The 60,948-nt window shown below is 36.6% G+C and overlaps 3 protein-coding genes and 1 long non-coding RNA gene across 5 annotated transcripts; 2 read left to right on the top strand and 2 right to left on the bottom strand.

Annotated features, from left to right (window-relative positions):
- The first annotated feature begins 15,177 nt into the window (after positions 1-15,177).
- LOC113350688 lies at positions 15,178-16,577 on the top strand. Its single transcript, XM_026594818.1, has 3 exons — positions 15,178-16,261; positions 16,391-16,453; positions 16,543-16,577. Exons 1-3 carry the CDS (start codon positions 15,178-15,180, stop codon positions 16,575-16,577), a joined length of 1,182 nt encoding a protein of 393 aa, XP_026450603.1.
- A 3,168-nt stretch (positions 16,578-19,745) lies between these two features.
- LOC113352998 lies at positions 19,746-20,442 on the bottom strand. The gene is made up of 2 exons (XR_003361024.1): positions 20,292-20,442; positions 19,746-20,190 (listed from the first exon to the last, which is right to left on the bottom strand). It is a non-coding gene; the product is annotated as an uncharacterized LOC113352998 (long non-coding RNA).
- A 173-nt stretch (positions 20,443-20,615) lies between these two features.
- On the top strand, positions 20,616-25,647 carry LOC113347019 (type I inositol polyphosphate 5-phosphatase 12-like). 2 transcript variants are annotated; one of them, XM_026590590.1, is made up of 11 exons: positions 20,618-21,580; positions 21,682-21,934; positions 22,045-22,855; positions 23,006-23,130; positions 23,322-23,406; positions 23,532-23,697; positions 23,797-23,837; positions 23,936-24,203; positions 24,285-24,408; positions 24,504-24,870; positions 24,956-25,647. In XM_026590590.1, exons 1-11 carry the CDS (start codon positions 20,749-20,751, stop codon positions 25,286-25,288), a joined length of 3,405 nt encoding a protein of 1,134 aa, XP_026446375.1. In that variant the 5' UTR covers positions 20,618-20,748; the 3' UTR covers positions 25,289-25,647. The 2 variants fall into 2 exon arrangements, with proteins under 2 accessions (XP_026446374.1, XP_026446375.1); XM_026590589.1 differs by having other exon boundaries at positions 20,616-21,580; positions 23,532-23,837.
- A 290-nt stretch (positions 25,648-25,937) lies between these two features.
- Positions 25,938-31,142, bottom strand: LOC113347020 (serine/threonine-protein kinase haspin homolog). The gene is made up of 15 exons (XM_026590592.1): positions 30,751-31,142; positions 30,507-30,651; positions 30,316-30,393; positions 29,645-29,741; positions 28,963-29,537; positions 28,516-28,639; positions 28,107-28,216; positions 27,746-27,857; positions 27,319-27,411; positions 27,162-27,223; positions 26,942-27,072; positions 26,785-26,855; positions 26,650-26,702; positions 26,436-26,502; positions 25,938-26,337 (listed from the first exon to the last, which is right to left on the bottom strand). Exons 1-15 carry the CDS (start codon positions 30,752-30,754, stop codon positions 26,212-26,214), a joined length of 1,848 nt encoding a protein of 615 aa, XP_026446377.1. The 5' UTR covers positions 30,755-31,142; the 3' UTR covers positions 25,938-26,211.
- Positions 31,143-60,948: the final 29,806 nt, after the last annotated feature.

Here is a 60,948-nt window from a genome sequence, read left to right as displayed (position 1 = left end):
CATACCTAGTTGGAGCTCAATGCAGAACTCTACTTGCCTACTTGGAGGTAACCCAGGAACCTCTCGGAAAAAATCCGCAAAATCAGACACTACAGGTATACTCACAATCTAAAGAGACTCATTATCTACTACTTCACCTTCAATATGGCTAAGGAAAGCTTCTACAAACAGACTTCGAGATGTTGTTTGCACCACTACCTTAGATTGACCCGGCTTTGCAAAAGTGATTGTCCTTTCAGCACAATCCAATTGCACAAAATTAGAAGGTAACCAATCCATTCCTAATATTACATCGTTAGGAACCATCTCTAACACATAAATATCCGCCAAATGCTCAACATCTCCAATAATAATAGGACAAGCATTAACCCTTTTGCTCAACTCTACCATACTACTAGTAGGGGTAGCAACACATAGAGGAACATCACACACTACCATAGAAATATTTTTCATGCCAACTAACTTAGCAGAAATGAAAGAATAAGTAGCTCCGATATCAAATAAAATACTAACATGTTCACTTAAAATCCTCCCAAAGTAGCATTCTTTGTCTCATGAGGTTGCACGGCAAAGAGTTGACCCTGGCCACGAGGCTGCACATTACGATTTGCAACTCTAATGTTTGGTTGCTCACGTCTATCTGATGTCTGAACTTTCTCTTTGGTACATTCTGATGCCTTATACCCCCTTTCACGACAGTTATAGCAAAATCCATGAAGTTAATTGGTTTAGCAGCAAGAGCCTCGACCTCATCTGGCACTAATGCCCACCGTTCTTCTGACCACGATTCCCTTGATTCCAATACCCCTTTATTTTCTTCCCTGCCTGATCACCTTGTTGGGTGACATTCTGGTTCTGCAGGTTCTTACCACTTCCATGTTGACTCGACGAAGACTTTGATGTCCGGTCAACCTTACCATCCTTGTTTAGGTATTCATCATCCCTCTTATGGGACAAATGGTCTTACTCAAGATTTCTGGTACACTCAACAGCCTTAACATATGTGTCAATCATATGAATTGCAACAATATTCCTCCGATACACAACATTCAGACTATAAACAAACCTACGTATATTTTTCTCTTCCGTGTCTACCAGGTGAGGTACAAACATTGACAATCTTGAGTATTCAATCTCGTACTCTGTAACAGATAAAGTACTCTGCTTAAATGAAAGAAACTCTCTCTCCTTAGCATTTTGAATACTCTGAGGGATATATTTGTCATCAAACATACAAATGAAGTCTGTCCATGTCATGGTGGCATAATCCAAGCCACGCGAAGCTGAAGTCCACCAAGTTTGAGTATCTCCAGTGAGCTGAAAGGTAGCTAATCTTTGCTTAAATATTTATGTGCAAGAAGGTCCTATTGCCCTAAAAATCATGACCATCTCATCATTCTATTCATGGGCTATCATTGGGTTATCAAACTTTCCAAAAAACTCTTTCAGGTTAAAATTCTTGAACTGAATTTGAACCTTTCCATACCTATCTTCCTCAGTTTCAGCAGGCGGTCCTTGGTTCTGATTATTGTTGATTTGTCCAACATTTTGATTCATAACAGCAGCGACTTTTTGGGCTATTAACTGGGTCAGCTGCGCCATATTCACATTCACATTATGATTTCCTAATTGTGGTTCATCTCCATCAATAGGACCACGATTTCCGGTACTACCCCTCCCAGTACCAGTACGTCTCCTAGTACCACGCCTTGACATTCTTATATAAGTCAATGATAATCTTAGAAAATAATACAAATATACTAATAAAATTTGTAAAGCATATCCAAGCCATGGATATACATAACGAAAAGTCATTGGCTCACTCCCTCCAGATCCTAGAGTTACTCTATCCTAAGCTCTGATACCAAGTGTAACAATTCTATTTTCCATATAACTCCGGCCGATGATTAAATAGAAAATACATCGTTAATTTCCTGCAAAGGGGTACATAACCCACAGAAAACTAAGAACACAGTTCCATTTCAATTGAATATGCAGAAGAGAATTTTATTTATTGCTATAAAATGAAGATGTCTACAAGTAGATACGGTGTACCTAACACCCCTTAAATGCACAAATAAGTAAAATATTGAATCGACGAAAAAGATAGAAACTACCCAAGTTCAATTACCCCATTTCCTCACAACTACATAACGGAAAATAAAATATAGAAGAAGTGTAGATGCCCACCCTCAGTTAGATATCTTCATAATATAAACCGAAACTGGAATCAATCAGACTCCTTCACAATCCCTAACAACGCCTGAAAAAGATAATCAACAGGAGTTAAACTCTAAGCAAGTTCACTTTATCTCCGAGTCACAGAGACTAATAAAAATGGTAAGTATATTGTAAGACAGAATTAAAGAAAAAATAGATCAAATACAATTAGAGAAGTCACTGCATAAAGAATCTAGAGTCTTCCCATTTAATAATGTTTACCTTGTACTACTAAAAGAAATCATTTCTAATAAAATATTATACCTTAATGTGATACCGGAACCTATCCGCAATCACGATAACTGCGTTCGGGACACATCCTCAACGTCTAACAAATATAATGTATCTCGTCCGGGACATATCCGCAATGACTAACTCAATGTATTATATCGGTACATATGGTTGTACTCTTAGTACATTTATAATTCTACTAGGAACGTATCCACATATCCCATCTCCTCTTTTGGGAATGAGACCTTTCTCACTGCCTTTTTTTGGTCTACCAAAACCACCCGGTTAAGGATCTCATTGCATAATTACAAACACCAATATTTCTAGTACTTCCAAACCAGTCAAGTCCAATCATTTAGACACACCCAAGTAGCTATTATCTAACATTAGTCATGGCTACCACAACTAACCAATTAAACTCATTTTTATCATTTATCTCTACTAATTAACATGTAATAGTATTTAAACTAACAAAACACTTACTAATCTCATGGCGGCAGTCGACACTCGACCAAATCCACTTACAAAACTTAGTTAATGCTCACCTATACTCCGTTTAAGTTAGGAGTTTTGTATAAACATCATGATCCATGGATTTCGTACATGAACTAACAATATTCATAAAGGGTACCGTACTATATCCACCACCATCAACATTGTTATCATTAGCACCATGTCCAATACACCTTAGAATCAACTAATTTAAGAGATCAATATACAACTAGCTTGGAAATCCTTATAACATGTTCTAAAGGGCTAATCCAATGAACACCCATAATTAAGCTAATCCAATCATTCAAACAATTTCACATAATTAATAAACATATAACACTAATACCTAAGCAACAACCAAAATAGACATCTACTGGAATCTAGTTTTGACTATCTATTTATTATGCTACCTTGCTCCCCATGTCATAGGCTAATCCAATAGTTATATGTTCTCACCTCAGAGACCACTAGGATAGCTAATCATGTTTGATTTTAGAATAAGAAAATTATGGTATGAAAACTCAAGCTTGATCTAAGATTCAGGAGATATTTAATTAACACTTCTACATACATTCGCAACCAAGAGATTCAGAAAAACTTGCTTCAAGCCAGCATAGTACTCGAGTTTTCCCCACTTACGTATAGATATTTCTTTCACTGATCCCTTCTTAAATCAAATAAAACCGAAGTAAAATCTTATAAATAGCAGGAACTTGATTAAATAGTTAGATGAACGGAAGAAATCAGTTTAACCCTTACCTCAATCATCTATTACTTGATAAATACTTTCATCCAAAATATATTGATCTGATTAAGTAAGTGCAACTGCTATTTTATTAGGTTTCAATTCTTTAATAATTCCTTCTATGAGTATTCCAGTCTCCATACGATCAGGAACTAGCCGAAAGGAGTCAAAGACCTAATTTATATTTATTTATTTTTTTCCTCCTAAAATTTTATTTAGGATAATGCTAGATAAAATACCAGATTCACTAAGGGCCTCCCTTGCAACTAAAATTAATTATATATATATATATATATATATATATATATATATATATATATATATATATATATATATATATACGTTGCTATAATTTTGAATATTACACGATTCGAAAGATCAATCAAGTTGTATCCAACAATTACGATAGGCGTATCTACTTTGATTTATTTACGTACAACCTGTGATATTTCAATTATAAAGATAAACAATATAATGCGGAAAAATAAATAACACAGACACCAGAATTTTGTTAACGAGGAAACTGCAGTGTGGAAAAACTCCGGGACCTTGTCCAGATTTGAACATCAAACTGTATTAAGCCGCTACAGACTCTAGCCTACTATCAAAACTTCAGACTGGAAAGTAGTTGAGACCGAATCCACCGTCACAGTAATTCAGTTACAGTCGATCTCCTTACACCTCTTGAATCTCGCTAGACTCTGCGCAATTGATTCCCTTAACTGACGTTCTTTACATCCTAAAAGTTGCTTCAACTAAATTGAAGACTTCAAACCAATCTTCTTCCCACAGATAACCCTATATGTGATTTCCGTTCTAACCAAAAGATCAAGGTGAGATAGGAAATTGTTTGCAATAGAAAAAGTCTAGCAAACCTCAAAATCCGGTACTTACGAATCTCGAAGAGCAGCCTAGATTATTATTCACTTCACAAGTAAAACCTACTCCCATTTCAACAAAGAATCGTTATAGAGGAATATACATGTGGAATCACAAATCTTGAGACAAAGAAACTTTGTGATTTCTATCTATCTTTCCTAAGCGGAGTGAGACTCAACAATCAGTAGCAAGATCAGAATACACTAACTATCAAGAAAAAGATAGTCGTACCTGGCTTCACGAATCCCTAAGCAAAGTCTTTTTAGTCGCTAAACCTGAAAGGTTTAAAGGAGATGACGATTCTAGTTTACAACTAGGACACACAAGAAAAGTGTCGGGGATTCAAAAATCCCAGTTGCTTGAGGTTCACCTTATGTAGACTTTCAAAACAAAGGGTTCTTTATATTTAAGCTAAGGTAGCTTTGGAATCAAGCAATCAATATCCATCGTTAAATGAATCTTTGATTTGAGATTAAAACAACAAAATAGACACTCTGGTTGGGATGAACCGTAACCTAATAGTGTACAATGAATTATTCATGAAAGGTCAGCCTAAACTAGTCAGATGAACTATAAGCTTAACCATTTTCATATATTACTTTAAGACTTTAATATTGAGTCACAACCATTTTAAAGAATATCATTTTTCAAATGAATCCAAAAAGTTCTCCTGGTCCTGATAGTTTTTCTAGTATTTTCTACAGAACCTGTTGGGAAATTATTCGTACTGATTTAGTGGCAGCAATTCAATTTTGTTGGAAAAGAAGATTCATACCAAGAGGACTGAAGTCTAATTTCCTTGTTCTTCTTCCAAAATGTCAAGGAGCAAAAAGGTCAAACCAGTTTAGACCAATTGGTTTAAGAAATGTACAATTCAAAATTTTCACTAAAATCATTACAGTAAGAGTGAATAGTCTTATGGTTAAATTGATATCTCCTCAACAAGCAGCTTATATCAAGGGTAGGAGTATTCATGAGTAAATTTTGCTTGCTTCTGAGATGGTGAATGAAATGAAAAGAAAAAGAAGAGGAGGTAATGTAGCTTTCAAACTTGATATCTCTCAAGCTTATGATTATGTGAGTTGGAAGTTCCTTTTTCAAGTCTTGAAGAAATATGGTTTTTCTTCTTTATGGTGTGATTGGTTACTTACATTATTTGAATCAACAAAAATGTCAGTTATGGTTAATGGTGGACCTTGTGGATTCTTTTCAATGGGAAGAGGCTTAAAGCAGGGTGATCCATTATCACCTCTTCTTTTTGTGTTGGTGGAATATGTTCTTAGCATGAACATTTCTCAGTTAGTGAATCAAGGTAAAAGACTTCATATGGTGATTAAAAATGGTATTCATCCAACTCATTTCTTCTTTGCAGATGATGTTTTTATATTTTGCAATGGAGCTAAGAAATCTTTAAACAGTTTATTCACATTACTTGATAAATATCAAGCTAGCTCAGGTCAATTAATCGATAAGGATAAAAGTCATTGTTTCATAGATGGAGTTACTTCTGCTAGGAAACAGAAAATATATGAGATAGTCCATATGGAATTATCTAAATTTCCTGATAAGTACATAGGAGTAATTTTAGCTCATGGAAGAGTAACTTAAGTAATGGTCTGTCCAGTGGTAGAAATGATCCAACACAGACTAGCTAAATGGAAAGGCAGATTGTTATCTTTTGCTGAAAGATTAGTTCTTGTCAAATCAGTGTTATGTAGTATTTAATTATATAATATGACTGTTTATAGATGGCCTACTTCAGTCATTAAATTTTTTGAAAAACTTATAAGGAACTTCTTATGATCTAGCAACAATGAAGTTAGAAAAACTTATCATGGAAGAAGGTTTGTACACCATACAATGAAGGGGGTCTTGGTATTAGAAGACTGTAAATTATTAACAAGGCCTTTCTTATGAAAATAATGTGGAAAATGGTGAACTTTAAAGAAGAATGGGATCTTTTTTTTGCTGCTAAATTTAAGAATAAACAAGGTCAATGGTTTAAAAATCGGAAACCATCATCCGTTTATTCTGGTCTTAAATGGGTTTGGTCATCTCTTAAAGATGACATTAAATGGAGTGTTGGTGATGGTGCTGGGATTTCAGTTCGTTTTGATACATGGTATAAAACATATCCCATGATAAATGAAATTGGATATTCTGACCTTGTTAAAAACAGTATGCTGATGAAAGTAAAAGATCTGATTAAAGACAATCAATGGGAAATTCCCTTTGAATTACAATCTGTTTTTGTCATGAGCAACATGTCTGCAATTGATGGTGGAGCTGACAACAAAATATGGACTGGAAGTACAAATGGAGTTTTCACTACAACAATGGCAGTGGAAAAATTGAGATTCAAGCAGCAGCAACTGGTATGGCCTTCTTTCATATGGAATTTTTTTTTACATCCTTCTATTGCTTGTAATATCTGGAAGATTCTTCAAGGAGTATATGTAGATGATGAAACAATGAGAAATGAAGGTTATGAAATGCCTTCTAGATGTTGTGTGTGTAGCAAAACAAGACAACATGGAGCATACCTTGTGGAAATGTGATTTTAGTATTCAAATCTGGAATTCGCTATGTTCAGTCTTTGTTTTTCCCAAGCCATCATCATTTACAGATGTATGTCAAGCAGCAACACATAACAGTCCACTGATAAAGGAGATATGAATTACAGCAGCTAGTGCAATAATGAAAGAATTATGGTTCCTAAAGAATTCAATTCTATTTGAGAATGGAAAGGTCAATATTCATAGCTTCAAAAGCAGAATTATTCAAGTGGTCCATGAAGGAGGTATTAGAATGAAAGGTAAAAGATGGGTTCATGACTATGACTCTCAAATAATCAATTTCTTCAACTTACAGTCCAGGCTAGTTAATATTAATCCATAGTTGTCTTGGCTTGTTTTTTCTTTTTGCTCTGTCTTTTGTAGTTTACCTGTTCCTTTTTGTTGTTTGATTGTTGTATTTTTGGCTATTCATTTTAATAAAAAAAAGTGTGATTGACCAAAAAAAAAAGTTGTTCAAATACCGATTATCTCATAGAAATAATTCTGATGCATCTGAAAATATTCGACAGGGTAAGTACGTGTACCTACTTTTCAGTTCGTGAGTCGTTTTGTCATGGTACGTGTACTGGGTTTGTATACCCTTAAGACAAAACGAGTTCAGGAGTTTATAGAACTTTTTCGGTATACATACCAACCTGAGTTCACTAGTCACAGAACTTTTTGGGTTTGCATACTTGGTAAGTGTACCAAAGTCGTTGTCGAACTATACCTACGCCGGTACGTGTACCGAGACTCCGAAGTTATAACAGTTATACTGGTATGCATATTATCCTGTATCCAGATATACAATAGTTATATATATCTCTAATAATCAATTCGAAACATTCCCGAATAACACCAATGACACATATCACTATTACAGGCTACTTTCAAATGATAATCTTGAATCATAATTTAGGTCATAAATAGTAAATTATTTTCAACCAAATTCATCAAGTATGAACAAATATTCTCAAGCTTAGTCAACATATTTCGAGAATAATTAGCAATATAAACTTGACTCGAAATTTTTGTTATGCATGTAAAGTCCACTTTAGTCACGCGACATAGTCTCATAGATCGATAAGGTGAAAACTTGAGTAATAGGTGATTCGGTCTTCGCTTACATTTTATTGATGAAGTTTTCCAAAATCAAAGGTTGGTCTTCTCCTTCAAACGGTAGAACACAGTGATGTCTGGTACTCAACTACACAATTCTATCCTAATCCGAGACTGGACTAAATGTAGACTAGAAATCAAAGATATAATTTTGATCAACTAAATTTGGCGACAAGCTTGAGATAGAAACACTTGTGAGTTCGACTGAGCAATGCTCTAACAATCAATGTTAGATGAACAAAATTATATCTTGATTTCTAGTCAACTAAGTCAAGTCTTGGACTAGATTTAGAATTTGGCAGTTGAGTATCAAACATCACCCTCAAAGACTGGAGATCGACGAAGACATTTGGAGAACTTCATCAATGGGGTATGTGAAGATTGAATAATTTTATTTTACACACTATCTTACCATTCTATGTATTTGATACTATGGCATATGACTTCTAGTAAATTTACTGCAAAAAAGAAATTTCGAGTCAAGCTTGTCTTGTTAAACATCTCGCAATATGATTCAAGCATTGGATGATGAAAGTTCCTTAACAATATTAGTTCAAAATAATTTATCGTTCAAGAATTAATTTATGGATCATTTGAAAATTTCCCAAGCAATGATTTTATCACTCTGGAATGTTTCAAACATCAAAAGAGAGAAAATCACAATTGTTACTATGCATGCGATCATGAAGACAATAGACCGGTTCAGATGTCATCTGATTTGGTTGGAAATCTTTTCCGAGATTTCGAAGTTGTTTGTGATCAACTTAAAATAGCAATAAAGAATCTTGATTTTCTGAAGACTGGACTGAAGAAAGCTTGATCTTGTCTTTGTTCGATCACTAGTTGCTAATTATGTCTAAGACTTTCAGTATGGTTTTAAGAGTTAATTTTATTTTATATCTAGGTTACTTCTTATGAGAATTTATTCTTATGTTAACGTTTAAGAAGGATAACTAGGGTTTCGAATAGCAAATATTGTGATTACACATAGATATTTCAACGATTTTCATCTTGCAATGTATTTAGATTTATTTATTTAAATTCTAAAGTTATTTGGAAGATGATTTTTGCAGTATTTAATCTTTTTGATTTTATATGTTGCAATTTCTTATGAGATGAATGCTTTCACGTTCGTGAACTGTGCTTGTATCTCATAAATGCTAAAAAGTTAAGTCTATTATGTCTTTATGCAAATATTGATAAAAGATAAAATGAACTTATGAAATATTCTGCAGTATTGATCTTTCCCTGATCCACTTCTATGTGAAAGTATTGTACCGTAAGTTTTCTTATGTTGAGTGTTTCCGATTAAATTAATCAATAAGGTTTCCTTGTGGTTAATTTATTCGAGTTTGTTGGATACAAATCCATGTGGTTTGTTAATGTCGAAAGAAATCCTTCTTTTCTCATAAAAGTAAGGTCGCTCATGTTGTTCTCTTAGGAATTACATCAAATGGGGGAGAGTTCTTAAATGAACTTGTGCTTAATTGCCAAATCATGTGGGGAGTGTGGCTGTGGAATATTGAAGGAGTTATCTTGTATCTTTATAAAATACTTGATGAATACACTAAGCTTCGACTATGTGAAATCATCGAAACAAAGTTGATATGTTCTCTTTTAGTTATGAATAATCTCTTTGAGAATTTCATTATGATCCCATAGTTTCCATACCTTTGCCAATTTATATTGACAAAAAGGAGGGAAATTATTTATGAACTACATATATACGGATCATTATGTAAGGGGGAGTGGTTTTCACTATAAGATGAAAGTATTGACTAAGGGGGCACGATACATATCACCATAGTATTATTTCAAAGTTGTGATGCAATTGGACTTTGATTCTATATAATAATAATATGACATTATATAACAATGATTGCGAACATCTATTTTCTTATTTTTATGGCTACAGATCTTCAACAACAATGATACTCAGTTGAACATGTTCAGAATCGCTGGAGTACTTGGAGTAGCGAAGAATTCGAGGAATGTTGAAGAGCCAAGGAAATCAAGCATGATGTATGAGAAGATACAAAGTTTATTTATTTTGTAATCCATATGTATTGATAGTTTTGTCACTAAAATTGACAAAGGGAGAGATTGTTAGAGCACTGCTCGGTCGAACTCGCAAACGTTGCTATCTCAAGCTTGTTTGTCAAGTTTAGTTGATCAAAACTATATACTTGATTTCTAGTCTACTTATAGCTATATCTCGGATTATGATAGAATGTGTGGTTGAGCTTTAGACTTCACGGCGTTCACCAGTTGAAGAAGAAGATCTACTAAGGATCTTTGAGGAACTTCATCAACAAAAGGTATATGGAGATTAAAACTTATCTATCACTCAGAAGTCTATTTTATTTTATCTTCTCGAAATATGTGTTGGAAGCTTTTTGCTTTAGCTACATCATCATATTCTTGACGAGTTTAGTTGGAAACAATTTATTTGTTGGAAACTAAATATTAAGTCAAAAGATGATCTTGTGAAAATTATCTTGAACATCTTATATGATTTGTGTGAGACAATCATTTGATGTTAGCTTGGGAAGTTTCGTATTAATCATTCGATCACTTGAAAATTACTTGAAGCTAATGGTATGTCTAAGATTACCATTGTCATCTTCGAAGGATATTTTAATGATTGAAATGAGAGTTTAGAACAATTACCCATGTCTGGATGCAACACGGTATGCATACCGATTATGCGAACTGTATTGTGATGATTCAGGTTCGGAACTCTTGTTTGCGTACCTAGTATGCGAACGGATATAACTGAGTTTGTTTAGGTCCGAAACTATTGTTTACGTACCTAGTATGCAAACGAGTTTACCTGAGTTGGGTCCGGGATGGTTGTTCGCGAAACGGGTTTGCGAACGGCTTGACTAGGCCAAGGTCTGGAGCTGCTTTTCGGGTACCTAGTCTGCGAACAAAGTGGTTAAGTTCTAAAATCGGTTATGTATGATTCTCATACTCATGAACTAAAATATTTATGATTCAAGGAATGCAAATTAACTTTGCAAACTATGACTTAATGTTCATGAATTGATTCATGTATAAGTACTTTGTACGATTACGAGTCAATCTGATTATGTTTCAATTTGTTCATATATATTTCTATGATACAGTGAACAATTGAAAAATTCTATTTGAAACACAATTAGATTCATTTGATTATATTTCATGATTGATTGATCATCATATTTGATGTAGAAGCGTTAGATGAATTTGGTTAGGTCAAAAGTGTTCATATGGATAACTTCGGTTAACTGTTATTGATCCAACTCAATATACACGTTTAAGTACGGTTATATCTAATTATAAGTATATTTCATTCGTGTGTAACAAGCTAAGACCATCTAACAGTGGAGATTGATTGCTTAAATTCTAAGCAGACTTAGCTTGAATCTTAAATCAGGATTTCATTTAATGGTGAATATTAAATGCTTTGTTACTAAGCTATCTTAGCTTTGATTGTAAGCAACTCTGATTTGAAATATTATATAATGGAGAACTCTAGAAACTGGAAAACCTAATCCCGGCACTTTCCTGTGTCCTAGTTGCAAACTAGAGTCGATTCTTCTTTAACCTATGTTTTTCCAAAATCATTATTAGGTTAACGACTTGAAAACTTCAGTTGGGATTCGTGAAGCCAGATCCAACTATTTTCTCTGTAGTTGCGTATTCTGATCTTACTTGTTATATCATATTGAGTTCTATCTTCTCTAAGATTTACTCGAGATTTATCTCCGATGGGTAAGATATAAAAATAATCACAACAGTTCTTCTTCTCAGACTCTTGTGATTACGCAATAACTTTTATGTTAATCGGTTAGGTTATTATGAGACGACTAATATTTCTAAGATGCTCTTCGGGGGTATAAGACCGAATTGTTAGTTGGTTCCTGTTCACCTTGATTTATCAAAAGACGGAACAAAAAGAGAATAAAGGATAGACATATCTGTGGGAGACAGATTTGTTTATAAGTCTTCGACTTTGGGTCGTAGCAACTCTTAGTTGTGGGTGAGATCAGCTAAGGGAATCAAGTGCGCAGAATCCGGCGTGGTTCTAGAGGCGTAAGAAAAGCGATTGTACGCTAATCGGTGTGAGACTGGGTTAAGGCTCAACTACATTCCAGTCCGAAGTTAACTTGTAGTGGGCTAGTGTCTGTAGCGTCTTAATACAATGTGGTGTTCAAAGCTGGACTAGGTCCCGGGGTTTTTCTGCAGTTGCGGTTTCCTCGTTAACAAAATTTCTGGTGTCTGTATTATTTCTTTTCCGCATTATATTTGTTTATATAACTGAAATATCACAGGTTGTGCTTAGTTCAATCAGTTGATAAATCCGACCTTGTTTGTTGGATATAACTTGATTGACACTTGGGCATTGGTCTTTGGTACCGTCCAAGTTATTTCTCATATCAATCAGGCTCACGGATTTCTATCTTTTCGATTTGTTGATTGTATTGAGAAATAGAGATAAAGCTCTTTAATATATTTATTGATTGAATCTCACTTTGAAGTTGATGCTCTCGTAATTATATTGGAGTTTAGTCCATACAGATCGCCGAACGAATTATTAGGTTTGGTTGATATACCCCGGCTTTTTCAGTGTCCGTATGAGTTCTCGAGCTGAGTAGGGTTGACGAACCCGGTTTACGAACCTTTGCACGTTGAATCGTGAACTATGCCCTAAGGTTCATGAACTGTTTCGTCAACTTTCCTAGTAAAACTTTAGCAGATGATCAAAGACTTATTTTTCAAATATGTTTAGCATTGTTATGACTCTCATAAACACCTCTAAGACATCACTGATCACTAAAACACTTGTGTATGTGCATCATGATTAAACTCTTAAGTGTTTAAATGAATATCAAATGCGTATTAGGTCATAACGCATGTTTGCCAAAGAACGGTCATTGTACACGGTTCCGTAGCCGGACCATTGTATATTATCTTCAATGTGATTTCAAGACTAATTCTCATATGCTTACTTGAATCCCTAACTAGAGTTTCATCTAAACATAAAAACTGTTTACTTGAAACTCAGGTTATCTTAACTTGAATTTGAAGCAACCCTTAATCTTGAACGTCTGTAAACAGAGATGCTCTTTCAATTGGGAAGTTCAATCCCTGACACTTCTGTGTCCTAGTTGATAGCTAGAGTCGTCCTCAATTGATCCTGGATTCCCCTGTGAAACATAATTAGGTCTATGACCAAAAGTTTTTGCTTTGGGGATTTTTGAAGCCAGGTCCGACTATCTTTTATCTTGATAGTTCGTGTATCCTGATCTTGCTGTTTTATTATCGAGGTTTTCGTAATTTAATATAACTCCGTGTAAGTGGTCCGGATTGTGATTGAACCGCTCGGAGGGTGGATTTAGTCTCAACTACATTCCAGTTTGAAGTCTGATAGTAGGTTGGTGTCTATATCGGCTTAATATTGTACGGTGTTCAAATCTAGACGAGGTCCCGTGGTTTTTCTGTTATTGCGGTTTCCTCGTTAACAAAACTTCCGGTGTCTTGTGTTTTTCTCTTTCCACATTATATTGTTTATCTTTATAATTGGATTTGCAGAAGTACATATTAAAACTTAGTAGATATGTCCATATTAATTGTGATCAATTATGAGACATGTTCTTGTAAAATTGGTATCTTGAAAGATAGATAACAAGTTTCATACTTGGCAGAATTTCGATTAATTGGACTATTTGGATACGACTAGATTGATCTTGGATATTGATTTTTGGGGTTCTTCCAAGTACTCTTCTTAACAATCAGGTTCACTGATTCCCTTGTCTAGACTCTCTGATTGATAAGAGAAAGATATAAACTATATATATACATATTGTCAGGGATCATTAATTTGGTCTACTTACGTTTGTATTAGGTTTTGTCCATACAGATTTCCGCACGGAAAAGTTGGTGGTGTACTTGGTACTTCTCCTTTGCACCACTCTTCAGAGCTTCTTTAGGTTCAAGCTTTGTTGCAGGAACTTCATTTTTCTTCAAATATCCCTCATGTTTTGCAGTGTGATACTTTCGGGGCTACTCATATTTCTGCAAATCCTATATTTCACAACAGATTGAAGCATGTTGAAATTGCATTCTGCTTTTTCATAGAATTGGTGGTTACTCAAGCTCTTAAGGTTGGGCATATCTCCACTACGGATCAACTTGCCGATGCTCTAACAAAGGCATTAGCTTCTCCAAAAATTTTACTAGTTAGTCAATTATGCATGCTAGTCATAGTATAGTCTTCGTTATGGGGCAGTCATGTTGACTGAGTCTCCTATTTCTCTTCTCTGTATAAGTATGTCTTGTATCTCCCCTTTGATCTTAGTCAAAAAAAATAATCAAGAGCCTTGTCCACCACCGACTTAGAGCTTCTGAAACTGAATCACTGGCGTGTTCTATCTACATAAGAGTGCCTTTTGTGGAATAAGTTATTCCAGTAGTTAACATGGGAGCTCTAAAAAAATTCCTACATATATTGTTAGTGATATATCTGTACACGGTTTGTTTAGTATACTAGGTTTACTAGGTTTCCCAGTTTACTAGTTCTTTCCTAGCTTAGTCTTACATAAATATAGTTCTTTCCTAGAATATCTCTATTTGTTGTAACTTCTTATGTAATCTGATTCACTATATATATCAAGAAGAATAAACCAAATATTCACAGTTGTGAAAACCATTAAACAATGTCTTATAAATACAAATCCAATATGGTATCTTCGTGCTAGGTTTTATCTCCCACAAACTTTCCTTCACAACATTGTAACAGCCTCAGTTGCTTCAATATACTGAGAAACTTTTCCTCACCTACCGAAAACAGTTTTTCTTCACAACATCGGCATCAGCAAAGCATCAGTTTATGTGACAGCCAATACTCCTACACCGGCAGCAATCGTTATTTTTCTCTCTTCACAAGCTTCAATGGGAGACGTCACTGATCCATCACCAACCAACAACACCACTGGTATTGTTGATTCTAATCCTCACCTTCATCCATCTAGTCCATATTATGTTCATCCAGCAGACAATCCTACAACTATTCTCTATCAACCGGTTCTCACAAGTGAAAACTATGCCACTTGGGTTCGCGGTTTTCGTAAGGCTTTGAGTGCTAAAGACAAACTTGGCTACATTGATGTCACCATTGTTAAGCCAGAAGTTCCAGCTGATATGCCTTACTGGCAACGCTGTGATGATCTTGTTGGCAATTGGGTTTGCAATTCCTGTGAACCAGAGATTGGTCGTAGTGTGATGTCTTTCGACACTGCTCATGAGATATGGATGGACTTGAAGAGTCGTTTTGCTCAGTCCAATGCCACAAAATTGTATGCCATCAAGCAATCGATTTCCACCTTGAAACAGGAGCATAACTCTGTTGCTCAATACTACACCCAGCTCAAAACTCTTTGGGATCAATTGGATTCTTTTCGACCTCCAACACCTTGTATTTGTCATGCTGGTAAGTCTATTATTGAACAACATAATCAAGATCGTGCTATGGAGTTTTTACAGGGGCTTCAAGATCGTTTCTATGCCTTGCGAAGCCAACTCCTAGTCACTGAACCGTTACCATCGGCTGCCAAACTGTACAATCTCGTACGCCAAGAAGAAGAGCAGCAAGGCATCAACTCCGCTGCTGTTCCAATAGTTGAATCTGCTGCTTTAGCTGCTTCTCACACAGACGCCAGATCACAGCGTCCTTCCTCGCAATTCCGTCCAGTTCCTGGCAACAGCTCCTATGGCAACAAACGACCCCGGCCCTTTTATGATCACTGTAACCGGCATGGTCACACACGACTGGTCTGTTGGAAGCTACACGGCTATCCTAATGACTCTTCAAAGGCCGTTGCTCACAATGCTACTCACAATGCTTTAGCCACAGTTGCTATACCTGCCCATCTTTCCGCGGCTCCGTCGATCACTGCTGAGCAATACGCTCAGCTCCTGAACCTGCTCAATCCGAACAGCAACAGTGTTGTGTCTCCTCTAGCGGCAAACTGCGCAGGTACGTTTTCTCCTTCCCTGTTGTCTTCTTTGCCACATGTATTTTCTTGTTCTTTGTCTACTTGGATTATAGACAGTGGTGCTACGCACCATATATGCTCTTCTATATCGTCTTTCACCACTTATGCAGTGGTTGATAAACCAATTGACGTACAATTGCCAGATGGATCGTTTACATCTGTGAGCCATATTGGCAATATTGATTTATCACCTACAATCAAATTAATTGATGTTCTTCATGTTCCCAGTTTTAAATTTTCTCATGATTCATGTGTCTTCCAGGACCTTCAAACGAACAAGGAGATTGGATGGAGTAGGCGCATTGCGGGCCTATATCATTTTAGCTTTCGTCCTTCTGTTTTTTATTTTATTGCAAATAAGAAGCCAATGGATATGTGGCATTGCCATTTAGGCCATCCCAGCGAGGATTGTTTTCGTTTATTATCTCGTACTTTTAATTGCATTGACTCCAAGAGTACTCACTCTTGTATTGTATGTCCCTTGGCTAAACAAACAAGGTTACCATTTAATAAAAGTACTTCTTAATCTTCTTATGCTTTCCAGCTAATTCATGCTGATATTTTGGGACCATTTCCGTAGCATCATGTATGGGTGCCAGATACTTTCTCACTTTAGTTGATGATTACACTCAATGCACTTGGGTTTATCTCATGGTTGTAAAATCAGAAACCCTAACGTGTTTACAAAAAAAATTCCACTTTGGAATCCGGCAATATGGACACAAGATTGCTACCATATCTTCTGGGACTCACACTAAATTCATCCGTCAACTTCAAACTTTTCGTTCTGATAATGGTTCTGAATTTAAATCTAAAGGACTACAATCTTGGTTTCACCAGAATGGTATTTTGCATCAGACAATCTGTGTCTACACGCCTCAACAAAATGGCATTGTCGAACGTAAACATAGACATCTACTCAATGTAGATCGAGCTTTACGTTTTCAGTCTAACGTTCCATTGAGTTTTTGGGGTGAATGCATATTGACTGCGGCATATTTAATCAACAAAATGCCGACCCCAGTTTTATCACACAAATCTCCTCATGAAATGCTATTGTCTACATTACCATCTTATTCTCATTTACGAGTTTTTCTTTGTCTTTGTTTTGGACGAAACTCACGTTCATCTCACAAATTTGACGCCCGTGCTAAACCGGGCATTTTTGTTGGCTATCTGTATAATCAGAAAGGCTATAAAATATATGACCTGGAATCCAAGTCAATTTACACATCCAAAGATGTTGTATTTCATGAAACGATTTTTCCATTTCATGATCTAGGTTCTCTTCCGCAATCAACTACCACTCAACATATACGCGACTCTGATATTGCTTTTTATGACTCTATTTTACTTCCCGATGGAGATAACTCTAGACAACAATCTGTTATTTCAAAGACATCTCCGGTCCCAGTGGAACAGGATTCTACTATACATTCTCGACCTGTCTTAACTAATGCCGAAACGCCATCCCCAGACAATTTTGTGATGGAAACCACATCCTCCCATTTGCAAACTGGCAACAATTCTTCTGCACTATCACATTGCAACTCACCATCATCTCTTGCGCCGGATATATCATCATCACGGCCAGTCCGTACAAAGTCTGCTCCTTCGTACTTAAAGGATTATCACTGCACTCTTCCAAAATGCAATTCCACTTCAGTTTATCCGATGACTGAATATTTGTCATTTGAAAAATTTTCCCCTGCTCATAAAGCTTTCCTAGCTAAGGTGATTCTTACGGAGGAACCCAAAACATACTCACAGGCCAAGCTATGCCCTAAATGGAGAGCAGTTATGGCCAAAGAAATTCTTGCTCTACAAGCCAACAACACTTGGATTCAGGTTGATCTTCCACCGGGTAAAGTGGGAATAGGCTGTAAATGGGTGTTTAAAATTAAATTTAATGCGGATGGTACAGTGGAACGATATAAAGCTCGCTTAGTGGCAAAAGTATATACCCAACAAGAAGGAATTGATTTTTATGATACTTTTGCTCTTGTTGCTAAACTAGTCACAATGCGTGTGCTATTATCCATTGCCGCCATTCGAGGCTGGTCCCTCCATCAACTTGATGTCAATAATGCATTTCTTCATGGAGATCTTGGTGAGGAAATATACATGAAATTACCACCTGGTTTAGGTTCTGAGGGCCACTCCAAAGTTCTTAGATTAAAAAAATCTTTATATGGGCTGAAGCAAGCTTCTAGGCAATGGTTTGCCAAATTTTCTTCAGTGTTACTTGCTGAAGGTTTTCAAAAATCATTATGTGACAATTCTCTCTTCACATATCATAAAGGCAACACATCCATCTTTGTCCTTATTTATGTAGATGATATAATTATCACTGGTACTGATAATATTTTCATCACCTCTCTCAAATCAAGACTTGCGTCCTATTTCTCAATCAAAGATTTGGGAAAATTACAATACTTCTTGGGAATAGAAGTTTCTCGTTCTTCCAAAGGAATTTTTCTCTGTCAACGGAAGTACATTCTGGATATCTTAAAGGATTCTGGACTCACTGGATCGCGCACCTCTTCATTTCCTATGGATGCGCACCTGAAACTGACATCCGAAGCTGGTACACCTTTGCCAGATCCTAGTATTTATCGGCGCTTAATTGGTCGTCTTTTATATCTTACAGTCACACGACCGGATATCACTTATGCAGTGAATTATTTAAGCCAATTTATGCAACGTCCTCATTCTTCTCATCTGGATGCTGCTAATCATGTTTTACGATACCTTAAAGGTACTATTGGTCATGGAATCTTTTTGGCCTCTTCCACTCCTTTGATACTCAAAGGATATACCGACTCTGATTGGGCAGGATTCCCAATGACCCGACGATCCACTACTGGCTATCTTGTTACTATAGGTAACATCCCAGTTTCCTGGAAATATAAAAATCAACCAACGCTTGCTCGATCATCTGCTGAGGCTGAATATCGTGCCCTTGCACATTTAACTGCAGAACTACAATGGCTTCGTTATTTGTTTCAGGATTTAAGAATTCCTTGCATTTTTCCAATCATTGTTTCCTGTGACAGTCAGACAGCTATTCACATTGCTCAAAATCCAGTGTTCCACGAGCGGATGAAGCATATCGAAATTGATTGTTATTTTGTACGGGAAAAACTGCTCAACGGCTTAATCAAACCACAACATCTACAGTCTTCTGAACAGCTTGCAGATTTATTTACAAAACCTTTAGGTGTCAAGCAATTTCAGCATTTGGTTAGCAAGTTGGGTATTCGATCTGGATCGACTCCTCCAACTTGAGGGGGGGTGTTAGCGATATATCTGTACACGGTTTGTTTAGTCTACTAGGTTTACTAGGTTTCCCAGTTTACTAGTTCTTTCCTAGCTTAGTCTTACGTAAATATAGTTCTTTCCTAGAATATCTCTATTTGTTGTAATTTCTTATGTAATCTGATTCACTATATATATCAAGAAGAATAAACCAAATATTCACAGTTGTGAAAACCATTAAACACCGTCTTCTAAATACAAATCCAATATATATGTACACCATGACAACATGTTTTTGTCCAGTGGGAGTATCAAAACACAGGTTATTTACAAGAGCGTGAGCTAGGGTGATACTGTCGATAAGTTAATCTTTGGTTTTCTTTATCGTTTTTGTCATGGTCAAGCAACAAGCTGCTGAAGAAAGGATCGGCCTTTGCTTCTTTCGCAGAGCCGCACGTGCCTAATCGTTTCTTCAGCAAACGCAGATCCCTTTCATCGTTTTTGGTTTGACTGTGGCAAACGTATCCCTTAGAAAATGGAAAAGCATAACGCAGTAGGAACATCATCTTCGATCTCAACTCACAAATGATTTGTTCAGCAGCAAAATGTCAACCAGGTATTGCGCATCCATAACACATTCGTCTTGGGGAAGCTGTTGATAAAATCAGAAAGGTTCAAAGCATAAATTGCCCATTGTTATGTCAGTGAAATTCACAGAACTTGTACCTCTTTTTCAGATATTCTTTTTCCTACCTGCTTGCAGCCTTTAGGTCTAAGATAATGTATCGCTTATCCTGCATGCAAAGAAAATAAAAACGAATATCTGAATCTGCGAAATTTTAATCCAGTGTTCAATTACCGGCATTGATTCGGGAAAGGGTGAAATGGTTAACGTTCTTGATCTTGAATACAATTAGCCTTCTATACGCGCTTCTGAATATGGTGGGAAAACTTAGTCCACTCACAAAATAAGGCGCCTATTTCTGATCAACCAACCATTTTATTTTAAACCAAACAAAATCTCTCCAAAATCGCCTATCCATACACTCTCCATCAACCTCGCCTTCTTCCCCGATGATCCAATCAATGTCTTTTGTGTCATCCCAAACTATACCTTTCTCTTTTTTCTCTCTCTTCTCTCTGTTTCTGCCATTTTCGTCTCTGTAACTCTGGGCTCCGACAGAGAAAACTACACAAAAACTTATCAGTCATGGAATCAGAAAGAGTCGAAGATGTAGACGGAGATGTATTAGCATCACTATCAACAGTACCACCGCGTCGTAAAATTCATTCGTACAGTCAACAATTAGGTTCCACTGGAAAAACAAAACGAAACAATATTCGGAAACATAGTTTAGACGAAATACCATCTAAAGGGATGGAACGTTACTTCAATGATTCATCTGATGATGATTTCGTACCTTCTTCTACTACTACTGCGAATAACAACAACAATTCAAACGATCAGTACAATAATAATTTCAGTTCTTCAGATAGAAATCCTGACAATTACTCTGACGACGATGATGATAATGATAAGTTCTGTAAACAACCTTTACAGGAATTTATTGCTAGTTGTGGTGGTAATGGCATATTTAAAGTTCCGATACGTGCAGCTGAACATCCCGGTCGTCCACCGAATTTAGAGTTACGGCCACATCCGTTGCGCGAAACTCAAGTCGGGTCGTTTTTAAGAACAATCGTTTCTACTGAGAATCAATTATGGGCAGGTCAAGAATGTGGGGTGAGGTTCTGGAATTTTGATGATTATTATTCCGTTGGTTGTGGTGCTGCTGTTTCTGCCTTGGAGAAAACTAAGAAAGGTGATGAAGATTCTGCACCATTCTATCAGTCTGCCCAAACTTCACCAGTATTGTGTTTGATTGTTGATTCTGGAAATAAATTGATTTGGAGTGGGCATAAAGATGGTAAGATCAGGTCATGGAAAATGGATCCACCTTCGGATGGTACTCCTTTTAAAGAAGGTTTAAGTTGGAATGCTCATCGCGGACCTGTTCTTTCTTTGATTATGACCTCTTTCGGTAAATTGTTTCGTCATTTGAAGCGCTTGTCATGTATAAACCGATACATTGCATTTGAGCTTTCTTATCTGATAAGCGCATTTGGTTACTTTGAACTGCAGGTGATATATGGTCAGGTTCTGAAGGTGGTGTAGTCAAGGTCTGGCCTTGGGAACCCATCGAAAAATCGCTATCTTTGAAGGTCGAGGAAAGACACATGGCTGCCTTGTTAGTTGAGAGGTCATTTGTTGACCTTAGGACTCAAGTTACCGTAAATGGAGTTTGCTCCATATCTGCTTCAGATGTAAAGTTTCTCTTATCTGATAACTGTAGAGCCAAAGTATGGAGTGCTGGGCAGTTGTCCTTTGCATTGTGGTATGTGCTTGTTTCATTGCCTTTTTGTTTTTCCAAAAAGCCTTAACGTCTAGATTTCTCATCTTACATTCTAGTCATGCTGAGGCATCTATAATTGGTTTCTTCTGCAGGGACGCGCGGACGAAGGAACTTCTGAAAGTGTTTAATATTGAAGGGCAGGTTGAGAATCGAGTTGACATGTCATCAGTTGGGGAGCCATCTGCAGAAGATGAGATGAAAGCAAAGTTAAGCACCTCATCAAAGAAGGAGAAGTCGCAAGGTCCATTTAGCTTTTTTACGCGCTCACGGAATGCTTTGATGGGAGCAGCTGATGCTGTACGTCGAGTTGCAGCAAAGGGAGGATTTGGGGAAGATAATAAAAGAACAGAAGCAATAATCATGGCTACAGATGGAATGATTTGGACAGGATGTTCTACTGGTTTGCTTGTGCAGTGGGATGGAAACGGCACTCGTCTACAAGATTTCAATTACCAATCATGTGCTGTTCAGTGTTTCTGTGCTTTTGGGACCCGGATATGGGTAGGATATGTGAATGGTACGGTTCAGATAATGGATCTGGAGGGTAATCTTCTCGGTGGATGGGTTGCTCATAGTTGTCCTGTAATAAGAATGGCTGTTGGAGCTGGTTATGTATTTACATTGGCGAATCATGGTGGTATTCGCGGATGGCATATGGCCTCCCCTTGCCCTCTTGACAACATTTTGAGATCAGAACTGAGCAGCAAGGAAATACTATATACAAAACAAGATCATATTAACATATTGATAGGCACGTGGAACGTAGGACAAGGAAAACCCCCGCATGATGCACTGGTACTCTGGCTGGGTTCTGCTTCGCCAGAGGTTGGCATTGTTGTTGTTGGGTTACAAGAAGTTGAAATGGGTGCAGGTTTTCTTGCAATGTCTGCTGCAAAAGAATCTGTAAGTGTTTTATCATTTTGTCTTGTATCGGTTTCTATTGTGACCATTTTCTAATTTTTACAAATCACACATTGCATTAGCTGAAATTCATTCAATTGAATTTTCTTCTCTTTTCTTTACTCTTTAACCATTTTGGATTTCTGTCTATAGGTGGGACTTGAGGGGAGTTCCATTGGTCAGGCGTGGCTGGATGCAATAGGAAAAGCCTTGGATGAAGGGACAACTTTTGAGCGTGCAGGTTCGAGGCAGCTAGCAGGGTTGCTTATAGCTTCATGGTGAGTATATGCATACTTTTCCCTAATTATAGTCAGTTCTGCTTCTATATCATTTGCAGCGATTTTCTTAGACGTGCATCGGTCCTTCGTGACTTCACAACTTACATACTGACTTGTCTAAACGGGTGTTGTATCAAGCTGCAACACGTTTTCCATTAGTTTGTTTTATCTACTTTTTGAGTTGTTTCCAGGTTTAGAAAGAGCCTTAAAGCAAATATTGGGGATATCGATGCTGCAGCAGTTCCATGTGGTTTTGGCCGTGCAATTGGTAATAAGGTATGCCTATTCTTTGGCGTCAAAGATAGAAGAGTGCTAAAGGAGTGAGTTTAGCGTTTTCATTTTTTATTTTTATTTTTGGTGTTATTACGGATACCACTGACATCAGATGTTTGTTTGAGCAGGGAGGCGTAGGTTTGAGAATGAGGGTTTATGATCGAAAACTTTGCTTTGTGAACTGTCACCTTGCTGCGCATTTAGAAGCAGTCAATCGGCGAAATGCAGATTTTGATCATATTTTCAAAAATTTAAGTTTTAGCCGACCATCTAACCTTATCAATGCTTCATCTAGTATGACTCTACTTTTTTTTTTTTTTTTGTTCTGTTGTTCTTTTGTCATAATTGGTTCAACATCTTGGCTTATACATATTTGCTATTTGTCCTTTGCAGCTGGTGCATCGTCTGCTGTCCAAATGCCTCGCGGTGCAAATGTACATTAGTTCTACTGAATCCCTTAGTTTGTTTCTTTCAGCTCTGTAATCCCCTCCAAGCAACAGCAAAAACAAGATGAATAATTTTCTGGTTTCAGGCTGCGGGCAATCAATCCGAAGATGGGAGGCCTGAGTTAGCTGAAGCAGATCTCGTTGTATTTCTCGGTGATTTCAATTACCGGCTTCATGGTATTTCTTATGATGAAGCAAGGGACTTTGTATCACAAAGATGCTTTGATTGGCTTAGAGAAAGGGATCAGCTCAGAAAGGAGATGAAAGCTGGGAAAGTCTTCCAAGGGATGCGCGAAGGGATCATAAAGTTCCCTCCTACATACAAGTTCGAGAGGCACAAACCAGGCTTAGGAGGTACATGTGTACTAGATCAAAGTAAGTGTTCCCATTTGGCTTGGATCATCCAGAGGTATTAACAATTTTGCTTTCTCCTAGGATATGATTCTGGTGAAAAGAAGCGAATTCCTGCCTGGTGTGACAGAATATTATATCGCGATACTCGTCCTGGTACAGAGGCTGACTGCAATTTGGAGTGTCCTGTAATTGTTTCAATACTAAAGTAAGTTACTCTATGTGCACGATTCAAATCTGGAATATAAATAGCTCAAAAATGAGTTACAACGCGTCTCTTACTTATTTATTTTCTTGTGTCAGGTATGAGGCTGTAATGGAGGTTACAGATAGTGATCACAAGCCTGTGCGCAATATAATGAGTGTTGATATAGCTCATGCAGATGAATCAATAAGAAGAAAAGAATACGGAGAAATTATTCAAACTGATGAGAAAGTTAAGTCTATGCTAGAGGAATCATATGTAGTTCCAGAAACTGTAGTTAACTCCGCAAACATACTACTTTCGAATCAGGATAAATTCATATTACGAATCACTAACAAATGCTCCAAAGACACTGCAATCTTCGAAATCATTTGCATTGCTCATTCCACTGTCAAAGAAGAGGAGGATGAAGCATCTGACCAGCAATCTACAAAAGGTTCCTTCGGATTTCCTCGCTGGCTTGAGGTAACCACTCTTAAGATGCATAGAATTTCCAGCTGCAGTTTAACTCCTCATAATTATTCAAACTAATAACTGTGTGATGAACCAGGTTAATCCAGCAGTTGGTGTAATCAGACCTGGCGAAAGTGCGGAAGTGACGGTACAACACGAGGAATTCCATACTCTTGAAGAGTTTGTGGATGGAGTACCACAAAACTGGTGGTCGTCTCAACAAGACTCGAGAGATAAAGAAGTGATATTGAGTTTGAATACCCAAGGCAGTTTTTCCACCAGGACTAACAGGCAACAAATTACAGTCCGCCATAGCTTCTCATCAAAGACCAATATAAGGATTGACTCGAAAGGCAGCCATAGTTCCAAAAAGGGTCAGAATAGTCGAACCTCTTCTCACCACTCTGACAACTTTGAAGCCGATAATTAATCAAACCTTCCTGGAAAAGGAAAAGGAAAAACAAAATCAGAAAATGTAAATGTGGGGAAGAAATCCAAGCTTTAGTAAAGCTCAGCAAGTTCATGATTCTACTACGGGCGCGTTGTAAATAGCCATGATGAGACTAAGCCATATGGAGGAGGTTCGATTTTGTTCGTTATGTTCATGATTCAACCAAAAATATGTTCGATTTTGTTTAAGCTTTTCAAGTCCATGTCTTCATGTGTTGTAAGAATTCTTTTCGACTCACTTTTTTCTTTTTTCTTTTTTGGACCTGTATAATAGAGAGTTTACATCAGATGGTAGTACTATTTGATAATTCTGTTTAGAGAATACTAAACTTGATCTAATTTGATTCCTATGATTGGTGTGAGACTGCCCAAAAGTATCTGGTTCTATTCAAGTTACATACCTGAGCATTGCAGTAGGCTCTGACCCCCTCCAGTTCTGCATAGGCATGTTATCTTAGATGTGATTTTCAAATTTCAATCACCTTTACAACCTTTGTAATTTGTCTTTGAATATCTTAATTTTAGAGGGATAAAATGCTTTTAACTTTCATAAACTTTCTTGGAATTAGCTCATTACAAACACTTAAAATATGAAGAAAGATGTGCAAGAGATAACATGCGAGAGTAAGTGAAACAATCAATTTAGCAAGTACATTATTAACCAAAATTACAATCTTTTTCCTCTCACCAAACGGCTGCTGTGCTGTGGTCTAACTACATGGAATAAGTTATTCCAGTAGTTAACATGGGAGCTCTAAAAAAAATCCTGCAGATTGGCATGTACAGCATGGCCACCATGTTTTCATCCGGTGAGAGTATCAAAACACAGTTTATTTACAACAGTTAGGGTGATAAATACTGTCGATGAGTTAATATTTGGTTTCTTCGTCCTATTTGTGTCAGTTAAATGTCATGGTCAAGCAACAAGCTGCTGAAGGATGAATCAGCTATTGCTTCTTTCGCAGAACAGCAAGTGCCTAGTCGTTTCTTCAGTGAACGTAGATCCCTTTCATCATTTTTAGTTCGACTCTGGAAGGCAAATGCAGTTATGAATAAAAGTAGGCTGAATTAGAAAATGGAAACATATAGGAGAAGAAAAAGGGATATCATCTTTGATCTCAACTCACAAATGATTTCTTCAGCAGCAAAATGTCAACCAGGTATTGCAGCCATAACACATTCGTCTTGGGGAAGCTGTTGACCAGGAAAATAAAAAAGGTTCAAGACATGAATCGTCCACTGTTATGACAACATATGAAAGCCTTAGGCCTTAAAACATAAGATGCTTCCTTCTGCTCTTACAGGTCCAATTAGTAAAAGTACAGAGATCCACAACCATACCTTCCTTCCCAGCACTCTTCAGTAACCTCCCTCATCTGCCTATATGTTTCTGACTGCGAAAAATGAAAAAGCCTAGTCAATGAAATTCACAGAACGCCAGACTTACACATCTTTTTCAGATATTCTTTTTCTTACCTGCTTACAACCTTTAGGACCCTTGAACAGATCTGGATCGTTAGATAGGTCAAGATAATGTATTGCTTCTCCTGCATGCAAAAATAAAACGAATGTCTGAATCTGCAATATTTTAAATAAAATAATAAATGCCTCCAGTATCTGAGTAGATAATTACCGGTATTGATTCTGGAAAGGGTGAAATCAATTATTGATACTGACAATCCAAACGTTCTTGCCCACATTTGTCTTCCCTCGAGAACAAATTTTTTACTTTCAGCTTGCGTATGAGTTAAAAGGATATTTCCCCTGTAGAGGTAATTTGATGTCAGCTCCGTAATAGTATATCTTGGAGGTAATTATATCTAGTAGTAATGTAATAGATGATTAAATTAGACCAGTGGAGATCTCGATGTTCAAATTCATAAGCAGCTTCTGCCACAGCTAAGGCAGCTGCAACCTGAAATGTAGAATAAGAGATAAATTCAGTTACATATAATTTATAAACCTGTGGAAAATGGATTTGTCAAAGAGTTGAGAAAGTCAGAACCCCACCTGAACCAATAAGCTCTGGGCTTCTTCAAAATCCGAGAGCACAAAGCTTTCAAGGTCTTTACCACCATGCGCTAGGACAAAAACAAGATAGCACTAAACAAAATTTAATTAGATTAGCAATTAAATTGCGGAAAACAAACAACTCAATCTGTGGATTCTGTACCCTGGATGTTGCTGGGCAGAATCATGTAGGGTTAGTTTTGGTGAGGGTAGATTTTCTCAGAGTATGAATACTGTGAGGAAAATCACCTCATGCCGGACAAGAAACATTTAGATTATTCTTACAAGTAATAGAACTACGAGCTCCAGCTCGATAAAAAGGTTATGATACTAAATTCATTATAATGGTTTGAAATAGATTGTGAGGAATTCAGATGTAGAGAAGATTTCCCTATCGGAAAAATTAGTCTGTTGGGATGAAACTAACCTGTTCTTCTGGAAATTCTTTAGGGTGGTCGTTTGCTGATTTATTTGTTACATCCCAATCATCCCATGCTTTTATGAGGGAAGCATCATATACACCTTGACAAACTCGTACACTGTGCAGATATAAACATGATATCCTTTTTAAGTTCGCGTCGAAATATTATGGAAGCAACTTATCTTTCTTTATTGCAGATTCTAGACCACAGGTTTGACTATCAACTGAAATGGAAACCATGTTGACCTAGGTGTAAGAGCAACGACTATGATAACATGACCTAACAAATCAATCATAGTATACTAAGGCATGATCAATCTAAAGACGGTAAGCATGATGGATGTGTTTATGCAGAGGCAGCACATACTCTATTGTTTCTATGAAGGTTGTGCATGTGTTATCTAAATCGCCTTCTTGACCTTTTAAACTGTTCAGAGCCCAGGAAAGCAATACCTCCTCCAGCAATTCTGAGGATCTCTGACAAAAACAAGGTGATGCGTTAAAATAAAACAAAACAACGGTCCTGTATAATAATAATTCACTGAAACCCCTCGGTAATAGTATATGCCCTCGAGTTGGGAAGCAAAGGAATAAACTTGAAAGTCAGAATGCCCTCGAGTTGGGAAGCAAAACTTGAAAGTCAGAAGACACGAATATACGTTTTTCCAACCAAAAAATGAACCTTTCGAACACAGTTAAAATAGTTGCGAACTTTATATCGATAAAAAGCCTGAAAATAATCACCCTGAAGAAAGAAATATAACTGGCCTTAATACCTTTTGTACTTCCCCATTCACTTTAAAATCACCGTCGATCGGCACTATTTTGCAGACTCTCCCACCAGCCATGAAGGCTTCTCCAAATGTTCCCTCACCAATCTTCTCTATACTGCCAGGGTCGCTGTTTTCAAGATAATCCAAATTTTCCATCAGAAGAAATATGAACATGGCCAAATTTAAACCCAGCATAAAAGACAGGCATGCCTACAGACTACAGCTAAAAAGAGCAAACTAAAATGCATAGGGGATTAGAGTTTTGAGGCGCGCACAGTGCATGCGTCCCACGTGGATGCCCTATTTGTCGTTGGATGGGCAACATGTTGAGCTAAATGCCTGGCATTATGGTGATATAGGGCACCATGTGCAACACATGTGCAGGCAGTCAAATCTTTATTTTATAATAAGCACAAAGGATAGTGGCTTTGAAATAAATAGACAACGAACCAGTGCTGAGAGAACAAGTCCAATAGTGTGGAAGGAGCGGACTGCCTGCAAGCTGCTAGCAGTGACATAAATGGATCCTGCTGATTATCATCCAAAAAGGACAATCGTTGCGTCAAAGAAAGCCTTTCAATTGACTTTTGTATTTCTTCACAACCTTCATCAACCATAGTCGAAGCTTCTGCTTTGCTCTTTTCTGAGTCCTTGTCGATGACACTTGAACTGGTCTGTAGAGGAAGCAAATCCAAGGAGAGTCTTCGAGCTACCCTTTCTGGGGTTTTCTCCTCTGATATCATGGGACCTTCACTGTTGATACACTCCAATGGCATCGTCGGAGTCTTCAATATATTAGTTAACGTGCTAGAAGGTCCACAACTGAAATTCAGATTCTTTGCGACTAGCCATTTGCCCAATCTGGTGTTTAATTTCGGTAAAACTAAGTAATCACTTTGGGTAGCACCCATTTCCCATGTACAGAAGGTTTTAGGTGAAGGACTTTCCTCCAACAACTCAAACGAGTCAACCTCTTGGAAGTATGCCTTTTCCTTTTCAAAATTTGTAGGTATCACATTCTTCTTCTGCGAGCAAAACAAAGATAAAAACAAGAATCACACGGTTATAGAAATTAGTTTCGCGTCTCCACTTCAGTCCATATTGCAAATAAGTACAAGTTGTAAGAACATACTCTAGGGATGGGCGGTTTCCTTTTGACTCCCTTTTGTTGTCTCAATGGAGGTTGATAACGTACGCATGGTGATGAGATGGCAATACTAGTTCTTCCTCTGTCATATACAAACACTTATATCTTCAATAAACTGGCTGACCAAATATATCCATCAGTAAAATTTAATAACGCAAATCTCTCTTGGGGTAGGATCCTTAAACATGCTTAGTTTGATGTTATCATTATACTTTAACTAACGGTTGAAATTCGAACTGGTAGAACGTAAGGTTACACATAACGGAGTGCGTATATGTTTTTTTAAATGTAATGCACAATGAAAAGAACATACAACAAAATTATTAGCTTGTCATTAGATTTCATTTGGGTGCCACGAAAAAGAACATGCGCCAAATTGTAAAGACAGTCAATTTAAGCATGTCAAGGCATATCTCTAACCAACATCTTACAAAATGTGGTTTGGATTGCCTACCCCCTGTTGAATGGGCAACCCACTGGGTGAATGGCTAGCATATACAAGACTATAGTGAATTTGGCACCGCGTGCACCAATGGCGCAAAGCATTCAAACATTTTACTTACAAAATGGCTTAGGTTATCAAAATCGACAGGTATCCATTGTGTAAAAACATAAAAATGAAAACTGTACACAAATTAAGACAATTAGGGCAAAACCTGATGGAAAGGGAACGGTTCCAACTGATCTTCCGAGCTGCCAAATTCAAGCGATTATGCTTTTGTGGGAAAACCCCTCTGAGTATTAAAAAGATTCAAACTTTAATCAATAAAAGTAACAACTGATCAAAACGAAAACAAACCAATACCATAAACGCCCAGATACTATAAAGGGATCTAATAATTCCTACCTTATTTCGTGACTGTCGTTATCAGTACTTCTTTCTCTTCTTCTTCTGTAAATTACTGCAACTTCTGGTTGTTGTTGTGGTGTTTCTTCTTCATTTATAGTAGTTGAAGCAATTTCTGACCAGATATCAACGACGCCATTGGTGCCTGTAATTAGAAAAGGGAAAAAAAAAATTGAACATTCAGATGAGAGAGAGTTTTGTTGGATTATAGAAAATGGAAAGTTAGGGTTTTTAGTGAAACTACCCATTGCACAGACGACGAGAGAGAGCGAGTTGGGCCAACGGATACTGAAACGTCAGAAGTCATACTATGATTTAAGAGAGTGAGGGCGATTTTCAAACCATTTTGGGCGGGACGTAGTCATAAATATTGGAAGATTAGGTTTTCACGGCAGACCTGTCATGGAGGTCCTTTTTAGGTGAGCTATTTTCGAACCACGTGAGAACATACGATAGAAATGTACTGAATGTTTGGATTTGGGTCTTGTCTTGGCCAAGATCAGGACACTTTGATATATTGATTGCCCTGGAGAGTTAGAATGTGAGATATAAATTTTGTGTAATTGTTGATTAAATCTGTTGGTAAGTAGAAAATGTGAGAACTTGCAGAGAAGTTCTATTAACAGTCACGGATAAACATAATATTAGTTAGTCAACCTAGTTTACTGCGTGATCAAATGAAAATCACACAACTAAAGAACTCGAGTGATACCTTAGTGTGTTCCTTGATGGCTTACAGTGTATTTATATTATTTGGTGAGACTAGGAGTTTTCCAAATTATAGAGTGTATTTGTTATCTTATGGTTGGTGATAATTTGTAACGAATGAAGAAGGATTCTTCGATCTACTCTCTCCTTATTGCTTGCAACTTAACCAATTTTAATTGTTTATTATTATTTACTCTGCTTTGAAATGCGGCACAATACCCTCCTTTGGTTTTCTTATGATAACAGAAAAACTCATTGTTATTAGTGAAACGAACTTATCATCTCTCACTGCAGACTATTTTGTCGGCAAACCTTGGTGGCTTATTGGCCTATTTTGCTGCCTTCTGTGTTAAACTCATGTGCAAATGCAACCCTAGAAGAAAGTTCTGAAGGTTTCAAGATTACTTGGTAGACAAGCCAACACAAGTGACAGTCATCTCAAAAAAAGAGATTACACTACACCATTTTTCCATATTAGCAACAAAATTTTGCAACAACTCTTACGCAGTTGCCAATTTTCCATATTCAGTTGTGAATTTGTAACTAGATTTGAAATGCCTTTAAAATTCGCAATTGTTGTCTACAGTTGCCAAGTTTGCAACTGCACGTAAACTGTTGTGAATTGCAACAGATGAATATACCACATGCGCGACTTGCTTATGTGCAAAGTAACACCATCGTTCTACATGTGCGACGAGTTTAAGCGTTGGTAACACTTTGAGTATCTTTCAGCCCAAAATTTTTGGTTCAAATTAAATCATTTTTTTTCACCCCAAATTTCACTGAAGAATTTCTCCCCCTCTTTTCACTTGTACCACTCAGTAAGAGTCATATAATATTTCTATTATTTTCATTAAAGCTCTTTCTCTTTCTTTTATATCTAGATCTGAAAATTCTCTGAAGAAAAATCAATACTGCCATTAAAACTCTACCAACTGAGGATCTGCTTATAAGTCATTTAATTCAAAACCAACACAACTATTTTATTTATTAGATTAAGATTTAGGTCCAGTTTCATCTTTGCAATTCTTGTTAACTAATGGCATTAAGTTATTTCATCTTTGCAGTTAGAAGCACAGATCTTCATCACTCTGCGAGATTTGGGTGTTTCTCTTCCTATTTAGGTATAGTTTCTTCTTATTGGTTTCTCTATGGTTTCGATTTCAGAAATTTTATATTAATTTTGGGGTTTACTTTTATCAAATCTGGTTGTTTTCATTTTGATTTTTAGGATTATTTTTGTCAAATCCGGTTGTGTATTAGGTTTAGTTTTTTGAGAGATTTGGGTGTTTAATGATTTTACATGAGAGATGGTGATGATTGGATTCAATATATTTCCTTACTTCTTGATGTATGGAACTAAAAAATTCAAGTGATACGATAGCCAAAAATATTTAAGTTTTGACTAATTTTGTTCAAATTTATAATTAAACTTCAGTTCCCCGTTTTGTATAACATAATACGATAAGTTTTTGATGTGCCTTCCTGACATAGATATATTTTTTTTTGGATCTACAGTGTAGGGTAATGAAATATTATAAGGGGTGGATTAGTTGCGGCCGTTAATCTTCTCAATACATACGAGGTGTAGGGTTATTCATAGAGTTTGTACATAAACATGATGGGGATAGTATATTATTCGCATGCCCTTATAGACGTTGCAAGAATGGTAGTGGATTTGAGCTACTTAATAAAATTTCATATCATTTACTAAGACATGGTATTGATTTGACATATACAGTTTGGCGTTTTCATAAGGAAAGCTTAATAACAACCGAGAGGGTATGGATACAACTGCGAGTGTAGGAGATGTAGCTGAAAATGTAGGAGGAGATGTGGTCGTTGATCATATAGTCGAACCAGATGCAGAAGGTGTAGATGAGAATCGTGGATTACATAGTAGCGTTCACTTTCATGCTGAAACCAGCCGCAATAAAAAGCGTAAATTTGTACATGATCGTGCTAGAGAACTATTGTACAATTCATGTCCATCAGGAACGACATCATTGTGTTCCGCTGTAAAACTGAATGACTTTAAGACCCAGTATGGATTTTCATACAACAGTGTCATTATACTTTTAGATATGATGAAGGAGTTGTTTTCCTAATAAAACATACTCTTAGCTAAGTACCCTGAAGTAAAAAAGATGATCCAACAATTAGGAATGGATTATATAACTTATAATGCATAAATGATTGCATTTTATACTGAAAGGATAAAATTAAATTGGTTAAGTGTCATGTTTGTCAAGAACCTAAGTATAAGAAAGTTTTCGATGAGGAGAGAAAACTTACCAAAGTTGCTCAAAAGACTTTAAGACACTTTTCATTAATTCCAAGGTTGTAACGGTTGTACAGTGTATCATGGATAGTAATATGTTATATGGGACACCGCAGATGGTTGCCATCGAAACATAAACTCTGAGATGATAAAATAAATTTTGATGGGGTGGTAGAGCACGACACAACTTCATGGCCTCTAGCTGGGGTACAAACAAGATATGGTAGTTAATTTGAAAACTGAACATGGTAAAAGATAACAACCAGCAGAACCAAGCAAGAAACCTAAACGAAAAGTTGTAGAGGACGATGAAGAAGGTGTTGATGCGGAAGACGAGGTTCATATCGATCATTGTTTTAGTGAAAGTATATTCTTCATGATTTGCCAAATTGGGGCTCAAAGTCATCGGACATACTACGGATGTTAAGCATGTAGATAAGAACATAATAGAGCATCTACTTAACACGTTGACGAGAAATGGTAAGTAAAAAGATAGTCCTACTGCATGTCAATATCTGAAAGCTATGGGGGTTAAAAGAAAATTATGGTTGAAAGTGGATGAGGTGACTGGTAAAACAACAATGCCAGATGGAGCATTCGCAATAATAAGAAATGAAAAAAAAAAATTATACAATTTTGAAGAACGTAAGGGTGGCGAGCAGATTCTCTACCAATTTTCGCAACAACATCAGCATTAATCCTCCAGATCTAAGGAATTTTAAGTCCTACGATTACCACGTCATAATGCAATATGTGCTGCCATTATTGGTTCATACAGCGACTTCAATGCCAAAATATATGCCAGTTGTTCTTCTCCGTATCAGTATATTTTTCAGGATTCTGAGCGTAAAGGTTATCAACATAGAACATCTTATAAGAGATAAAGCTAGTTCGGTGGAAACAATTTGTTTTCTGGCAAAACATTTTCCTCATTTCTTATTTGTTATTAGTATCCACCTAATGGTACATTTAGACGATGAAACTTTAATTTCCGGTCCAGTCAGATTCAGATGGATGTATCCCTTTAAGAGGTAACATCTACAGCTGAGTTTTTCTATGTATGAATTGTTAGTTGTGCTGAGTTTTTAACTTTTTATTATTGATCTTTGTATGATATTAAAAAGATTCAAAGGATTGGTGTGCAACAAAAGGTACATTAAATGGTGCATTGCAGAGGTTACACCATGCGAGAAGCTATCTTATATTGCATGGATGAGATGTCAAATAATGGTGAAGGTACTATAAACATACTCGACAAGCCGTTTTAAATATTGACGATGAGTTTGTTGATGATATGTCGTTAATTAAACCTAGGAATATTACTTTGACTACAGTGTAGTTTGAACAAGCTAGCAAATGGGTCATATCTAAGTATGTTGGAATACATGATCGGAAAAGGTAGAGGTTTTTAATTTCATGAAGTTTTTATTTTGATTATTAGGACTTTATCGTTCTAATAGTTATTTGTTATTTGATTGCAAGAAGTATGATGTCTATATTAACAGTTCAAGCCTCATGGTCAGAGAAGATGTACCTCCTAGCAGACATTGAAGAGTTTTCTGTTATGGTTATGCGACGAGGTAATATGTTAGCTTCCAAGTTGCTTCAAGGCAAAATATACTCTTAGTTTTGGTTATGAACTGACTCAAACATATTCAAACAAACAGTTGAGATTTTGCTCATCCTGTTGGCTAGTTTGCTTGTTCCATAGATGAATAAAAATAACATTGAAGAAATGAATTCACAATAAATATCATTATGATAATGATAATAATAACCTTATTTTTTATTTCTTTTCACAAATATAAACATACTCCTACTTTTGGTTATTAACTGACTCAAACGTTGTTACTCATTAAAAACAGTTGTGGATATAGTACTTTGGCGACTAGTGCAGGGACCTCTCTTCAAAGCACTGTAGTATAAGAGATACCAAGTTAATAGCTTTGCTTTTTGTTCACAAGATTACGATGACAAAAAGGTATCACAGGATAATATTGTGTCAATGAGAGCAATTACTAGATTGGAGCAAAGTCTAGGATGGAAATTATTTCAAATCCAAAGTTTCCTATTATAGAGTCATTAAACAGATTATCGGAAATTACATCGAAGCTGAAGTTGTCTATTTCGGAGTCATTAAACATATTATCAATTTAAACAATAAGGAATTTGTAGAAACAATTTTTTATTATGATTGTGTCAAAGTTGAAGATAAGACTAATGGGTGTCAAGTTGTTCCAAACTCATACTTGATAAAGGTTAACTTGTTTAAGATGAAAAGCATTGATAGAGTGCGGGATGAACCCTTCATCATGGCATCTGAAGCAACCCAACAGATATTTCACCTGAGGAATAGTCGGTGGTCTTGCATTCACCAAAGCGGTTAACTTCCTAAGTAGATAATATTGAAATACCCACTATTTATCAGTCTGTTCTTATTGAAAATGAGAGTTTAGAAAAACTTACATGTGTTGATTCTATAGTTTAGAGTGATATGACTGCCACAAAGATGTATCTTGTAGTTTAATTAATTAAATAACCTGAATATATTGCTTTTTTGGATAAGTTCTTATTGCTATGGTATGTGGATTTTGACAGGTTTGTTATGGGTTTTGTGATAATAATGGCTTTGATGCAGTTAGTTTGCAGGTTATTATGTCAGAAGTGGAGGTAAATGAAAATTGACTTCTTGTTTCCGTAAAGCAACAAAACTTAGCCACTTGAAGTGCCTTGGTTCGCTCTTGTGTGCCTTTTCATACAAAACCTGAAAGCATGTGCCTCAGAAGTACAAAGGCGATATTTGGTATGAACTAAACGTACCATGTTTACCCTCAATATGAATTTTTTTGACAACATCATTAACTCTGGCTTGAAAGAGTTATATATGTCTGCATTAAGCCATTTGCTTTTGAAAAGATGAGGATACCCAAATATACCTCAAACTAAAACTTTTTCACTTATAAGTCCTTTCTCCGGAAGTGACTGAGTCGAGACAATACAACTAATCGGTTCACACTTCGTGTGATCGTCTATGTATACGGGATTGACTATGGATACAAGATCGAGATAATGCAACAACGAAGTATGGTTACTTGACAATAGGTTCGGACTTAACCAAACACAATAGGATTGATATCAAGTAGATAAGAATTAACGTTTGTTGTAATTTACTTTAAATTATAATAACAACAATTATACTTGCGGAAAATAAAAGTAAATGACACGGCAAGATTTTGTTAACGAGGAAACCGCAAATGCAGAAAAACCCCGGGACCTTGTCCAGAATTGAATACTCTCAGGATTAAGCCGTCATACAAAATCAAACCAACTTCGTATAGTTGAGACCAAGCAACTAAACATATAGTTCACCTAGTTTCGTTTGTATTCCCACGCCTCCGACCTATAATAAGTCACATACTTGGAACAATTCTTTTGGTTCGTATTCCAAACAGTAAAGGAACAACAAATCTGTTTGGTATCAACTCTTTTCAACCAAGTGATGTGAGTTCGACAAAAGGCTCGTTTGTTTATCTCAATAAACTCCTTTGTCAGGTTCTTAGATCTATCTTAATATCAACTACCAAAGTAATTGTTAAGATTTTGCAATCAATACTTTTAATCACAAAGAATTGTATTGATGTCGATCTACACAACTAATCAATTTAATCTACCACAAGGATAAACCGATTATAGTTGGATCCTCTTTTACCGAAACAAGTATTGTGCACACCAAAGATTATGAACTCAAATCAGAAATCTTCAAAGTCTTCTTTGTTTTCAAATCGTCTTAGATCTTCTATAAACACCTGCACACAATCAACTTGAATCTCTTGTGATCAATCACGCACAGAACGGAGTCTGTTAACGATGTATTATCATAAGACGTATTTAGATCTACAAACAGTCTAAAGATCCCCATCGAAACTTCGATATAGTTTGAGTGAATCTTATATCAGAAGAGAAGATTCGCAAGCATAAACAAACTAGGTGCAATCAAAGTTCAACCATCGTTAGTCAATCAAATCAATCGAAAACAAAAGATAAATCGCAATTATCTAGTTTCCCACCAACGGTACTAATAGAGCTTCTCAATCCCAAAGAAGTCTTTAAACTGAGCGGCCGTAAGAGATTTCACCTAATTAGGTTACTCTTCTCTCCGGATAGGTGGCTTCACCTGTAGCAGCACAACTGAGATAGTTTTGTTGTCTCTAAGTATTAGTTTGCTCGAAATGCAAACTTTCATATTTATAGAGAAGTTTGGACACCAAGGAATTTCCAAAACCGAAAATATTCTTAAGATATGCAATATATTTCAGATTTGGTTTCCATAATTCCTGGAAATGCTTTGTCCAAATATTGACCGAAAATCTCTTGGAAAATCTCCAACTAGTAAATGCACATTACTAATTTTAATTTTCCTAAAATAAAATTAAAAACCTTAAATAAAAGATTCTCAATTTATTTTATTCGATCCGGAATTTTCTTCCTTTGGCTATTAAGGAATAACTTTGAACAATTAAAGATTAGCGTTATTGCACATGTTCAAAGTATGTCGACATCCTTACTTTGTAAATCCTCTTTCATACTTACAATCTTGAAACCGATTTGCTACACTTCCAAACAAGTTTAGAATTGGTTCATCTGACTTTCAAGAACTATGTGATTGATCAAGAACACTCAATCACCAAATACGGGTTTCACGGTTCTACCAAAACAAGTTTTGGTTCTACCTCCATGTGAGTACTTTGCATAGTCACGCTAGCTACCAAAATTCGGTTGACTAGGTACTAGGATCGGTTGCCCACACATATATGGTATCTAACTTGTACTTTTTTCACATGTCCATAGGATCAGTTCCTCTTTCTACTAAAAACTTGTTGCACGTCATACAAGGATCGATTCCCCTTTGTGACAGGTTGCACCTCTTACTATGAGCGGTTCCCCTTTACCCAGAGTCGGTCATACCAATAACACAAAATCGATCATACCATCTCAGGTGATTACTTAAGATCGGTTTCACTAATAAAAGTCATACCAATACAAAAGTCAGGCCTTTGTGAATAGTTTTACCAAAAACATAAACAAATCATGAGCGGTTATACTAATCACACATATTGGTGGTTCAAAAGATATGCAATGAATAACAATACCAATAATGCCTGGCGATTTCTCTTTCGATTCACAAAACAAGTTCACGAATTTACTTCCTTAAAACAAATGTAAAACATTGTTTCCTAGGATGAAATCTTCACGTTATACCCATACATAATCACAATAGCATTCAAACGATTATGTCGATGTCTTACATACAAAGTTTAATGGTTAAGCAATAAACCTCGTATTGTATTCCTATGTTTAATTAGAGTATAATCATTCATGCTTCGTAGTTTTGTTTTCAATATGCACGACTTAAAAGATATGTTGGGGAATGAAACAGTTCAAGTCAAATATCACTAACCTCAAGTGGAAGGATGATGTTGTCGTTGTAGCTCCTTGCTTATTCACATCTTCAAGTCTTTGCAATACTTGTAATGTCTCATATCCTAATACTTTCAAGCTAGCCTATACGAAGTTGACTCTAGTACATAATCAAGCGACTCTTTAAATGAATTTTGGCTCACTAAAATATGACTACCAAACTTGACATACCAACGCTTGGTGGGTTCAACCGAGCTATGCTCTAACAACTTTGTTTTTCCATGGAGCGTATGATTTACCTCAAACTTCCAAGGCAACTAATGGTAAAGTCGATATTTGATCCATGGAGGAGATTTAAGCACGAGTTAAGAGTAGGCCACTATGACTTATATACTACTCGTGAAGAAAGGATTAGAAATGTGCCTCCAAGTGTAACATAAAGAAACTAAGTAAGGCTTTGAATCAGTGAAAACGATGCAAAACAACTCAAGCGACAGCTAATAATAAGCGGAGAAGACAATTGTATGACTGCTTTCATACCTCCGGTCGCAAACCTCATAGCTTGTTCAAAGTTGAACTACTACGTTTAGTTTAGTTTCAACAATGCTTCGCTCTGAATCTCATGGAAAATAATGATTGATCATTCATATTCACATACTCATTATATTTATGTTTTAGGAGATCGTCAATCTTGGAGTAGATTTCAGTACACCTGATATGTGGGTAAAATCTCATACACAAAAGGGTAGAGGAATTTTACCTAGATAGTGTGTAACTATATTTTTCAAGACAGTTTATTTTTCATTTATATTATTTCTTAAATTATACATATACTATTTATCGTTATTTATAACTTTCAGAATTTTATGCTCGACATCATAGGTAGAGAGTCAGAAGAAGCAACAACTGATCAAGAAGTTGCAAGATGCGGCTACACCCCCAGCAAACCCAGATGCATTGACCCAAGCATTTGGAAAGGATTCTAGGGGACGGGTTCGTGTTGTTTGTCATGTTTCTCGTACGCAAGTTGATAGTTCTTCTCTTGCGTGTGCTAAAGTGTATGAACGAACTGAAGTCTAAGGATGTAGTTCTAAAGCATGAGTTGGATGAAATATGTGGTAAGATGGAGGTTCTGATCGGCGGCTTTGGAACATTGAGTTACATTGTGAAAGATTTATAATCTGCAATTCCACCATCATTTGTTGCCTCGACTAGTTCACATGCTCAGGGGTGTTCATCTGGTCATGAAGATGGTTCAGCTGGTCAATTAGATTTATCTCCTCAAGATTCACTTGTTAACTTAAGTTCACCTGATGAAAAATTATCTCCAGCTCGATCAGCAACAACTAATATGCAACAATGCTCATTGCTTAACATGAAGGGTGAAATCATCGCAACTGGTAAACTCTGTACTGGTGTTTTAGGAAGTTTGGCTCACAGCTCGCCTGTACCATCTAATTTTGCAAAGGTATTACTGGATCACTTTCTTCTGTCAACTAAATCTACTGTAAAAGATAACAAATTATGAGCGACCTTTTAAGATGTTGAAATTGGAGGACTTGTGGTTTCTAAAAATGTGCATCAAGTATGATTAGAAGGGTCAATCTATTTTTATTTTTTTGAGACATGCCATGCTTCATGAATATCTCACTCATCGTATATCGCGCATACAGACAACTAACATATATGACTTTTATCTTTTTTGATTATGTTCACACTTTTGTATGTACGCTGAACGTTGCAGTTATGTAACTCTTATGTAGTTGTGCATAAAGCTCTTTTACAGTTGTGCTTAAAGAAGATTTTATGCAGTTGTACATAATCATTTAAATTCACGTGAAAACAACTTTAATACATACTACTCTATTTTAATTTTAATTCCCTTGTTTCTATCTATAATATATACATATGTGTTGTGGTTTTTGTTCTGCTATATGTGCATGATTGTGCATGTGACTTCAGCTAAGAATAATGAAGCACTAGTATTGATACATGTGTATCTTCCTATCCCCGGGAACTATTGATCCTCAAAAATGGATTGAGGGTAGGATTGTAATTTTGGGAAGGAATACTGATTTTTAGGCAGTATTGTTAGATAAGGAAATATTACAAGACAAAGTAATATTCCTGAATAAGGAAATATACCTAGAAAAGGAATTACTCCTAGATAAGGAAATAGATTCATAGAATGTTCTGGAAACCATCAATTCTATAAATATAGATGTTTAGATCATAGCTAAGACATATGGAGTGTGGTTTATGATACAAACACATTTAGATCTAGAGTGTGGTTTGTGATACAGACACACCTAGATCAGAAAGGGAGGTTTGTGAGACAAATCACCTTGAGAGAAGTTTGTGAGGTAATTAATTATTGTAAAAGCAGCTTAGAAAATATTTTAAGGTTATTTATCTAGAGAGATTGTGAGCGTAACAAAGAGAGAATTGTAATAGTTTTCTTGTTCATAATCTAGATAAGATATATTTCTTTGAACCTGGTTTCTAGTGTGTTCTGTTTTCTAGTTTTCATCTATTATTATTCCGAATTCCGCCTCTATAATAATAGTCACCAAGGTACAAAGATCAATAGTATCAAGTTGGCATTACGACAAGGTTAGTTTTTAGGGTAATCCCTGTGGTTTATGGTTTTCACTAGATCTCTCTACATAAATCTTGGTGAGGTACTCGAGAAGCTAGAAGACATTAAGAAAACAAGGGGATCAAGTATGACAAAGTCATATGATGATCTTAAGGAAGGCGAACCACAAACTATGGAAGAAAAGGTGGCTACGCTACAAACAGACATGAAGTCAATTCAAGTTACCTTTCAGGAACTGAGTGAATGTATTCGTTCTCATACACCCAAGTCGAAGACGAAGAAAAACATTACACCTTCACCTGCAGCTTCGAAAAAAGATGATTCTGAAGAAGACGATTCAGAAGAAGAAAAGGAAGAAGAAGATGAGGATGACGAAAAGAAGAAAAGTGAGTTTCTTAAAAGTCCTACTTAAACTAAACCTCATGGTAAGAATCTGAAAATTGATTTTCGTGTTGATATTCCACTTTACGATGGAAGCGATGATGTAGAAAAATTGGATGATTGGATTGAGCGTCTAGAGACGTATTTTTATTTCTTTGGATATGGTTCAAAGGAAAAGATTTCTTTCGCGTCATTAAAGCTACAAAATCATGGTCTAACCTGGTGGAAAGCTTATCAAAGGCAAAACCTAGGTAAGGGAGTATTTTCGTGGAAAAAATTCAGGGCAGTCGTAAGGAAACAATTTATCAGGTTGGCTACCTTGAGGAGAGATGGTTCAAGTGGTACAACTTGAAGCAGACTTACAACCAAACCGTACAAGAGTATACTTCGGAATTTCAGAATCAAGCTATGATTTTGGATTTGGATTTGGACTTGGGAGATTATGTTATCTATATGAAACATATTTCCAGGTTCCATGAGTATATACGAAAAGAGTTGAAGATATTTTCGGTGGATACTATCTCCGAAGCAAGTATAAAAGCTAATGTTATTGAGGGCAGGCTGAAGAAAACTGATGTTGAGGGAAACGTCAAGGGGAAGTCTGGAAGTTTCGTCGCTAAAGGAGATGAAAGGAGCAAAGAAGAAGGGAAGTCAAGTGACAAGGAAGGTTTGTCTTGCACCCATTGCATACAAACATGGCATGTTGTTGACAGGTGTTGGATGAAGTATTCTAATCTAAAACTAAAAGGGTTGCAGAAGAAAGAAGCCATGATGGCAACACTAGTCGCACAAGTTCCAAAAGAAGTCCAAGGATTAACATAACCTAATCAAAATCTCTCTCTAATGGCAGGAGGCGTAGAAGAACTTACGAAAGACGATCCTAGGGAACGACTCTTCACAGTTAAGATGGAGGTTAAGACAACATTAATAGATGTTGTTATTGACCCGGGAAGTCAGAAGAATTTACTTTCACATTTTTTGGTACAAAAGTTGGGTTTGAAGACTTTTAAACATCTGAAACCCTATCCTTCAGGGTGGCTTCAAAAGGAAGGTGGTCTACAGGTTGCAGAGCCGTGCACGTTCAAGTTTGCTTTTGATGATTCATACATTGACGAGGTTACATGCGACGTGGTTCCATTGGATGTCAAGTTGTACTTGGTAAACTTTACTTATGGGATCGAGATGCGGTTTTACATAGGAGGGAACAGAAGTATACCCTTACCAAAGATGGGAGAACTTTTGTAATACGAGTTATTGACTCTCCTCTTGAGGGAGCAAACTTGATTACATCCACTCAGGCTAAACGGTTGGTGAATGCTAGTACAAAATTCATTCTCCTTGTGACCCGTTCTCTTGACGAGAAGCCGAGTAGAGTTAGTTTGAAATACATTACCAAACAACAAGAAGAAGACCTAATAAGGTTAAGTATGTTTGAACCACCATTACTAGATGATGATGGAGATGACAAGATGATCTTGCCACGTGTGGAAGACTTGTGGTTTGATAGAAAAGAACCATCGAACAAGATTGCTCTATGGAGCGAAGAGTAACTGAGACAATACCAGAAGATAGGGACGCTTTTCTAATTGGAAGTCAAAGTCAAGTTCTCAGCAAGGAGAGATGGTTCAGCAAGGTAAAAGGAACTCTCGAATTCCCTAACCTCCAAATATAACTTTCTCAGGAGTTCAAGTTCTTGAGGGGGGTCGCATGATACATGCGTATCTTCCTCTCCCCGGGAACTATTGATCCTCAAAAATGGATTGAGGGTAGGATTGTAATTTTGGGAAGGAATACTGATTTTTAGGCAGTATTCTTAGATAAGGAAATATCCCAAGACAAAGTAATATTCCTGAATAAGGAAATATACCTAGAAAAGGAATTACTCCTAGATAAGGAAATAGATTCCTAGAAGGTTATGGAAACCATCAAATCTATAAATAGAGATGTTTAGATCATAGCCTAGACATCTGGAGTGTGGTTTATGATACAAGCACACTTATATCTAGAGTGTGGTTTGTGATACAGACACACCTAGATCAGAGAGGGAGGTTTGTGATACAAATCACCTTGAGAGAAGTTTGTGAGGCAATTCATTACTGTAAAAGCAAGCTTAGAAAATATTTTAAGGTTATCTACCTAGAGAGACTGTGAGCGTAACAAAGAGAGAATTGTAATAGTTTTCTTGTTCATAATCTAGAGAAGATATATTTCTTTGAACCTGGTTTTTAGTGTGTTCTGTTTTCTAGTTTTCGTCTATTATTATTCTAAATTCCGCCTCTATAGTAATAGTCACCAAGGTACATAGATCAATATGTATCAAGTTGGTATCAAAGCTAAGGATATATACCTAGAAAGGGAATGTTTCCTAGATAAGATAATATTTCTAGATAAGGAAATATATACTTAGAAAAGGAATTATTCCTAGATAAGGAATATTCCTAGAACAAGGTAATATTCCTAGAAAAGGAATTACTCATAGATAAGGAAATAGATTCCTAAAAGGTTTTGGAAACCAATAAATCTATAAATAGAGATGTTTAGCTCATAGCTAAGACATCTGGAGTGTGGTTTGTGATACAAACACACTTAAATCTAGAGTGTGGTTTGTGATACAGACACACCTAGACCAGATAGAAGTTTGTGAGGCAATATTAATTATTGTAAAAGCAAGCTTAGGGAAACAGTTAAGGTTCATCCACTTTTAGAGAGATTGTGAGCGTAACAAAGAGGGAACTGTAATCGTTTTCTTGTTCATAATCTAGAGAAGATATTTTTCTTCGAATTACTACTTGTTTTCTGTTTTCTAAGTTTCTCGTCTATTATTATTCTGAATTCCGCTTTTATAGTAATAGCTACCAAAGTACAAAGATCAATATGTATCAAGTATCCATCGGGGTGAGTATATCCATCCCCGGTAAGTACCTGAAAAAGGTGCTTATGTTTTCATGTTTACATGGGTGAATCCTAACCTTCAGTATACTTTCTTGCGAGGTAATGATCAATATTGCTGGGTGAGAAATGAATTGCATGGGGATTGGAAAAAAGTTGTGCCCCAATGTGCATTATTCAGTTAATTTGAAGCGGGTTAACTTCTTCTTTATACGTCTCAATCCCTTTTTCTTCTAAATTACATGTTTGTTTGATTACTGGTTGTTTTTAATCAATTTTTGTATTATCTTCACTGTTTTCATCCAAAACCATATTCAATTCCTCACTGACACTAGATTTATCATGGATATGCAGGTGCTGAAGGTTATGTGGTATTGGTTGAAACATCGAGGCCACATTTTCGTCTTCATAAACTAAGTAAGCTGTGATTTCCTAGTATTGGCTATTGTTTTGTCCATTAGTGTTTAGTTCTTATAGAATCCACCTGACACTCTTATTTTGGCCTAACTGAATTTACCTGTTTAGTTACCATTTAGTAACATGTTTTGTTCATTTTCCATGTACAACAACTTTTTATTGTGAACTAGTGTTGTGTTCACTGCAAGAGAGAAAAAAAACAAGTAGTGCATAACCAACTAAACCTATAATTATATGTTGTTATACATTTTTTTTGTTTCAGATTCAGTGTAATAGATGACCATGAATTTATTATTTGGTACTTTTTTGTGTTGTTTATGAAAATGAAGATATGAACCGTAAAGTACTTACATCTCTGATTAACATATTTGGGTTGAACACTACATCACCATGAATTTGTCTGGAAGGAGTGATTTTATTCCTACTATTGATGGTATTTTTCAATGATGTTGTAGTAAAAGATTCGTTGAGACTTGTGAAAGCAATAGATTTTAGACTTATAAAACTTAAAAAAACTAAGAGAACTTAATGCAAAATTGATTTCAAGATATTAAAAATAACCAAGACACTGATTCCACTATTACACATGAATGAATGATGGTAAATAACCCAAAGCTCTAATTATCTTTTAAGTCCCTTATTTTCTTAACTCACAAATAATCAGGCAAAATCTCAAATATCAATTGTATTCCCTAAGCATAGATTATCAACTGACTAAACAAAGTAAAACCTATCAAATTGAATCACAACTAATTAAGAAAATTATGCAAACAATTTAAAACTCTGAAAAAGCAGTGATTGAGTGAATTATAAATTATAAATTAGAGAAAATAAAATAGTTACCAATTATTCATGCATAAATAGCTTCCTCATTGCCTTGGTTGTGGGAGAATTATCTCATCATCATGTTGGAAACACGCTCAAAAGTTGATTTCATTGCTCAAAGATGGTTTACAAATGATGAAATGGGAGAAAAATTAATAAAACCGGGTTTGTAACACTTATGTTTGTTACAAACCAGCTGTTACAGAGAACGATAAATGAAAACTGTCACTGTCACTGCAGCTATACGACTCACTGGTGTTTGTCGTTGTCACTGTTGATGAACGATTGTTCTCTTGCGTCTTATGTTCTTCATGCACCGGCAGAAAAGAATTTTCCCGCAAGTGATCGCCCCGACTCTGTGATTCTCTGAACTTCTCCCAATTCTCTATGTCCCCTTCTCTGCTACCCCAGGATGATATTTATACTCAACGGGCGAAGAAAATCCTCCATAATAACTCACAGTAATCTCTCTTTATTCGGCAGTGAAGGGTAATATTCTCGGAATATTTTCTTTCCAAAAATCCTTCTCATACATGTCTGCTGCCTCTGAAATTTCCTTATTTGACTCCTCCACGCTTATTCAGAGACCAAGTGGTATCCAAACACGAGCAGCACACGTAAAACTTGTTGTAATCACGTGAATATCTCTTACGGTGTACGTGTTGCTCTGACTTCTTCTTTCGAGTTATTTAATCAATTTCAACCAACGAAATCAACCATATCCTGCCTGTTAACCTTAATAGAGTCCCCTCCCCCCATCAATCTGAGTCATTGAGTCTCTCTACAATGCCTTCCAATTTCGAACGAAAATTCTTCAGGTGAGAACCATGTTTTCCCGCCTTTTTTCAGAATTCAAAAGATGAAGATGGGTGTCGTGGACAAAATTGGGCTACATGTAGCCGTGGGTGCTCCTTAGCCAAATCCGGGGTCCGTATAGCAAATGTCCTCCGGGGGTGCTCTGAGTGATTTTTCGAGCCGAATTTTCCAACAATATATATTTCCAAAAAAACACCTACAAACACACAAAACACCATAATAAGTACAAATTCGAGTACCAACAATACAGAAAACTGAGGACAACTTGGACACAAAAATGTGTCTATCAAATACCCCCAAACCTATTATTTGCTAGTCCTCGAGCAAAATTAATAAAAAATAAAATCCTAACTCACTTGGTGGCCCTAGTGACCGAGTTAATCTCGGGAGGGTTTACTAGAGGTGTACCCACAAAACCATGACTTCTAATTGGTCACAAGTATCCAAAGAGCTATGATTACGAGTTAACAAAGCAAGAGACTCTTCTAAACTCATAATCTTCTTATCTGAAGGGTTCTGAAACTATGATGGAGCTGAAGGATTCTTAGTATGGCCAAAACCTGGGGGAACCTGAGAGTTACTAGACTGACCTTGATTCTGGCCCTTAGACCAAAAAAGGTTGGGATGGTTTCTCCAGCCAGGGTTATAAGTTTCTGAATATGGGTCAAACTTCTGACATATTATCGAATCTAGTGTTGTTATAAAGAGCATTGGCTTGCTCCTCAACAATATGGCCTTCCCAAAAAGGCTCTATTCTACCACTATTACCACTAGAATGACCTAATTTTAAGGCTTCTAACCTTTTGGCTATGGCTGCTATTTTAGCATCTGACTCATAAGATCCTTCTACCCTATTGACATTTCCTTTACTTAGAAGAATTGTTTTCTGAGGTTCCCTACTATTTTCCCATTGTTGGGTCTTATCGGCGATTTCATTCAAAAATGGCATCGCCTCATCAACAGTTTTATTCTCAAACCCACCTGTGCATAAGGACTCAACCATGGTTGTTGTTGAATAATCTAAACCCTCGTAGAGGATCTGAACTAACCTAACCTTCTCTAAACCATGATGAGGACATTGAGATATTAAGTCATTGAACCTTTCTAAATACCTATATAAAGGTTCTCCCTCTTGTTGAGCAAAAGTACAAATTTGTGTCCTAATAAACGATGTTTTGTGCCTTGGGAAAAACTTCTGTATAAAGGAAGATGTAAGTTGGTCATAGGTTTCAATTGACTCAGAATCCAAACTATACAGCCAAGATTTGGATTTATCTTTTAAGGAAAAGGGGAATAACCTAAGTTTCAACGCATCATCACTAAGGTTTTTAATTTTCAGAGTACTACAAACTTCCTCAAATTCCCTAACATGAAAATAAGGGTTTTCATTCTCTTTTTCTAAAAAGATTGGGAGCATCTGTAAAGTCTCAGGTTTGAGTTCATAATTTGCCTCAGTTTCAGCTAATTTGATACAAGACGGACGAGAGGTCCTAGTTGGGTTTAATAAAGCTTTCAAAGTTGCCATTTCTGGCACTACCAAAGGACTAGGAGTAATTTCTTCACTGATTGTCGAGTTTTCAAAGCTGAAATTTCCAAAGACAAGGCTCTCAAAAGAAGAGTCTTCGAGCTCCCCGCCTGCACAAGAATAACTACTAGGTTTGTCACTAATCAAACCTAGAGTGTTTCTTTTCCATGCCCGCTATCTAATAACCTCGGGCATATACTAGAAAAAACAAAAACGAAAAGAAAAGTCCTAAAAGGAAGGGAATTTCTATGCAAACACAAACAAGGATGACTCCACCACAGCAAACCTACTGATTTCTAGCAAACAAAAAGCATGATGGCTCCGCTTAGATTGTTTCTAAACCAACTTATAATCCTTTGAAAGGGAATTCGTTACAATTTAAGCAAACCCCTCTGGAATCAGCCTGAGTTAAAGTAAGTTGAATAGAGACGAGGGAAGCTCAGTGGAGCTTTGATACCCAAGGCCTCACCGGCATTACAAGGGGCGCATTCAACTCACAGAAACCATCATGAACTTCAAAGTATGCTTAAAAGAGTAACCAATATTTTTCGAATGACTTTCCTATTATTACCCTGTCGGTCTCGTTCTAGTAAGTATTTTAAGCTTAGATTCGGGTTTGTTTTCGTTTTCCTAAAGCGGGCAAGAAGAGAACGGTGATGAAATCCGAACCCTTATCTTGTATGGCCAGGCCTTGCCCTTTACTAAGAAATTAAAGCAGTCGTATTCAGTTCCTCGACATATATGCAAACGAAGGAATACATTAAACCCGCTGACAGGGGATTCGCGGGTGTTTAGATAAACTTACCTTCCGTACCAGACGGGCGAAGAACAGTTTTAGTCGACTCGGGCCACGACTCCAATTTCATGTACGAACCCGAGGGACCGAGGCGATATCGTAATCGCCGTCCTTCTGTGCAAACAGTTTAATATTTAATACTACCCTTCCGTGGGGTTTAAAAATCAAAGAATGTCCAAATGTCCAAGTCCAAAGTCCAAATAGGGAAGTGCAAAAATAAAAAGAAAATTACAAAAATAGAGAATATCCTAATACAAATTCTAAAAACTAAAATAAAATCAAAAAGATAAAAACAAAATCTAATAAAATTTGCTCTCTTTTTGTTGTTATTATTTTCTTTCGCTCTTTTAGCTTTGTCTTTAACTCCAAATCTTTAAGTATTCACAAAAAGCTTTGGCAAATTTTTTTCGCTCTAAATTCCAAAATCTGTAGTAAAAAGACAAAAACCCAAAAAACGTAAAGTAGAACAAGTAAATAAAAACCTAAAAAAAAAAATCTAAAAACTCTAGCCTAAAGACAAGTCCGCGTCGGCGCCGCCAAAAGTTGATGGTATTTTTCAATGATGTTGTAGTAAAAGATTCGTTGAGACTTGTGAAAGCAATAGATTTTAGACTTATAAAACTTAAAAAAACTCAGAGAACTTAATGCAAAATTGATTTCAAGATATTAAAAATAACCAAGACATTGATTCCACTATTACACATGAATGAATGATGGTAAATAACCCAAAACTCTAATTATCTTTTAAGTCCCTTATTTTCTTAACTCACAAATAATCAGGCAAATTCTCAAATATCAATTGTATTCCCTAAGCATAGATTATCAATTGACTAAACAAAATATAACCTATCAGATTGAATCACAACTAATTAAGAAAATTATGCAAACAATTTAAAACCTTGCAAAAGCAGTGATTGAGTGAATTATAAATTATAAATTAGAGAAAATAAAATAGTTACCAATTATTCATGCATAAATAGCTTCCTCATTGCCTTCGTTGTGGGAGAATTAGCTCATCATCATGTTGGAAACATGCTCAAAAGTTGATTTCATTGCTCAAAGATGGTTTACAAATGATGAAATGGGAGAAAAATTAATAAAGCCGGGTTTGTAACACTTATGTTTGTTACAAACCAGCTGTTACAGAGAGCGATAAATGAAAACTGTCATTGTCAATGTAGTTATACGACCCACTGGTGTTTGTCGTTGTCAGTGTTGATGAACGACTGTTCTCTTGCATCTTATGTTCTTCATGCACCAGCAGAAAAGAATTTTCCCGCAAGTGATCGTCCCGACTCTGTGATGCTCTGAACTTCTCCCAATTCTCTCCGTCCCCTCTGTTCTACTCCAGGATGATATTTATACTCAACATGCGAAGAAAATCCTCCGTTATAACTCACAGTAATCTCTCTTTATTCAGCAGTGAAGGGTAATATACTCGGAATATTTTCTTTCCAGAATTCCTTCTCCTACACGTCTGCTGCCTCTGAAATTTCCTTATTTGACTTCTCCACGCTTCTTAAGAGACCAAGTGGTATTCAAACACGAGCAGCACACATAAAACTTGCTGTAATCACGTGAATATCTCTTATGGTGTACGTGTTTCTCTGACTTCTTCTTACGAGTTATCTAATCAATTTCAACCGACGAAATCAACCATATCCTCCAGGGGCGCTCCGAGTGATTTTTCGAGCCGGATTTTCCAAAAATATTTATTTCCAAAAAAACACCTACAAACATACAAAACACCTTAATAAGTACAAAATAGAGTACCAACAATACAGAAAATTGAGGACAACTTGGACACAAAAATGTGTCTATCAACTATATGTTAGAGCATTGCTTGGTCCAACTCACAAGTGTTGCTATCTCAGGCTTGTTGTCAAATTTAGTTGTCAAAACCATATCTTGATTTCTAGTCTACAATTAGTTAAGCCTCGGATTAGGATAAAAGATGTAGCTGAGAAATGGACATCATGGAAATCATCATTGTGTTATACCGTTTGAAGCCGAAGATCAACCAAAGTTTTTGGAGAACTTCTTCAGCAAAAGGTAAGTGAAGACTGAACCACCTATATCTCAATTTATATTCATCTTTCTACCTATGAGACGATGTCGCATAACTAATTATATTATCGTACACATATCAAGAATTTCGCGTCAAGTTTATCTTGGTAATTAGTTCTCGAAATATATAACTAAGTTTAATGAATATTTGTTCATAGTTGATGAATTTCGGTTAAGAATAATTTATTGTTCATAATCTAAATTATGATTCAAGATTATTATTCGAAAATAGCCGGGAACAGTGATATGTGTCATTGCTGTTATTTGAGAATGTTTCGAATTGATTTAAAGAGAAACAAAGAACTACTATTATTTTCGGATACAAGACAATATGCATACCAGTCTTACAAACTGGGAAAACTGTTATAGGTTTGGAACCGTAGTATGCATCCCCAAATCGAGCAGACAATAACATAAGAGGAAGAGAAGTACAAGTATGGGTCGAGCAGATTTCAGGAAAGTATTGATTTTTTTAGTGGTTATTTTCGAAACCCTAATTTTTCTGATTTGGGGATTTTCATTAGGGTTTGTAAAATTTGGGGATTTCTTGTACTATAAATAGATATTAGGTTTGTGTGTGTGAGGGTATACCTAGGGTTGAGCTAACCCAGGCATACCCTCACACACACAAACCTAATATCTATTTATAGTACAAGAAATCCCCAAATTTTACAAACCCTAAATGAAAATCCCCAAATCAGAAAAATTAGGGTTTCGAAAATAACCACTAAAAAAATCAATACTTTCCTGAAATCTGCTCGACCCATACTTGTACTTCTCTTCCTCTTCTGTTATTGTCTGCTCGATCAACTCCTCTTCAACTGTGATGAAACCCTAGTTTCATCTCTCTCTTAATTGTAGCACCTAGTGTGTGTGGGTGCTAAGAACGAGAAAGAGAGGCAACTAGGGAATGGGTTTATGAGGTTTTGGTGATGGAGGGGGTATGGAGATGGTGGCGCAGCGGGTGAAGGGATGGAGTTGCAGACTGTTGTCGGGGGAAGAAGAAAGAAATTTGGGGAAGAGAAGATCGATGGGAAGAAGGGAAGGGAGTGTTTGGGTGAAGGGTATAGGTTCCGATGCTAGGGTGTGAAGCGGGGATAGCGAACTTTGATGCACAGCGAGTAAAGAGCGTTGGATGATCCCATATAGATTGAATCGAACGGCTACGATGGAGAGGTATGTAGCGACCGTTGGATTATGAGATACAACAAAACTGACGGCTTCTGATGGAGTTAGGTACTATGGTGTTTGACAGGAGCTTTGGATTTTGATGCACAATGATGAGGCGGTCGTTGGATGATGAGATAGATCCAATCTGAAGGCTCTCATGGAAATGGGTATGGATAATGGAAATGGATTTGGGTAAGGGTTTTGGGCCTTGGGTATGCCAAGCCAATATCTTCTTTAAGAACAATTCTTCCTCTTCAAGCTCACTTCTAGTTGATCCGGCTCTTGCAAACATCATTCTTCGCTGCCTTTCTGCGGGAGTCTTTGTCGTTTCTTTGCTCTTTTCGCTCCGTGAGTTAACCAGGCTTTATTTAGTACCTAAAAATGCAAAATTAATTAAGAAAAATATTTATTCTTGAAAACAACGAAAACACAAAATATGGGATAAAATGGAGCGTTAGTGCACAAATGATGAGTTAAATGCCAATAAAAAGGTGCAAATATATACAATATTTGGTACTCATCAAATACCCCCAAAACTGAATTTTACTTGTCCTCAAGTAAAACAAAACTAAGGAAATCCTACCTATACCACTGTCGCTGGTCTCTCGATTGCATTTAGCGAATGCAATAAGCCTTTTAAACCACTAAGTGTCCCTAGTGGGCGAGTTGAAGTCTCGTGAAGGTTTGCTTAGAACGTACCTACAAAGTTCTAGGACAAAATATAAGCTCAGATTCCATGAAATGTGACATGTGCAAGACAGTAGAAGCTCACAGCAAAATGGAGATGTCAATCTAGCTATCAAAGGCACAATCCTAGCATTGATAACAAATAAAGACATGTGATAAGAGTGTAAAGTGTATCTACACATGTGTAAAGAAAGATCGGACGTTATGACTACTAATGACTAAGAGATAGTTTCTCAGGCTAAGAACCGAGGTCGAAATCTAGCAAGTTGTCCGGACTTTACGAGAATTGTGAATGAGTTGGAGGTATTTCACAATTACTCGCGTTGTACATCAATGGCATACACCCTTCCTTGCTTATAACACAAAAACACAAAAGATGACTCTTTACATGACTCTTATTTACATTGACTACTCTCTTTTATTTTTGGAACAAGAGAGGATGGAATTGATAAATACTTCTTTTTTTTTTTTTTTTGAAAAAAAAATTTACAACATGGTAACTCTTTTGATACATAAGCAAAAAGAAAAAAATTACATGACACTTTGCAAGAGGTAGCCCTTTTTGATGCACCCAGTTAAATTCGATGGTTGTCTTTCTTAATGTAACCTCCACCTTCTATCCCAACCAACCAAAGAACAAGCTGGTCAAGTTTCGTTCAGTATTCTAAAGTGATTGGCAATCGTGACTTCCGATAGAACACCTCAAGGATGAGGCTATACATGTATTGGTAGATCGTGCGCGTGCAAGTTTCTTATCACTATGCGAATTGTGCTAGAATCAGGGTGCCTAAATATCTAGACTAAGAATCCTTATGTTTACATACATGCACAAGAGTCAACATTTCAAGGTAAATGAGCTCCATTTTTATGTTGTTGTTTTTTTGATTTTTTTTTCAAAAAGAAAGAGTTCTATTTTCAATTATAGCATGTTATCAAAGTATCTACTTTTCACCCCCAAACCTAAACTAAACATTGCCCTCAATGTTTCAAAAGATAAACATGATTATAACACATACCATGAGAACGATGCTAAGTGTAGAAAAAGGAAAGAGATTACCGGATATTGGCGAAAGCAAGTTTTGAACTCCATTCTTCAAGGCAAAACCCAACAGTAACTCAACTGAATTCACATTGGGTTAGCACAAAATATACAAGAAACATATGATTCCACTAAACACTATCTACCAGATTATATACAAACAATTCACTATATACATACAGTCTAAAGAGTTGATGATCAACCCAAAAGACAAAGTGTTGAAACATAGACAGTTTCAAACAACAAAAATTGGACTGAAATGAAAGCGAGAGTGAAAAACCGGATGAATCACCCCCAAACCTGTAATTTTCAGCAGGTTTACTTTTAAGCACAAAATCTTTCCATTTTAGGGGTGCATGATTCAAAAGGTCTAATTCAAAATGGACTTTTTTCGGGATGGTCAGAGAAATGTATTCCAATTGTGGCTCCTTAAAAGTATTGTATTTTGATGCAAAATAGTCCAAAAGGACTTGGGAGGCACACAGTTCCAATCCTAGGTTGGGAATTTTCAGAAAAGTTGGTTTAAAAGTTTTGTTACAAACCAAATCTAGGTTGGGTGGAATAATCTCGATATGAGATTTAGGTAAGAAAGTTGGTACTTCTAAGTTATTTTCATGGATAAGATCAATAGTACCAACACATACTTCCCCTAAATCAGAAATTGGTAAATCATGCTCACATTCATCGAACAAAACATCAAGACCTAAATCGGTATCATGATTGTCCGTAGTACTCAAATCAACATCGGAAGAAATAACATTTTGTGACTTAGGCAAGGAATCAAACACATCAAATTTGTTTTCATGCATATTAACATTAGTGTCTACAGAAGATTCAACTATTCCTATGTCATGCTCATCTTCGAAGAACAATTGTACAAGTACCATATCAATATCAAAATCATATGATTTGCTATGAGTATTAGAAGAAACAACATTCATGAAGGTAGAGGGCGGGAATCCATATGTTATTGAACCAAAAGGTTCCACAATATTTTCATGTTCTTCTAACATAACATCATTATCATCATAATCTTCATAATCATCATCATGGTAACATGCATATTGGTCCTCATTAATAGTGGTGGTGTCATTAGTCAATTCATGTTACTCTAAATTAGGTTCATATTCAACATCATTTACATGAATGGGACTAGACACTTCATTAGGGACAACATACATTTCCTCATGAATTTCCTCCTTTTGTAGGTGAAGCAAAATCTGATCTAAATATGCCTGAATTCGTGATGTAGATCTAGCAAAGTTTTGCTCACTGAGTCTGAAAGCTTATGTGGTGGAGTCTAAATTCATGGGAGTACAAAATTCTTCATGTTCAAATTGTGGTGAATGGTACATGTGTGCATGGTCATTAGGGTTTATAAAAGATTGATCGCAACCCTCAAAGGATTGATTATGGTCCCAATGACTACCAGCCTCACAATTTGTGGGCATTTCATAATTGGATTTTCATGGGATTCTCTAAATTGCCTATAATCATGCAAAATATAGCAATATTTATCCGGGTGGTCTAAACCACCACATAAGGTACATGCATAGATTTCAGGTCGTCTATGTGAACTAGATGCTACAAATTTCTCACGTGTCTGCATTTCTAAAGAAGTGATCCGAGCCTCTAACTGATTCACAAGTGACGAATGTGTGAGTTGGATATTGTCTAGATGTTCATTTTCACTCAATGGTGGATGATACATGTGTGAATAGTCATTAGGGTTTGCATATTGAGGTTCATGACCTACAAAAGGTCCATAATAATAATCCCTATAACTATTGAGATCATGGTCTGTGGGAGGCCCATAAGGTGAATCTTGCCCGTAAGCTTCTCTAATAGATTTATTCCCAGTGGCAGACCAAAATCCAGACATGTTATGTTTATCAAACAATCACACAATTCAAAAAGAGAAATAAGGCCCACAGTTTTCAGTTATGGGTTTCAAAATTTTGGTTTTTAGGCTTTAAGGGTAAAGCCTATTTGGGATTTTTGGTTAAAGAGGGAGAAAAATTTTGGTTTTTGAATGGGAGAAAACTTTCGGTTTTAATTGGGAGATAAAAAGAAAAATTTGGTTTTTAATATTGGGAGAAAAACTTTGGTTTTAAAATTGGGAGCAAGGCCACATTGGTGGAGCAAGAATTTGGTTTTGAGTTGGGAGAAAAATTTGGTTTTGTTGTTAGGAGCAAGCCCACATTGGTGGGAGAATGCAATTTGGTTTTTAGTTGGGTTTTGAAAACTCCTTTTGGTTTTAATGGGATGAGGCCCAGCTAACTGGTTCAAATTTTTTGTGGGACAAGCCCAGCGAACGGCCTAGAGATTTGAGTACACGGCCCAACTAACGAGTTCAGTGAACCAAGCCCAGAAATGCACGAGGCCCAGCTGGGTATTTGATTTTTGGGCTCTCAGTTAGCCAAAATACGAGGCCCACTTGGGCTTAAAAACGTTTTACAAATTCTGAGTTGGGTTCAAGCCCAGAGTTCAGAAACAAAGTGCACTTGGGTTCAAGAGTTTCAGAATCAATTTACAAGGCCCAGAATTTCAGTTTTTAAAGCAAGCCCACACAGTTATTGGGTTTAGGCTTACTCTTTTTAGCACAACCCAGCTGCTTTGTTGTTCTAGTTGCACAGCCCAGTTGGGCCTTGTTCTTTTCCTTAGCTTGTGTAGCCCAGCTGTGTTTTGGTCTAGCCACAGCAGCAGCAGACAACAACACCACAGCAACTCAACAACAGTAACAGGCTCCAGCAGCAATACCAGCAGCAGCACCACAGCACATCAACAGCAACAACAAAAACACAGCACAGCTCCAGCAACAGAAGCAGCACTAGCATCAGTTCAGTTCAGCAGCAGAGCAACATGAACAGCTTCAGCAACAGCAGCCCAGCAGCTCCAGCAAGGCAACAACAGCAGGGGCAACAGCTTCAGCAACAGCAGCTGCACCACAGGGAAAATAGAAGGTAAGACAGTAGCTCAGTGAACAGCTATGACAAGCCCAAAAAATAGCAAATATGCCGCTACCGAGTCCCCGGCAGAGTCGCCAAAAACTTGATAGGGCTGGAAACAACACTATATTTATCTAACTGCAAGTGCACAGTGTCTAAAGCAACACAGGGCAAGCACAGGTCAGTTCCACAGGGACTTGGAGGGATATTTGCTAATTTTTTCTAAGCTTGCTTGTTAACTGGTCTTCCTAAGGAGCAGTGATGATGAAACAATGAGAAAAGATGATTTTGTGGTGTTATGAACACCACTGATCGGTGAGGAGTGAGCAGTAGCAAGGGGGAAATAATGAGATAAAATGGAAACAACAACAAATGTAAACAGGGAGATTGAGTAAATGATGAGAAGAGTACTAGGGCCTTTGATTCCACCACTAACTTACACTACTTGTTCTGCTCCTAACACTAACCTTGTCCTTATAACTGATAATAAGAGGGATGTCAATCCTCTGCATATCTAAGGTCAATTTGAGATGGATGATTAAGGTAATTCTCCTAAGTATTAACTGTCTTTTCAAGGCACAGCTAATCAAAAGGTTCATATCTGCTGTTAAACATGAGTTGCAGTTCCACAACACGGAATAATTCTAACTACAATGGATGCATTACATACACTGTGAAAGTTAAGTGTTGAAGTCCTAAGACTAAATTTCATCCTAAACAATTAAGCATAACAAGGTTATTGTCAAAAACATGAACAACAAATAGAAAATTAGGACTTCACCCTAGCAAGAGGAATTAGAACATTAAAACAAAAATTGAAAATCAAACACAGAATTAAAATGGCATTGAAATTGAAGTTCAAACAGAAATTAAACTACATAGAACCACTAATTGGTGGTAACTCGGCTAAACCAAGCACCTAGGGTTGAGCTCTGGATAACCCAGGCATATCCTCACAAACACAAACCTAATATATATTTATAGTACAAGAAATCCCCAAATTTTACAAACCCTAAATGAAAATCCCCAAATCAGAAAAATTAGGGTTTCGAAAATAACCACTAAAAAAATCAATACTTTCCTGAAATCTGCTCGACCCATACTTGTACTTCTCTTCCTCTTCTGTTAATGTTTGCTCGATCAACTCCTCTTCAACTGTGATGAAACCCTAGTTTCATCTCTCTCTTGATTGTAGCACCTAGTGTGTGTGGGTGCTAAGAACGAGAAAGAGAGGCAACTAGGGAATGGGTTTATGGGGTTTTGGTGATGGAGGGGGTATGGAGATGGTGCGTAGCGGGTGAAGGGATGGAGTTGCAGACTGTTGTCGGGGGAAGAAGAAAGAAATTTGGGGAAGAGAAGAGAAGATCGATGGGAAGAAGGGAAGGGAGTGTTTGGGTGAAGGGTATAGGTTCCGATGCTAGGGTGTGAAGCGGGGATAGCGAACTTTGATGCACAGCGAGTAAAGAGCGTTGGATAATCCCATATAGATTGAATCGAACGGCTACGATGGAGAGGTATGTAGCGACCGTTGGATTATGAGATACAACAAAACTGACGGCTTCAGATGGAGTTAGGTACTATGGTGTTTGACAGGAGCTTCGGATTTGATGCACAATGATGAGGCGGTCGTTGGATGATGAGATGGATCCAATCTGACGGCTCTCATGGAAATGGGTATGGATAATGGAAATGGATTTGGGTAATGGTTTTGGGCCATGGGTATGCCAAGCCCATATCTTCTTTAAGAAAAATTCCTCTTCAAGCCCACTTCTAGTTGATCCGGCTCTTGCAAACATCATTCTTCGCTGCCTTTCTGCGGGATTCTTTGTCGTTTCTTTGCTCTTTTCGCTCCGTGAGTTAACTAGGCTTTATTTAGTACCTAAAAATGCAAAATTAATTAAGAAAAATATTTATTCTTGAAAACAACGAAAACACAGAATATGGGATAAAATGGAGCGTTAGTACACAAATGATGAGTTAAATGCCAATAAAAAGGTGCAAATATATACAATATTTGGCACTCATCAAGTACCAACAATACAGAAAATTGAGGACAACTTGGACACAAAAATGTGTCTATCAACTATATGTTAGAGCATTGCTTGGTCCAACTCACAAGTGTTGCTATCTCAAGCTTGTTGTCAAATTTAGTTGTCAAAACCATATCTTGATTTCTAGTCTACAATTAGTTAAGCCTCAAATTAGGATAAAAGATGTAGTTGAGAAATGGACATCATGGCAATCATCATTGTGTTATACCGTTTGAAGCCGAAGATCAACCAAAGTTTTTGGAGAACTTCTTTAGCAAAAGGTAAGTGAAGACTGAACCACCTATATCTCAAGTTATATTCATCTTTCTACCTATGAGACGATGTCGCATAACTAATTATATTATCGTACGCATATCAAGAATTTCGCGTCAAGTTTATCTTGGTAATTAGTTCTCAAAATATATAACTAAATTTAATGAATATTTGTTCATAGTTGATGAATTTCGGTTAAGAACAATTTATTGTTCATAATCTAAATTGTGATTCAAGATTATCATTCGAAAATAGCCGGGAACAGTGATATGTGTCATTGCTGTTATTTGAGAATGTTTCGAATTGATTTAAAGAGAAACATAGAACTACTATTATTTTCGGATACAAGACAGTATGCATCCCAGTCTTACAAACTGGGAAAACTGTTATAGGTTTGGAACCGTAGTACATTTACCTAGTACACGTACCAGAGTAGTTATATGTCGACAACAACTTTTTGGTACTCATACCAGTATGCATACCTTAAAAAGGTTGTGAACTCGTGAACCCGGAACGGTACGAAAAACAGTTCGCGTACTGAAAAAAGATCTGTCGGTTTTTGAACTAGTGTGGTATCCATACCCGGTATACATACTGGAAAAGTTCTATATGTCTGGAACTTTAACTTGTATTAAGGGTACACATACCCGGTACACGTACCATGAGAAATAAGTTTACGAACAAGGTTTAAGTCTATGTACTTGCCCTATCGATTAATTTCAGATGCACATAAAATTATTTCTGTGAGATAATTAACATTTGAACAATCTCTAAAAACACTATAGACATATTTGATCACATGATTGTGACTAAAGATTAAAGTCTTAAGTGCTTTATGAAAATGCTCAAGTTTATAGTTCAGTTGGCTAATTTCGGCTAACCATTCATGAATGTTGTCTTTGTACACAGTTCGTTTACGGTTCGTCCTAACCAGAGTGTATTTCATGATATGTCAATCACACTTCAAAGAATCATCTAACGATGGATATTGTTTGTTTGGTTCCAAAGCTATCTTAGCTTAAACTTAAAGCAACCTATGTTTTAAAAGTATATAAAAGGGGAACTCAAGCAACTGGGATCTTTGAATCCAGACACTACTTTTGTGTGTCCTAGTTGTAAACTAGAGTCATCCTCTTCCTAAAACACTTTATAGGGTTTAACGACTACAAAGACTTCATAAGGATTCATGAAGCCATGTCCAGCTATTGTTTGTCTTGATAGCGCGAATATCTTGATCTTGTTCGATTATTGAGATGCTCACTTGAACAAGATAGATATAAATCATCACAGTTCTCTTCGTCTCAGACTTCAATTGATTCCACAATTTTAATACTTGTGAGGTGAATAATAATGTAGGCTGCACTACGGGTAGCATAAGTCCGGATTTTGAGGTTAACTAGACTTTGTATATTGCTATTTATTTTCAGTCTCACCTTGATCTACGATCAAAAAGGAAATCGCACATATAGGATTATATGTAGGAGGCAGATTGGTTTAAAGTCTTCAATTGAGTTGAAGCAACTCTCAAGCTATAAAGGACGTTAGCTAAGGGAATCATTTGCGTGGAGTCCTG

This window comes from Papaver somniferum, chromosome 2 (assembly GCF_003573695.1).
Source record: "Papaver somniferum cultivar HN1 chromosome 2, ASM357369v1, whole genome shotgun sequence".
NCBI lineage: Eukaryota > Viridiplantae > Streptophyta > Magnoliopsida > Ranunculales > Papaveraceae > Papaver > Papaver somniferum.
This window is presented reverse-complemented; position numbering and strand designations above follow the sequence as displayed.

What these genes read in the sequence shown, in the direction of transcription:
- LOC113350688 (XM_026594818.1), top strand. Translation starts at nt 15,178, where the DNA reads ATGGGAGACGTCACTGATCCATCACCAACCAACAACACCACTGGTATT. An exon ending in TCTAGCGGCAAACTGCGCAG is followed by an intron (nt 16,262 to 16,390) that starts GTACGTTTTCTC and finishes CCACTTATGCAG; the next exon opens with TGGTTGATAAACCAATTGAC. An exon ending in TACATCTGTGAGCCATATTG is followed by an intron (nt 16,454 to 16,542) that starts GCAATATTGATT and finishes TGTGTCTTCCAG; the next exon opens with GACCTTCAAACGAACAAGGA.
- LOC113347020 (XM_026590592.1), bottom strand. An exon ending in TGAATGGGGAAGTACAAAAG is followed by an intron (nt 28,217 to 28,515) that starts GTATTAAGGCCA and finishes TGTTTTTGTCAG; the next exon opens with AGATCCTCAGAATTGCTGGA. An exon ending in GAAGAGTGCTGGGAAGGAAG is followed by an intron (nt 26,503 to 26,649) that starts GTATGGTTGTGG and finishes CCTGGTCAACAG; the next exon opens with CTTCCCCAAGACGAATGTGT.
- LOC113347019 (XM_026590589.1), top strand. Translation starts at nt 20,749, where the DNA reads ATGGAATCAGAAAGAGTCGAAGATGTAGACGGAGATGTATTAGCATCA. An exon ending in GGGTTGCTTATAGCTTCATG is followed by an intron (nt 23,131 to 23,321) that starts GTGAGTATATGC and finishes AGTTGTTTCCAG; the next exon opens with GTTTAGAAAGAGCCTTAAAG. An exon ending in GCACAAACCAGGCTTAGGAG is followed by an intron (nt 24,204 to 24,284) that starts GTACATGTGTAC and finishes GCTTTCTCCTAG; the next exon opens with GATATGATTCTGGTGAAAAG.